This window comes from Pristis pectinata, chromosome 28 (assembly GCF_009764475.1).
Source record: "Pristis pectinata isolate sPriPec2 chromosome 28, sPriPec2.1.pri, whole genome shotgun sequence".
NCBI lineage: Eukaryota > Metazoa > Chordata > Chondrichthyes > Rhinopristiformes > Pristidae > Pristis > Pristis pectinata.
The window spans coordinates 8,919,183-8,991,271 of NC_067432.1; positions in this window are offsets into that span (position 1 = coordinate 8,919,183).

A 72,089-nucleotide genomic window follows, 5' to 3' on the forward strand; every position below is an offset into this window, starting at 1 on the left:
AGGAGAATACTCAAATAGGGAAGAGTGATAGTAAGGAAAGATTTGAAAAGAAGGACTTGGATTTTTGTTGACTGTAGGCACAGAAGTATCTGGTTACAAGAAACGTAGTGAAGTAGCAAATACATGGCAGTTTGAGTTCAATGTGGGTAAGCGTGACGTTACCCACTTTGGATCAGAGGGAAACACATTGAGATATTTTCTTAGAGGTTAGTGGCTGTGAGAAGTGAACGTAGGAATCGAAGTGTGCAGATCGATGGAAACTATACATCACCCCTTCTGCTTGCTCATTCACGCTGATTTCCAGTTAAAGAATACCTGAGTTTTAAAATTCTCACCATGGCTTTCAATCCCTCCATGGCTTCTCTTCTTGCTATTCCTGCAGTCTTTTCTGGCCCTTCAACCTTTCTGTGCTCCTCTAATCCCACACTCTTGAATATTTCCAAAATTAATTGCTCCAGTATTGGCAGCTGCACCTTCAGCTGTTGAGACCTAAGCTCTGGAATTCCCTTTCCACTCTCTCTGTCTTTTTACAGCACAGAGGTGCAGTTAGTAGAGCCACCGTCTCACTGTGCCAGAGACCCGGGTTCAATCCTATTGCTGTCTGTGTGGAGTTTGAACCTTTTCATGTGGGTCTCCTCCAGGTTCTCCAACTTCCTCCTACTACCCAAAAATGTGCTGTTTGATAGGTTAGTTGACCACTGCAAATTATCCCTGTGTGTAGGTAAGTGGTAGAATCTGGAGGGGAGTTGATCGGAATGTAAAGAGAAAAAAATGGGTTAGGGTAGAATTTGTATAAAATGGGTGCTCGATGGTTACCATGGAGTTAGTGGGCCAAAGGACGATATCTCTCAATGACTGATTCTTTGTGACATTCCTTAAAGCCTGAAAGCAAAGCACTGCACTGGTATCTTCGGCTGAGCTTTTGGCACCCCAGATAGATCCTTTTAAGATAAGATCTTAAAAGATGTCTTTATTAGTCACGTGTACATCGAAACACACAGTGAAATGAATCTTTTGCGTGGTGTTCTGGGGGCAGCCCACAAGTGTCGCCACGCTTCCGGCGCCAACATAGCACGCCCACAGCTTCCTAACCTGTACATCTTTGGAATGTGGGAGGAAACCGGAGCACCCAGAGGAAACCCACGCAGATACAGGGAGAATGTACAAACTCCTTACAGACAGTGGCCGGAATTGAACCCAGGTCACTGGCGCTGTAAAGCGTTACGCTAACCGCTACACTACTGTGCCTGCCCAGGGTTGTGGCTCAGGTTTGGACTTTGTTTCCTCCTATGAGAGGCAGTTTATGGTGTTTTGATGAACTGAAGGCAAAACGTAAATTGACATTGTTGTTTTAGTTATGCACAGCTTCACGAAATAATCCAAAATCATAAACGGAATGTTGGTTTTTATCTCAAGGGGTTTGGAACTGAAAACAGAGAAAGTTCAGCTTCAGCTCTGTCTAGTCTCGGTCAAACCCCTGAGGACACCGTTCCAAAGCTCAGTGAAGATATTTTAGGGTTATGGAGGCGAGAAGAGGAAGGGGAAAAATAACCCAGTGAAAATTGAAAATAAAAGCAAATCAAATCTAATGTTCCCTTATGAAATACTCTTGGGGTCAAGATCCTCGCAATCTCTGACAGACATACAGCAGATATGCATATAACATGACCTCTTAGTTATATTCAACACGTCTATCTCCCCCAGAAAAGAACTTTGAGATGAAAGCAAGGGCACAGGATGACAGAGGAAAGCTGTTGAAATATGGAAGGAGCCCTGAACTGAGTGTTCACAGCATCACAACTAGCTTAGATTTATAGGAAGACACAAGGCAGAATTCTTGATCAGCCTCCTGTCACAGTGCTGAATACATCAGTGTTGCTAGAGCGAGGTTATAATATCCTTGTGGCTTGTAGCAAAAGGGTCTGTATTAAAAAGCTTTGACTACACGAAGAAGCAACATTTAACATCCTAACTTTAAATCTATTTATTCAACAGAGGGATGGCGGGGCCTTGGTGCATGTGTCCAAGGATTCCTGAAGCCAACAGCATGGGTAGGGAAGGTGGTTAAGAAGGGATACTTGTCTTCATTGACAGGGGCATAGAATATAAGGGCAGGGGGTATCTGGTATAACCACTTCAAATGTTGGTTAGGCCACAGTTGGTGTACTGAGTACAGTTCTGGTTGCCACACCAATGGAAGGATGTGATTGTACTGGAGACAGTGCCAAGGAGATTCACCAGGATGTTGCCTGGGATGGAGATATCAGCCATGAGGAGAGACTGGATAGGCTGGGTTTGTTTTCCTTGAGAGCAGAGGAAGCTGAGGGTGGTGCGTGATAGAGGTATTCAAAGTTACAAAGGGCATAGATGAGACAGGAAAGCTGCTGAAACATGGAATAAGACTTGAAATGCATCTTCACAACATCACAACCAACCATAGGAAGACATAAGGCAGAATTCTTGATGAGTCTCCTGTCACAGTACTGAATAGATCAGTGCTGCCATGGCAAGGCTATAATATCCCTGCGCCTTACATCAAAATGGTCTCTATTAAAAACCTTTTAAGTTAAGAGAAATACAAGACCATAAGACATAGGAGCAGAATTAGGCCATTCTGCCCAGCGAGTCTGCTCCGCCATTCGATCACGGCTGATTTATTTTTCCCTCTCAACCCCATTCTCCTGCCTTCTTCCCATAACCTTTGATGCCCTTACTAATCAAGAACCTATCAACCTCCGCTTTAAGTACACCCAATGACTTGGCCTCCACAGCTGTCTGTGGCAATGAATTCCACAGATTCACCACCCTCTGGCTAAAGAAATTCCTCCTCACCTCTGTTCTAAAGGGACGTCCTTCTTCTCTGAGGCTGTGCCCTCTGGTCCTAGACTCTCCCACTACTGGAAACATCATCTCCACGTCCACTTTATCCAGGCCTTTCAATATTCGTAGGTTTCAATGAGATCCCCCCTCATCCTTCTAAACTCCAGTGAGTACAGGCCCAGAGACATCAAACGGTCCTCACGTGTTAACCCTTTCATTCCCAGGGTCATTCTTGTAAACCTCCTCTGGACCCTCTCCAGTACCAGCATATCCTTCTTTAGATATGGGGCCCAAAAATGCTCACAGTACTCCAAATGTGGTCTGAACAATGCCTTATAAAGCCTCAGCGTTACATCCTTGCTTTTATATTCTATATTTTATAGTCCTCTTGAAATGAATACTAACATTGCATTTGCCTTCCTTACTACAGACTCAACCTGCAAGTTAACCTTTAGGGAATCCTGCACTGGGACTCCCAAGTCCCTTTGCACCTCTGATTTCTGAATTTACTCCCTGTTTAGAAAATAGCCTATGCCTTTATTCCTTCTACCAACGTGCATGACCGTACACTTCCCTACGTTGTAATCCATCTGCCACTTCCTTGCCCATTCTCCCAACCTGTCCAAGTCCTTCTGCAGACTCCCTGCTTCCTCAACACTACCTGCCCCTCCACCTACCTTTGTATCATCTGCAAACTTGGCCACAAAGCCCTCAATTCCATCATCCGGATTATTAACATATAATGTGAAAAGTCGTGGACCCAATACTGACCCCTGGGGAACACCACTGGTCACCGGCAGCCAACCATGAAAGGCCCCTTTTATTCCCACTCTTTACCTTCTGCCAATCTTCTATCCCTGCTAGTACCTTTCCTGTAATACAATGGGCTCCTATCTTGTTTAGCAGCCTCATGTGCGGCACCTTGTCAAAGGCCTTCTGAAAATCCAAGTAAACAACATCCACCGACTCTCTGTCTATCCTGCCTGTTACTTCCTCAAAGAATTCCAACCGATTTGTCAGGCAAGATCTCCCCTTAAGGAAACCATGCTGACTTTGGCCTACTTTATCATGTGCTTCCAAGTATCCCGAAACCTCATCCCTAATAATGGACTCTAACATCTTACCAACCACTGAAGTCAGGCTAACTGGCCTATAATTACCTGTCTTTTGCTTTCCTCTCTTCTTAAAGAGTGGAGTGACATATGCAATTTTCTAGTCCTCTGGAACTATTCCTGAATCTAGTGATTCTTGAAAGATCACTACTAATGCCTCCACAATCTCTTCAGCTACCTCTTTCAGAATCCTGGGGTGTAGTCCATCCGGTTCAGCTGACTTATCCCCCTTCAGACCTTTCAGCTTCCCAAGCACCTTCTCCTTAGTAATAGTGACTACACTTACTTCTGCCCCCTGACTCTCTCGAATTTCTAGTATGTTGCTGGTGTCTTCCAAAGTGAAGGCTGACACAAAATACTTATCTAGTTTGTCCGCTATTTCTTTGTTCCCCATTACTACCTCGCCAACATCATTTTCCAGCGGTCTTGCCTCTCTTTTACTCTTTATATATCTGAAAATACTTTTGGTATCCTCTTTTACATTATTGGCTAGTTTATCTTCATATTTCATCTTTTCTCCCCTTGTTGCTTTTTTAGTTGCCTTCTGTTGGTTTTTAAAAGCTTCCCAATCCTCTAGTTTCCCACTAATTTTTGCAATATTGTATGCCCTCTCTTTTGCTTTTATGCTCTCTTTGACTTCCCTTGTCAGCCACGGTTGCCTCACCATCCCTTTAGAATGCTGCCTCTTCTTTGGAATGAAATGATCCTGCGTCTTCTGAATTACTCCCAGAAACTCCTGCCATTACTGCTCTATTGTCATCCCTGCTAGGGTCCCCTTCCAATCAACTTTGGCCAGCTCCCCTCTCATGCCTCTGTCGTTACCTTTACTCAACTGTAAGCCCGATACTTCTGATTTTAGCTTCTCCCTCTCAAACTGCAGGGTGAATTCTATCATATTATGATCACTGCCTCCTAAGGGTTCCTTTACCTTAAGCTCCCTAATCAAATCTGGTTCATTGCACAACACCAAATCCAGAATTGCCTTTTCCCCAGTGGGCTCGACCACAAGCTGCTCTAAAAATCCATCTGATAGGCATTCTACAAAGTTGTTCACTTGGGATCCAGTGACAACCTGATTTTCCCAATCTACCTGCATATTGAAATCCCCCATGACCACCGTAACATTGCCTTTCTTACATGTCTTTTGTTGTAATTTGTACCCCACATCCTGGCTACTATTCGGAGGCCTGTATATAACTCCCATCAGGGTCTTTTTTACCCTTGCAGTTTCTTAACTCTACCCACAAGGATTTACGTCTTCTGATCCTAAGTCACTTCTTGCTAGGGATTTGATTTCATTTTTTACCAACAGAGCCACCCCACCCCCTTTGCCCACCTGCCCGTCTTTTCGATAGGATGTGTATCCTTGGATGTTTAGCTCTCAGCTGTGATCTTCTTTCAGCCATGACTCTGTGATGCCCACAATGTCATCTCTGCCAATTTCTAACTGCACTATAAGCTCATCTACCTTATTTCGTATACTGTGTGCATTCAAATATAACACCTTCAGATTGGTAGAGGTGTCTAAATCCAGCCTCAGGGTGAAATTGAGACAGGTACTCACACAGAATTTAAGAAGTATTTAGATGAGTCTTAGGACTGCCAAGGCGTGGAAGGCTACCTGCTGGCGAGTGGGATTAGTATAAATGGGTACTCGATGGACAGCATGGATATGGTGGGCCGAAGGGCCTGCTTCTGTGCAGTAGAACTACATGACTCTTTGACCCTAACAGGACCCAGTCCCACTCTAAACATTTCTCTTAGTAATTGCTTATGTATGATATGTGATCTCAAATTACTTGTCGGATAAATGCGGTATGTGGTAAATGTGATACATTGCTGTTGTTAAGTAAGAGGTGACTTGATTGAAACATCTAATATCCTGAAGCTTGTGACAGGGTGGATGTTGAGAAGGTGTTTCTTTTTGTACAAGAAACTAGAATAAGGGGTACTGTTTAAAAATAATGGGTTGCCCCCTTAAAACATTTTTTTTCTCTCAGAGGAGAGTCTTTGGAGCTCTCTTCCTCAGAAGACAGTGGAAGCGGAGCATTGGAATAAGTTTGAGGTGATTGTAGACAGAAGCAAGGGTGTAAAAGTGGTACGGCTTAAATCTTGGGTGGATGGGAATGGGGAATTCATTACAATGGGATCAGCCAGGATTATATTGAAGGATGGAGTAGACTCAAAGGGCTGACTGGCCAGTTCTGGTGAAAGCTCATTAATCTGTAATGTTAACCTAGTTCTCCCTCTATGTGGATGCTGCCTGACCAGCTAGTTATTTCCAGACTTCCAGAAACTGTAATGTTGTGCATCCCACTGTATATTTTCTCTGTACTTTGTCTTCATTCATATCTCCTGTGGGCGGATCAGTCACGGCTCACAAGCCCTTACCAGCCTCTCTCAGTCAGCACCAACCCTACTTCAGTCCCTCTTGGTCTCCACCCTATAATAGACACTCCCTTTATTGCCACTAGCCCTCCGCCTGTCCCTTCACCTCCTCCCTCACCACCTTCCCAGGACCTAAACAGTCCTTCCAGGTGAGACCAATGTTCACCTGCGTCTCCTCCAACCTGGTCTACTACTTTCAGTGCTCATGATGTGGCTCCTTGACATTGATAAAACCAGGCGTAAACTAAGCGGGCCATTTTGTGGAGCAGCTGCACTCTGCTCCCACCATCTCGAGCTTCCTTTTTCATGTCATTTTAACTCTCCTTCCCACTCCCACACTGACCTGTCTGTCCTCGGACTTCTCCATGGTTACAGAGAGGCCAAACACAGACTGGAAGAATGATGTCTCATATTCTTCTTGGATAGTTTGGTACGAACATCAAACTCCCCAATTTCAGGTACCCACACCCTTGGTGTTCTCCTCATACTCACTGCCCACTTAGTTTGTTCACCCCTTCCATTCCCTCCCCCCACCTGCCCATTATCCCTCCCCATCTTGCTCCACCTGTTACCGACAAGCCTCTGTTCCACCCTCCTCCCCCACCTGGCTCCATCTGCCAGTCATTCCCTCCCCTCCTGGTTTCATGGATGACACACCAGCCTCTATTTCACCCCCTGCATACACCTATATACCTCTCAGTCCTGATGCATGGTCTCGACCCAAAATATCCGCTTACACCTTCCGTCTCCTCAGACATGCTGAGTCCTTCCAGCATCCTATTATGAAGTGGAGGAAGTGAGATCAAGAGGTGGGCTAGTGTCAGAGGGATGAAGGGTTCCCATAAAGACAGAGGGAGACCAAAAGCAAGATGGAAGGTAAACGTAAGGATCCTAAAGTCACTCTCTTAGTGGAGTTCATGAGGAGAGGTGGATCACCTGGATCTCAGCACTCTGGATCACCTCTCAATTAAGGACCATGGAAGGAGAGGAAAAGCAAAGAGAGAAACCTATCATTGAGAGTTAGGTTTTCAACAATGTAAGGTCCAGTAGTTTAGCTTTTATATCAGTGACGAAACACGCACTTTATTTGATAATTGAAAGACTACTTTACTACATTAAGGGCACAATATACAAGGAAATGGTTGTCGATCACCCCGTCCATAAACAGATTGCTGCTTTTCTGAAGATGGATTCAGTTAGGCAAAGGCTTTTGACTATTTTGTTATATGTAGAATATGATTTAGCCCTCAGGGACTTACGCTCCTTATCAGCCCATGCTGTGTAATGCATAAGTATAGCGGCTGATCCGACAAGCTGTGATTCAGTATGGGTATCAGTACTTCCGGCACAGAGTACCACATTCTTGGCCCTGTAGTTTCTTGCTACTTCTCTCCCACTGAGCGTAGGGAAAACAAATTTAAACACAGCTTCAACAGTAAGCATAAAATATAGATGCTGCTTTAAATTCAACACAGCAGCATTGCTTTGTGTTTAGACCACAGAAATTTAATTCCCTTCACCCCTCAGGCATGTAATGACTTTTGTTGTGTTATGTTGTTTTAATCCCTTCCTCTGTGCAATGTCAGAGCTGCCTGTCTCTCTCTTTCATGCTTTCTAATAACCTGATGTCAACATCATATTGCAAGAAGACAGAAAGGGTTCCTTGCATTAGCAATATCTTTGACTATCGAGATGGAATTGGCAGGTTAAACCATTGATAATGCTGGCCAATGTTTCCAATGACAACATAATGACAAACTTAAACCAAGACCTCTTAGGCTGACATAAGGGGTTCCATGACACTGTTTCAAAGGTGACCTCGGTTCAGTTTCTCAAAGGGTGCTGGGCAAATATCCTCTGTGACAACAGTGACTGCAATTAAAACGTTCTTGGATGATTGTGGGTAGCCTTAGGCTGTGCTGAGGTTGTGAAAGGTCCTGTATGGATGTACTTTCCTTCTAGTATTTATTGGTTGGCAGGTCAGCAGTTTTCCGATGTTTCAGGGAACTGGTAGAGAAATTCCCAAAATACTACTCTTTCTAAAGTGACGATTGAGGATGTTGAAATGGTGAGAAATTTTACAGAGCTCAAAAGATAGGAACATTTTTATAGATTTCTGGTATTTATGCCACCGTTCTCCTCAAACTCAGATGAGGAAACAATCACATTCCATGTTCCATATTTCCTTACAACACAGGAGGACACTTTGGCCCATTGAGTCCGTGCTGGCTCACAGAGCAATCCCATTCCCCAACAAATCTCCCTGTAACTTATTCTCAACGCATCCTATCAACAGCCTCCCTCCCACCAAATTCTACCCCTCACCTACACACTGAGGGCAATTTACAGTGACAAATCAACCTACCAATCAAGAGGCAGAGGCTGAGGAAGGCCGAGGTTGTTGGCGCACACAACATGTCCTCTGCCTCTTTAAGCCACACTCCATTAACGTATTTTGTGAAGTTACCTCAGGCTATGACTGCCTCCCCCTGCATCGTCCTCTTTTGGGAGGATGTCTTACTTGGTAAAGTGACCCACAAGCTTTTTGGTTCATAAACATAAAAAAATGAAAAGGGAAATAGCAGTTAAGGTTCAAAACTCAAAACATGGAAATCCGAAGAAAAAAGAATATGAAATTCCTGGAAATCTATGCCTGATTCCATTAACATATACATGGGAAAGCACAACAGTGTTATGATTGAATTATCAGTAGTGGAACTACTAGGGAGATGGAGAGAAAACAAAGGAGAGAAGGAAAAAGGCATAAAGGCATCAGATATATAAAACATTGCTGGAAAGAGGCAGTTGAAAGGGTCAAACATTGCATTTGGATCCTATCAGCATCCCACCACGACTCTGGTAGACAAATAGAGGTATCCACCAATGAACTTGGGCAACTCATTAAATAGGAACACAGAAATATAGCAACAATAACTGTATATATTAACGCAATATCAAATTAACAACTAGCAGTCTAGCACTCTCAGAAAGGAGGGCACTTTCAGTCTATCTGGCCCATTCATTGAAGAACACATTTAGTTTCTTTTTAGGAAACTTTTTTCCAGCTTTTGTCTTGGTAGCACTTTCTTGCTTTGCGTCAAAATTCTGTGGGTTCCATCCCTGCTTCAGAGACTTGAGCACACAGATCGGGGCTGATGCTATCCTGTTAGTGGGGCTCTCTTTCAGATGAAGTGTTAAGCTGAAGCTCTGCCTGCTTTCCAGGGTGGAAGTAAAAGATCCTGTGGCAGTTTACTAAGGAAGAGCAGGAACATTGTCACTGGCTAATATTTTTCTCTCATCCAGCATTTCTAACACTGATTATCTGATCTCTAGTCCACTGGAATGGCAGAACATCAGCCAGCAGAGAAGGTGCAGGTGATTAGTTATACCTTCCGGTCACATAATTTCCTTTGTCCAAACTGACTACTGTGTGCCTAAAACTAAAATAAAGCAAGATGTCTTTCCAGTTATCGCTGTGCCATTTCTAGGAGTCTTCTTATTGCCCTACAAAGGGCATGAATTTCTATCCACATATTATAAAACTAATAATGGTCAAGGTGGAGTGAATATGAGCTACGGTGGATAGACTCGGAGGAAATGGGGCAGGCAATATTGAGGCTAGCTGAGAATCTGGTGTAGTCATAGTCAGTGTGAGATAAGACACATGAGACAAGAAGACACATGGGTTTCATCAGTGTAGTATACACAAATATATGTAATATCATTTATGTCATGTGCATATTAAAGTGCGTATTGCCGATAGGACTGGAACCTTCAAATAAGCTGGACACTGCTTGTTTGTCTGAGGTGTATCAATCTGTGCATTCTGCAGTGGTGTTTATAAGAGTTCATAGAGTCATACAGCACAGAAACAGGCCCTTCAGCCCAACTGGTCCATGCCGACCAAGATGCCCCATCGAATCTCGTCCCATTTGCCAGCATTTGGCCCATAACCTTCTAAACCTTTCCTATCCATGTACCTGTCCATCTGTCTTTTAAAAGTTGTTATTGTACCTGCCTCAACCACTTCCTCTGGCAGCTCGTTCCACATACATAGCACCCATTGTGTAAAAAAAGTTGCTCCTCAAGTTCCTCCTAAACCTTTCCCCTCTCAGAGTTAAAAACCCACTGAGTGTACTCACCTTACAGTGGCAATGAGGATAGGATAGTGAAGAATCATGGAAATCAAAAGTGACAAAGTCATCAGGACATCAAGTGACCACATAGGTCAGGTGCGTCTGAGAAGCTCACAATTAATCTCAGCAAATCTGGGAAGAAGCCTGGAGCAAGGAAGGGGAGGAAACAGTGGCACCTGCAAAATGTGTCGCCAGCGAAGTGAAAAGCTGAGTAACGGCTGAAGTGGAAAACAGAACAATCTGGGAGAATGAGTATATTAGAAATCTCAGTAGTTACAACAAAGCACTGATGAAGATGTTTTGTAAGGTGAATAACTTCATCAAAATAGAGGATGAGGGTGAAAATGCTTGGAAGGAGGTCATGCCTTGCAAGGCAATCCTGTGAAGAAAAATAGGGTCAAATACCTATGTGTCACTGGACTAGGATGAAGTAATAGTAAAGCCACAAAAACATGTCAATCCAACGTCATTGGAAATTGTGGAACATTATCAGGAACCAGTAATCAGAGGCCAGGAGAGACAACTGGAAATCATGTAATTGCTCCACAAAAATATTTGCCAGTCCTCACCAACTTGAATGTGTTCTTGGAACACGTACTGGAAGATAAATTTCTGTGTGGATAACTGATGATCACACTCAGATCATGTGACTAAGTACGTTCGATCCAATGTTCAAATGAGGTAGTTACATCTACGGAAAAGGTCTCTAAAAGTGCAAAGGAATTTTAGCCGGCACAGGGCTTTGATGTAGATGTGGTACAGACCAACAGGGGATCTGACAAAGAGTTCGGGTAATGTACATGTGAGTGGCACAGAAATCAAATCTGGTGGAAAGCTCTGCTATTGATGCAGTGGGAGTCATTCAGCATATGTGTGCCACAGCAGCAAGGTGCTTGGACTGTTGAAAGCAAGGGCACATAGTCTAAGTCTGCAGGATTAAGCAGCATAGCAAGCTAAAGCAGTGACGCTCAAGCAGGGGACAATTACAGTAGTAAACCACAGAAAAGAGTTTACATAATGTTCAGGAGGATGATCAATATGAGGAGCTCATTTTAAACAGCCAATATGCCATTAATGGTGATATAAAGAAACAGTAATTTCAAATATAAAGCAAAGATTAATAGTCAAGACATCAATATGAATATTGACAGAGCTGCTGCCTACTCCTTCATGGGAAGGGATACATCAGAACTCTGAGGAAAGGTCACCAACCTGAAGCATTAATTCTGTTTCTCTGTCCACGGAACCTGCCTGATCTGCTGAGTATTTCCAACATTTTCTGCTTGTACCACCAGGCTGATTCCTGCGATGGAAGGGTTGATTTATAATGGATGGCTGTGTAGGTTACGCAAACTCAGAAGAGTGCAATAGAATGAGAAATGGTCTTACTGAAGCACATATTATTCTGAGGGTCTTGATAAGACAAGTGACAAGAGGATGTTTCTTCTCTTGGCAGAATATAGAACTCGGGGCATAGTTTCAGAATAAGGGGTCACCCATTTGAAATGAAAGTGAGGAACATTTCTTCTGTCAGAAAATCAGGAGGTTTTGGAATTCTCTACCTGAGAGCTTTGGAGGCTGAATCATTGAATACATTCAAGGCCAAGATAGATTTTTGGTCTCATGTGGGGTCCAGATGTTACTGGGACCAAGCAAGAAAGTAGAACTGAAGCTGGTTTAAAATAAGTCATGAATACATTGAATGGTAAAGGTTTCTGGAGCCATAAGTCCTATTCCTGCTTCTACTTCTAATGTTTCCTGCCCAAACATTTTGTTTGTGAATGTTGGCACAAAGGCAGGATTGAGTTTCCCCATTGCCCTCTATCGAAGTCTGTCAACACTCCCTGTCTTGGGCTGTGGACACTTCATAGGTGAGTCATAGGGTTACACAGCACGGAAGCAAGCCCTTCAGCCCAACTGGTTCATGCCGACCAAGACGCAAGTTAGTCCCATTTGCCACTTAAGTTAGTTGGAAGTCTGTTTCTGTGGAACTGCCCTGGCGAAAGTTCCCAGCTTCAAAGTCTAATGGAGAAAGCCTTCCAAATGTACATACACATATGTTGCTCTGGTTTCCAAAGGGTTAAGCCAGCTAGGTGTGTGTTACTCTGCTACCTCTGGATGCTTCTATCAACACAGTGATGTTGATTGCAATTACCAGCTCCATTGATCAACTGAAGTGATATGGTTCTCAGTGAAGGCACATCCTTCACACCACCTCGCTGTAACATAATGAATTGGTAATGTGATTCTGGAAGTACTGAAGGTGAATGCTCTGCGTGAGATTACAAGGTCAGGGACGAATACGCAGTCTTTGTTTACATCACCACTTCAAGCTCTATTGACCATAGGGATGCATAAAAACTATCCTACTGGAAAAATAAAGTGCTTTGGTCATTCATAAAGGAGAGGTTGTTCTATGAAACATTCACAAACTTCTAACTAAGACAGAAAATTTCAAGATATTACTAATACATCAAACTAAGTATTGCTTTATTACACCAGTGAAAGTACATCATTGGGCATAAGTAGCTTTGGGACATCCCAAAAGGAACAGTTTCAGTAGAGCCTAGACATCCAACCCAAGTCTGATGGGACCTGACTGCATCAGATTTGGGTTGGTCTGAAGTAGTGCGGTGTTTTATAGAAACTCCTCTTCCCTACCTGGCTGAATAGCCTTTCTCTCCACCTTCAGTAACAGATAAATAATTCTTCAAAGGAAATGAAAGAGCAAATATTGCCCCTTTCAATGACATGTTTAGATCATTTAGGTTTGAACAGTTTATGAAGAACACTGGAATAAAGCATCATTTTATTTCCCTAAAAGCCTCTTTAGAAGTGCCAGTTCCACCTCTTTCATATTTTTGGAGGCTGTTTTAATGCCTTGAAAAGGTCTAAGCTTATACCCCCATGTAGTGTAGAGGGAGCGCTGCATTGTCTGTCATGTCAGTGTTCAGGTGAGAAGTTTAACGAAGGCCCTGCCAGAAGTTGAGGAGAAGAATTATTCCTGATGTACTTGTAAGCATTTATCCCCCAATCAACTTTACTGGAAAAATAAACAGATGATCTGGCCATTATCACATTGCTGCTTGTGGGAGCTATCTGTGAACATATTAGTTGCCACCTCTGCTACATTAGAATAATAATTGCACCAAAGGTCACACAGTGCTTTGGAACATCATGAAAGGTTTATCAAAGATGCCGCAGGAATGGAAATCTTTCATTTTCTTCTTTATTTATCTCACACTTTAACCCTAAAATTGGTTCAGTTGTGAATCCAATGGCAAATGAGAATCCCTGGCCAAATTCAGTGAGAAAAAGAACTCCATAAAATTGACTGATGGATGTGCCAGGATCAGGTGAAGGTTGGCTAGGTAGAGTGTTGAAGTATGGAGTGACATTGACTCCAGGGAGGAAGAGTTTGGTTGGTGGGTCGCTCACAGATTCAATGAGGCAATTTATTGGATATGCCACAGAAAATGAGCCTTTCCTATTCATGACATCTGACCTATTGGGTCCACATGAGGTGATGTCAACATGGCAAAACTAAGTTTGCTTTACAGTATGTGGGTTCATTGTAACAATCAGCATTGAGATGTTGAGCTGAAGTTCCTCTCCCTGAACCATAGAACCATAGAACAATACAGCACAATACAGGCCCTTCAGCCCACCATGTTGTGCCGACCTTTAAACCACGCCTAAGACTATCTAACCCCTTCCTCCCACATATACCCCTATTCTAAATTCCTCCATATGCTTATCTAACAATCCCTTGAACTTGACCAACGTATCTGCCTCCACCACCACCCCAGGCAGCGCATTCCATGCACCAACCACTCTCTGAGTGAAAAGCTTCCCTTTGATATCTCCCTTGAACTTCCCACCCGTTACTTTAAAGCCATGCCTTCTTGCATTGAGCACTGGTGCCCTGGGAAAGAGGCACTATGAGACACTATGATGATAAAATGAGCTGGAGAAAAGCAAATATTTTTTCTGTCACTAACATTTCCAATCTGGCCATGATCACAATGTTGTTGGTGAGAGCTCTCTATACACAAATGAGCTGCAATGTTTATTGCATCAGTAATCCCAATTCATAATCATTGTACTGACTGTATTAGATATTGGGACTTTCTGAAAGGGATGGGAAAGATGCTATGTAACTTCAAATCTTTCCTACTTCTTTTATTAACCCTGTGGCCATTGACAGCCCTGTAGATGCCTGCACTGTGATCAACTGCAGCAGGATCATTGCTGATCACAATGGTTCAACCACTTACTCAATAAACATGCAGAGCCGTCATGATTTTGACAAAAAAGGTAAACATCAGCTTCTTTCCAAATCTGAAAGGTATTTATTGATTTGGTCAATGTGGGAGGAAAAGCAAAGCCACAGAACCATCGCTAATAGTCCTGAGTGCCTTACCAAGAACGTTATTTACACTGTCGCAGTTGCTAAGCTCCTATGCGTTAAGAATACCTGGGCTTGAAATAATTGTGCTGGTTATAAAGCATAGCTTCGCAATGCCATCACCACTCATCGGTTCTATTGTAAACCCATCAATAAAGACCATCTGGTCACCTGCTAATCACGAAAATAGTGAGAAACATTGGACCATTGCCCATGGTTCATGCAACAGCTGAAAGACTTTTCGACAAAGAATAAACCTGAACCCTGCAGCTTTTGGCTTTCAGAAAAGAAAGTTAACATAAACAGTGCAGCCTGTATTCTCAGGTGTGTGTGAAAGATTCCTGATGCCGTGTTGAAGGAAAACTATTCCCGGAGTCTTCGTCGTTATATGGTCCTCAACCTGTATTAATAAAATGGAAAATAGCAGATGAGCCAAGGTTCCAACCTCATTGCCTTGAGAAGAAAGTTGAGGGTAGGGGAGACGAACGATATGAGCGTTCAGAAATAGCTTCCTTGGAGCTGAGAATAGTAAACCTTATTTTAGTATTGCTTCAGAGCTGTTTAACATTTCAACACTAAATCAAGGATTTGTTTACTTAGTTGCGGGTGCCAAACCTCTCTGATCACATATATTTTTCGCCATATTAGGTGTACTTTCATGAGCTCGATTATGCTTTGTTTGAGTGATTTTCCAACACTTTCTTTATGATAAACATAAATAAAGAGAAGTGATGAATTGTTCTTCAATTTAAATACATGAACTATTTTTTTCTGACAATATACAACTATCCAGAAACACACTATTAAGTTAAGATCTGAATTTGATTCCAATTTATGCATTCACAGTGGGCCTCTTTCTATTATAGTAGTAAGCTTTGTTCCATTGCAGGACACTTCTGGTGCTGAGTTAGGGATGAACGTATTGTTGCAATAGTAATCCAACTCAGTACCAGAGGAACCACAGTTTTGGACATTTGGCGTAGGTGCTGGCTGAGGAACCAATGGTGGGAAGCCGCCATCCGCAGAATTATGACTGAACACCTTGAAATCAGAGTCCTGCCTAAATCTAGTGGTGGTCTAATGGAATTGGTCATCCGATTAGCTGCCAAGGCCCTGAGATCCAGATTTCTTTCCTCTAAATCTCCCACCTCTCTGTCCTCCTTCTCAATGCTCCTCAAAGCCAAACTCTTTGACCAAAGTTTCAACTGTCTGCAATGTCTGTTCGTGTGGCTCTGAGGTTTGTCTGGTAATTCTCCTGTAAAGCACCATTGATGCTTTGCTATGCTAAGCATATAGAACATAGAACATAGAACAGTACAGCAGAGAACAGGCCCTTCGGTCCACAATGTTGTGCCGACATAGCTATTCCCTCCTACCTACAGAATGCCCATATCCCTCTATTTTCCTCTCAGTCATGTGCCCATCCAAACCCCTCTTAAAAGCATCCAATGATTTTGCCTCTACCGGGAGTCCAAAACAAGGAGGCGTAGGTTTAGGGTGAGGGGGGAAAGATTTAAAAGGGAGCTGAGGGGCAACTTTTTCATGCAGAGGGTGGTGTGTATATGGAACGAGCTGCCAGAGGAAGTGGTTGAGGCAGGTACAACAATATAAGAAGCACTTGGATAGGTACATGGAGGGGAGGGGCTTAGAGGGATATGGGCCGAATGCAGGAAATTGGGACTAGCTGGGTGGGCACTGTGGTTGGCTTGGACTGGTTGGGCTGAAGAGCCTGTATCCATGCTGTATTGCTCTATGACTCTATGACCCTATCAGGCATCGCATTCCAGGCATCCGCCACTCTCTCAGTAAAAAATGTACCCCTCACGTCAGACAGAGAGGTCGGAGTGGGTGCGTGATGATGAGTTAAAATAGCAGGCAACCGGAAACTCAGGGTCACTACCAGCAGATTGAGCACAGATGTTTTGCAAAATGATCACCCAATCTGCATTGGGTTTCTCTGGTGAAGATTTTTGATTTTCATGCAGATGATGGAAATCTGAGATAAAAACAGGAAATGCTGGAAGCACTCACTAGGTCAGGCAGTTGCTGTGGAAGGGGAAACAGAGTTAATGCTTCTTCAAAGATGCTTCTTCATCATTAAAAATGAATTATCTAATCAATCAACAAAAAATAACTGGCATTTATATAGTACCTTCAACAAAATAATTCATTCCCAATTGTTTCAATCTTTTATTAATTTGTTGTTATAGTTATATAATTAAAACAGAAAATTCAGGTGGCATCTATGGAAAGAGAAACAGTTAACATTTCAGGTCCAAGACCCTTTGTCAGCAGGTTCTGATGAAGGGTCCCAGATATGAAATGCTAACTTTTTCTTTTCTCACAGAGACTGCCCAACTACTGAGTGTTTCTGACATTTCCTGATTTTATTTCAGACTTCCAGCATCTGCAGCTTTTTATTTTTTATTAGCTGTACATAACTTTGTCGCTGTGCCTTTATTCATAATGACAATAACTGCTTCAAAAACAAATTCATTTGTATGTTCTTTGGGCTATGCGGTGGATATAATGAGGCATAATACATTAAACAAAGTTCTGCCTTTAAGGTAGTTGAGTGCTGATTAGAAGTGTACTTCTGAAGCACTTTAAACAGAAAATAAATATTACCAAATGCACTATAGGCTTTTAGAAAGGGAATCACAATTAGATACTTAAATCTTGTAGACTGCATTTCACGTTCCAAGAAATCAATGATATTGCCATTTCCCATCCCAATAACATGATCTTGGGAGTCAAAATCTTTGAATCCGTGTTACCCAATAAATAAATAAAATTTCACTCAACCAATCAAAACATTGTTTTAAAGTTATCATCAATACTATAAATGTGCTTTTACTGAAAAATGTTAGTTGCAGTTTAGAAAACATATTTCTGTAAGGAATCCTCGCTCAGTATGATTCCCCACTGATAAAATTGAATCCATAATGTTTTGAAGTGCTTATGTGACTCAAGAGATCTCAACAACGATTGTATCATTTGCTTCATTTGGCCTCCTCTCTGCTGGTTAAGCATAGGAAATATCATCTTTGGTTTCTACCTATGATCCTTGCTAGGATTGGAACACCAGGTGAGGATAGGATAGGGTTTACCCTCTGATCTGTGAGCGGTTGTGTACAAAATACATGGCCCATTCATGTGGGCATCTAGAAGGTGTTGCAGAAGGGGTTAGTTAAGCTCCTTCCTATTTGTGTATTGCAGCTGAGTCTCCTGAGAGCCTCAAGGCCAAGCTGTTCCCAGAAAATCGTTGAGCAAAGCAAAGGCAAGTGTCTATTCCTTTTTTATTCTGTGTCGTTCCAAGAACTGAGCATTTCATGGCTAAAAAAGGAAAGGGAGAAGAAGATGACCTGTAGATCTTGTCTTGGGTCACCTCCCCGCAATTTTGTCTTTGCTTCCTAAAGGTGTTGAACTTTGCTGCCTGTGGCTCTATGGAGGTGGCTATCCTTCCACAAGTATATCTTAATTCCCTCCTAATCAACATCTGTGTTTCATGGCATAGCAGATAGGATTCACCAATGGGAATATTTGCTCATCCATAAATCTTTTCAACATAAAAAAATAGAAGCAGAGCAACACTACATGGGCACGCGAGTCAGCTGCACTATTTAGTTAGATCAGAGCTGAAATTTTACCTCTTGTCTGGTTCTCAACTGATCCCCATGTTCCTTGATTCCTATCCATCAAATGCAGTTTCAAATGCACTCAATGGCTGAGCATCCTCAGTCCTCTTGGGTAGAAAATTACAAGGATTTACATCCCTTTGATCACTCCATTTCTCTGTTCTCCTTCATGAATCTCTTTGAGCTTTTGGTCATCTGCCACATCTCTTACTTGGCTTGGTGTTGATATTTTGTCTGATTCCAGTCATGGAATGTTTTGCTATATTGAAGGAGCAATGTAAGTGCAGGTTACTTCAGTTGTCTGCAGCTTTCAGTTAAGTGTAGCTAAAAGAAGCATCAGGTTCTGTTGTCTAGGGAATGGACTCTGCACTTGGATCAACATTAGTGACATTTCATCAGTACTGATTAACTGCTTAAGCTTCATTCTTGAGAATTCTAATGGAGTTCTTAAAGGTAATTTGGAGGCAAGGCACGTTTTGTGTGATTGGGTGCTATCTTCTAATGAGATAATCTTTGATTCACAATGACTCCAAGGCAAGGCAGCAGCTGTAATTAGAAACAGCAGCAGGAATAAGAACTGATTCTCAAACCACTTGTGTTCTATGGCTTTGTGTGACAGACACAAAGATATCCAGTTTAATGAGCAAACTTCTATTCATTAAGTAGCTCCGAAACCACTCTGCAGAGTAACATCAAATTTATTTTGCTTCGGCAAGGCTTAAATGATGGTGTCACTCAAACAATCAAAGGTTTTGCTGTAATATTGTATAGCATGCAGTGTAGAACTCAGTCCTTTCTACTTTGCTCTTCTGAAGGCAGTAATTCACTCTGAGGTACCACTCCAGGACCAAATTGTCACATGTGTCCAGGCAGTGAATGCAATTCAGCTGTCCTACTGTGAATTGGATCCTGTCCTCATCCAATAGTCATCTGGGTTTAGTTACACATGGCCATTGGGTACTGAGAGGAGCAGGAATAGAAAGAAAAACTTACATTCCTGAAATGTCTTGCATAATCTCGGGATGTCTCAAAGTGTTTTACAGCCAATCAAGTACTATTGAAGTGTAATGTGGTAAATACAGCAGCTATATTGATGTTGGAAGTTTCTGTGATCTATACATGGAAGCTTTTACCAACAATAATTGTGATGATGATCAAGTATCTGTTTGACTGGTACAAAAGGATTATAAAGCAGATGCTGGAAATATTCGGCAAGTCGGACAGCATCTGTGGAAAGGCAAATAAGGTCAACGTTTCGCATCACTGACATGTCATCTTATTTGACCAGAAACAGTAACACTCTCTACCGAGAGGGAGAGGGTGGAGAGTTAATATCAGGTGTGAAGAAAACAGCAAGATGCTGGAGGAACTCAGCAGGCCGGGCGGCATCCGTGGAGAAAAACAGATAGTCAATGCTTCGGGTCAGGACCCTTCTTCAGGGCTCAAGATAGGAAAAGAGGAAGCCCAGTATATAGGAGAGAAAAGCAGAGCAGTGATAGGTGGAGAAAAGAGGGGAGGTGGGGTGGGCACAGGGTGGTGATAGGTAGATGCAAGTAAGAGATATTGATAGGCAGGTGCAGGGGAGGAGGTGAGTGCAGATCCACCAGGGGATGGGTCAAAGGTAAGGAGGCAGGTGCCCCATAGGGGGAGGGGAGGAGAGGAGAAAAAAGAGAGATAGGCTAGGAAAGGGAAGAAGAGTCCTGGCGGGGTGGGGGTGGGGGAGGTGGGTGTTGGGTTACTTAACGTAGGAGAAATCGATATTCATGCCATTAGGCTACAAGGTCCCAAGAAGGGAAATGAGGTACTGTTCCTCCTGTTTACATTTGGACTCCTCCTGGCAGTGGAGGAGGCCGAGGACTGACATATCAGTGATGGAGTGGGAGGGGGAGTTGATGTGACTGGCAACAGGGGGGATGCAGATTGCGGTTATGGACGGAGTGCAGGTGTTCTACGAAATGGTCACCCTGTCTGCTTATGGTCTCACCAATGTAGAGGAGGCCACACGGAGCACCGAATGCAGTAGAGGAGAGGTGCAGGTAAATCTCTGTCTCACCTGAAAGGACTGTTTGGGTCCCTGGATGGAGGTGATGGAGGTGGTGTAGGGGCAGGTGTTACAGTGGAACGTTCCCGGGGTGGGAGCAGGGTGGATGGGGTGGGGGGAGTGAACTAGGGAGTCGCAGAGAGAGTGGTCCCTGCGAAGGGCAGAAGGCGGTGGGGAGGGGAATATATGCTTGGTGGTGGGGTCCCGTTGGAGATGGCGGAAGTGGTGGAGAATGATACGTTGGAAATGTAGGCTGGTGGGATGAAATGTGAGGACAAGGGGGCCCTATCCCTGTAGGGTCTGGTAGGGGTGGGGGTGAGAGCCGAGGTGCGGGAAAGAGCAAAGAAGCAGGTGCGAGCTCTCTCCACCACAGTAGGGGGGAATGCACGTTAGTAAAGAAGTTGGACATCTCAGACGTCCTGGAGTGGAAAGCCCCATTGTGGGAGCAGATGCATTGGAGGCGGAGAAAGTGAGAGAAAGGGATGGTGTCCTTGCAAGAGACAGGGTGGGAGGAGCTGTAAGCAGGGTAGCTGTGGGCGTCAGTGGGTTTGTAGAAGATGCTGGTGGATAAGGAACCTCCTGAGATGGAGATGGAGAGATTGAGAAAGGAGAGAGAGGTGTTGGAGACAGTCCAAGTGAATTGGAGAGCCAGGTGAAAAGTAGTGGCGAAATTTATGGAACTGTCAAGTTCCGCATGGGTGCAAGAGGTGGCACCAATGCAGTCATCGATATAACGGAGGAAGAGTTGAGGAATGGGCCAGAGTAGGCTTGGAACAGAGACTGTTCAACGCAGCCAACGAAAAGGCAGTCATAGTTGGGGTCCATGTGAGTGCCCATGGCTACACTCTTGGTCTGTAGAAAATAAAAAGAATCGAAAGAGAAGTTGTTTAGAGTTCGGCATCGTGACGGACTCAGAATTCATTGAGGTGGGGGCATAGAGGTACGAAGGTGAGGCCTTTGCTGAGAACAGACCGCTCAGTTTCAGAGAAGGGGAGGTCAGGGGGGATGGTAAAGACACGGTAGGGGTTAGAGTTGGGGTCAGAGGAGGGGCGGGGGGGGGGAAGGGTAGTGTTTTACAAGATGCTGGAGGAACTCAGCAGGCCGGGCAGCATCTGTGGAGAAAAACGGTCAATGTTTCGGGACAGGACCTTTCTTCAGGAGTTCCTCGGGTGAAAGAGAAAAGTGCCAGAACAATGGTGGCACTGGAACTAGTTGAATCCTTGTGTGTCAGCATAGACTTGATGGGCCGAATGGCTTCCTCCTGTACTGTATGATTTTATGGGTAGGCAAAGATGTGAAATCATGTGATGAATCCTCTAGATAGATGTTCAGCCAATGTTAGTAGCCCGTAGCCTCACAACCAAAACACATACTTCTAGCAGGTAGTCCAGTGGACTATCTTCGTATACTGTTGTGTGTTGTTATAAAAGGACAAGACTATTTTACTACTCTTGAGACTCCTCACATCAAAAAAGGTACTACATTAATGCATATCTTTCCTTTATTTATGGTCAATGTGATTAATTTTCTGTAAATGTTTATGGACACAGTCACCAAGAGGGATCAATTAACAACAAAGAACAAGAGCTATGGCTGTGATGAGCTCAGCATCACTGAAACTGTACAGGTATGGTACTCCAGAGTACATGAAGCAATGAAGTTACAGGAAAGAATTGAATGTAGGTCATAAGTATGAATAGTTTCATTGCAGTTGGCTGCCCATTATGCACCAGTTTCAATGGTACAGATAATCCAATGCACTGTAAAATGGGGCTACAGGCAGCTGTTATGAGATAATTAAATCTTCAAGCCTGAATCTGATAGATTTTGTTATTTAAGGATATCAAGAGATGTGGAGCAATGGTGTGAGACTGGAAATGAGGTCAAGCAGCTATTAGCTACTTTTATTTTAATTGTTTGAGTAACTTTAAATGTTTTAAGTTTTTAAAAATAGCTTTAGTTTTTTTTAATTTTTTCGACATTTTAAAAAGTTTTAAATTAAATTTTAATATTTCTAATAGTCATTAAATGTTTCAAAAGTTTTCAGAAACTTTGATAGAATTACCAGTTAACTAAGCCAAGAAGTGTGATTAAGCTTGTTGTCAAAGTTACTTCAGCTCTTTTGGCAGGTCCTGTTCTACCTCTCCTCAAGTGTGACCCTATTGCATGTCAGATGGATCTTGCATGTGTAGAACCTTGCCACAAAGGATTGAACTGCTTGTTCCACTGAGGGAACTGTAGTAAGTATATTCATACTTGGTTTGGTGGCCAGTGGTAAACATGGATGCCTCACTGTTGCCTGCAAATTCTGAACCATAGTCAGTGGGAAATCTTTGAAATTATGGAGATGGGTTAAAAACGTACCTTCAGAGGAATTTGAAGATGCGCAGTAACTACTGTACGCTTCTTCAAGATAAATATGAAAGAAAGCTGTAGTTCCATTACAGATGTCTAAAATGTTAAAAAAAATGTTCTAGTGTCGAGCAGAAGCTATCTTCTCTAGTTGAATATGCAGAACAAAGGATCAGTTTAAAACATTTGAGAACAAAATCAGGTGCCTTTGAAATTCACCCCTTGTCAGTAGTGCTATATAGCAGTAGCGCTATATAGTACGGCAGGCATGGTAGTGTAGCGGTTAGCGTAACGTTGTTACAGCACCAACAAGCCAGGTTCAATTCCTGCCGCTGTCTGTAAGGAGTTTGAATGTTCTCCCCGTGTCTGTGTGGGTTTCCTCCGGGTGCTCCGGTTTCCTCCCACATTCCAAAGACATATGGGTTAGGAAGTTGTGGGCGTGCTATGTTGGTGCCGGAAGCGTGGTGACACTTGTGGGCTGCCCCAGAACATTCTATGCAAAGTTGCATTTCACTGTGTGTTTTGATGTACATGTGACTAATAAAAATATCTTATCTTATCTTATATATCTTACATGACAGTGGTAATGTGTTTCATTCTGCTTCTGAGATCCTGCATTGACTTTAACAGAAGCAGATTTCTGAAGTCAGGTGTTCCTTACTGTAGTATTACTGACTTAGGATAATTTCACAGAGTACATTTTCACGCAGATTGAATTAGAAATCTTGAGCTGTGGAGGCTGTGGAATAATTGGAGCTTTCAAGGCCGAGATCCTTGTTGGATAAATGTGTCAAGGGATTTGGGCAGAAGCTGTGAAAATGGGATTGAAGTGCAGATCAGCTGGGACCTAACTGAATGGTGGAGCAGATTTGAAAGGCTACATGCCCCTCTCCAGGTCTCTTCCTCTGAGATCAGTACATTTGAATCACCATGGAGGCGAAACTTCTTTGTCTAGGGGTAAAAATTGCAATGAGTTTATTCTAAAAGTGCACAGCCAGAATGTAAGGCTTTATTCCTATTTTTAGCAAGGCTTGTGCTGGATCAACGCCAGGATTGAAAATCTACTCACTCTCAATTTATTTTTAATGAACAGTGGGAAAGAAGAGGAAACTGTTCTGGTAGCACAAGTCCATGACTGGTGCCCTTCCCCCCAACCCACCACCACTCCCCAGTGAAGTACAGATTGGACTCTGGTCTGCAAGGGGTTAAAGAGCTCAGATGTCTGACTTGTACTGTTCAGTGTGAGCTGGATTCTGAGTGTCTGACAAGGCGATCAATGGCAGCGACTGAGTATTTCACTCTGTCAGCTATCGACTTTCTTCCAAGCTGCAGATATCACAGCTCAATCTATCACCCTTGCCAAGTATGTGTAGAATAGGCTCAGATAACTATCTCCTATCCCCTTTCACAGCTGATTATATTGGCTCTGCTCTGTACATAAGAGAATCAGATAAAGCTCTCCTTGCAGCAGCAGTGATGGAGGCTGTGATTATTCCTCATGATTTCCATTGCAAATTGAGAACAACAAAATCCCATTCTGAAGCAAATATTTATTTCCAAACTGCCAAGTTTAAATAAAGTACACTTAATTGGATCTATTGCCTTTAAAATGTCTCAGAATTGGGGCCATTCCAATTGGGTTAGAGAGAAGAAAAGAGGCCAGGGTTTCCCAGACCTGAAATACGCACCTCAGCTGAGGATGGGATGGCTTCCACAATCAAATGGCTGACTCTTCATAGCTCAGGAGAGTTCTTACTTTTCAGGATGCCTTGTTCTCCAACAAGTACAGGTGATTGGTAGTGTAGTGGTTAGCATAATGCTTTACAGCACCAGCGACCCGGGTTCAATCCCGGCCACTGTCTGTAAGGAGTTTGTACGTTCTCCCCGTGTCTGCATGGGTTTCCTCCGGGTGCTCCGGTTTCCTCCCACATTCCAAAAGATGTACAGGTTAGGAAGTTGTGGGCATGTTATGTTGGCGCCGGAACCGTGGAGACACTTGCAGGCTGCCCCCAGAACACTCTACGCAAAAGATGCATTTCACTGTGTGTTTCGATGTACATGAGACTAATAAAAATATCTTATATCTTAAGTGTTGCGTTCCTAGAAAACTGTCCGTATCATGATTTTCGGTAACATGAAGCTACATCATCTGTGCAAGCATCAAGTAATGCCGGCTCAAGAAAGAGTTCCTCCAGCATCATCGTGTTTTTCATCTGAAGAAAGAAATCTTGTGTTTATTCATTTGTTTTTTTACACATAAATTTCCTGAAAGCTCATTTTTATTTCGTATCTCAGATTTTTGATGGATGTTTGTAAATTCTGTAAGGGCGAATTTCTGTTACCTGAATTGCTGTAACGCAGGAATTCTCTGTATAGGTGGAAGTCGGAGGAAGTGAGTGAGGGAAATGCCTCACTGTCAGTCACACAGTGGTTCATTGGAGCAAGCAAAGTAAAACACAGATTGTTCCATTGTGCCTGAGTAGTTACAGTCAGCCAATAATCACATCCGTATCCTCACTGTAATTTCAGGGCAAGTGATAAGATCACTCAGAAAACCCAAGCATTTCCTCCTTGTATTATGTACTCAGTACAACAGGCAGCCAGTGCAGGAATGCCTCTCTGGTCTGCGATCACATGATGTCACAAAACTGTTATAAAGTCATAGAGTCAGACAGCACGGAAACAGGTCCTTCGGCCCATCAAGTCTATGCTGTTCATTGAACACCCAATTATTCTAATCCTACACTAAATCACATCAACTCCCTCCTAATTCTGCCACTCACCCTACACACTAGGAGCGATTTATAGCGGCCAATTAACCGATCAACCTGCAGCCTTTGGGATGTGGGGGGGAAGCAGAGAGCTCAGGTTAAACTCACGCAGTCAGAGGAAGAATGTGCAAACTCCACACAGGCAGCACCAGAAGTCAGGATTGAGTCACTGGAAACTCTAGTACACTACTGTGGAACATGTAAGGAAAGGAAAGTAAAAGTGTGTTTAGGTATTAATAGGAGTAACATCCAATAGATCAAAAAATCTGCCAGTTTGGCACCACCAAAGTCCCAAGGGTGCCGGATGGTCGAAGTTTCACTTTATTCACGTTGTGTGATGCTGTCATTGCTGGCCAGACCACACCTAATTGCCTATGAGAAGGTGGAGACGGCTTGTCTTCTTGTAACATTGCAGTCCATGGGTGAAGGTAGCTGAAGTAACTGCCTTGAACCACAAGAGTAATATCACAAATGCTGTCTCTGCAAAGTCCTCCATGTCTATTGGCAGGATAAGTGACTCCAATGCCAGGGTTCTCTCCCACACCAACACCCCTGGTGTCAGGATTCTAGTCACGCTCAACCATTTCTAGAGGGTGGACATCATCATCTACATGCAACACACGGGACGCTGGAGGATCTCAGCGGGTCAGGCAGCATCTATGGAGGGAAACAGACAGTTGATGTTTCAGGTCAAGTCCCTTTATCTGGACCTGAGTGGTCAACTGTCCATTTCTAGAAATGGACAACTAGATATTTATGTGTTATTGAGTCATAGAGTTGTACAGCACGAAAACAGGCCCTTCAGCCCATCTTGTACATGCCAACCATTATACTAATTGCATTTACCTGCATTTGGTCTGTAACCTTTTACGTCTTCAAGTGAATGAAGGAGAACTTTGTGATTACTAGTGCTAAATGCACAGGGGAGGATCATCCATTGGTTATGATTCCCTCCGTGGTTCTATTGGCTTCAAGGTAACCAAATGACAGGAGGTGAGTACAACAGGCAGCTGATGTGTGTTAAGCCCTTATGATCAAAGACAAATTTCTCCAGAGAAGGGAATACCGCCTCTTTGTTTGGTCCACTTTGCTCAAATTAGCTCAGATAGCTAAAAGTGGAATAGACAAAATATACTTGCTAGTTTAGGAAAACAGGAACACTATTTCTCTGTTAGAGAGGAAGTAAAAATTGCAGGTTTATTAGGTTTCTTGGACGCTTTCCAACTCAGCTTATTGTGGTCCATTTCAAGCTGCCTGATGCTGGTGCTGATGCACTGTAATTACAGCTATTATAGAGTAATCTACATCACTCAGAAGTGAAAGGGTGACCTCAGATATAATGGCTGTGTCAAAGCAGACGCCCCCATGTTACTCTGAACTGTTTAAAACATCTCTAGTTGTCGCGGTAATGCCTAATCCAGTTAAATGTACATCATATCAGAGGGAAAGTGAAAAATAAAGTTAATCTTGCTTTTTGAGGACTGGTGAAAGAGGAAAGATTTTCAAAATTAGAGACAGCATTTCCTGGCGATTTTGGAAACCTCTACCTTCCCTTTGTCTTATGATATTCGAGGAAGGGTGAGGGGACTAGAACTCTATTTGGAGTATTGCAAGCAATTTTGGTCCCTGTATCTAAGAAAGGATGTGCTGGACCTGGAGAGGGATCAGAGGAGGTTCATAAGAATGATCCCAGGAATGAAAGGCTTAATGCACGAAGAGCGTTTGATGTCTCTGGGCCTGTACTTGATGTTCAGAAGGGTGAGGGGGGATCTCATTGAAACCTACTGAACACTAAAAGGCCTGGATAGAGTGGATGTGGAGAGGATGTTTTCATTGGTAGGAGAGTCTAGGGCACAGCCTCAGAATAAAGGGATGTCCCTTTAAAACTGAGATGAGGAGGAATTTCTTCAGAGAACGGTGAATGTGTGGAATTCGTTGCCATAGAGAGCAGTGGAGGCCAAGGCAATGGGTGTATTTAAGGCAGACATTGATAGGTTCTTGATTGGTAAAGGGGTTAAGGGTGACAGAGAGAAGGCGGGAGAATGGGAGTTGAAAAAAAATCAGCCATGATTGAATGGCGGAGCAGACTCGATGGGCAGAATGGCCTAATTCTGTTCCTATATCTTATAGTCTTATGTTCCAATACCTGAAAAAGTGATGGGGAAGAAATCCTCCTCATATTTAAAACATACTGGGATGAAAGCTTACAAAACCATAACCTACTAATTATAAACCTATGAACCTGATTATAACTTGGCTATGAACCAAGAACCTGGCATTGACAGGATGGGGTGAATGGCCTCCTCCAATGCCATGAGTTTCAATGACTCTATGATAACATAATTCCAGAAGATGGGCAAATTAATGACTGTCCCAGATTTCGAGCCAGAAAGGAAAAGCACAATATTCAGCTTGTAACCAATAATCTAAGTTTAAAAATATAGTCTTGAATGATGTTTACATAACTTAGCAGAAGATTGAGAAAAGGGAGTGAACACACTTTGGGGGAGTGCTACATTTGACCCATAATTCCTCTGCACCAGTGTAAGTGTCCAAGCTCAGTACAAATACTGAAGACTCAACTATTGCTGCTCCCATTGTGGGAAAATGTCCAAGATGATACCAATGTCCAGCTTTCCCAAAGGGACAGAGAATGCATGTGGTTGTTTAACAAGAAATTAAGCTCATCATGTTCTCAGTTCCATTCCTGTTCTGGGAAGCAATGGACCAGTGGTACCATTGGAACTCAGAGTCACCGGGACTGGGGGAGGAGGCTGACAAGAATGAGGGGCGATGACAGAAGTATATAAAATTATGAGAGGCATAGATAGGGTAGGTGGTGAGTGTCTTTTCCCCAGGGTGGAAATGTCAAATGCTGGAGGACATAGATTCAAGGTGAGAAGGGGAATGAGATTTGCGAGAGAAATATTTTGCACAGGGAGTGGTAGGTGCCTGGAAGGCACCGCCAGGGGATGTGGTGGAAGAAGATTAGATAACAACGTTTAAGAGGCATTTAGACAGATACATGAACAGGCAGAGAATGAGGGATACGGACCATGTGCAGCCAGATGGGATTAGTTTAGATTGGCATCATGGTTAGCACAGGCATAATGGCCCCAAGGGCCTGTTCCTGTGCTGTACTGCTCTATGTTTTATGTTCTATGTTCTAGTTACTCTCAGGAGAGGCACCAGCTCAGGATGAGGTTCCTTAGCAACAGCATAGTTGGATCATTCTGTAGGAAGGGAGCAATATCTCAAACCAGGGAGCAAAGCTTGTGTGGTGAATCTCTGTAATTCCCTGTCGCGGAGGGTTGTGGATGTGAGATCACTGGAGGTACTTATTGAGGAAGTAGATATGTTTTAGAAAGATTGAGGGCCATGGGGAACTGCCACAGAAGAGTTGGGGGTTGGGGCAGATCAACCATGATGATATTGGGGTAGGGTTAAAGGGCTGAGTGGCCTACTCCTGCTCCTATTTTCTTGTGGGTACTCATTTCTAATCAACGACTGCGAGAGTTGGACGGAAAAATTAAAAATTACATTTATATAACTCCTTTTGAATCATACCATAGCCAATGGAGTACTTTTAAAATGTATTCACAGTTATGATGTAGGAAACAGGGCAGGTAACTTGTACTTAATAATCTCCCATGAATTGCAATGTGATAATGATCAAATCATTTGCTATCAAAATATTGCCCAGGGCACTGGCAACAACATACCTTCTCATCTTCAAAGCAATGCCATGGAATCTTTTCCTGAGACCTGAGACACCAGATAGGACCTCGGGTTAGCATCTCATCCAAAAGATAACTCCTCTGAGTACAACACTCCCCTAGTACCACTCTGGGCTACTAGTCTAGATTTATGGGTTCAAGTGTCTAGAGTGGAACTTGAACTCACAAATTCTGAAATAGTGAGAATGCTGCCTGTGGGGATATGACTGGTTCTAGGATTTATGTGATGGATGATTATTTGCCCTTAGTTGCCTCCTAGGCTAAGACTAGATTAGGGATGGAATGGTCTCATCAACACACCAGATCTTGCAGGGAAGTTTTCAATATTATATTGCAACGTACAATATATTTATTAAAGATTTCTTCAATAAATAAGGCTTATGAAGTTGTTTGTAATATTCTATCCATTAGATTTTCCACGTTACCTCTGTGGGACAATAAAAATGAACATTCTCTTTATAGCAGCCACCACTTCAGCATGATTTATATCCTGGGCTGAACAAAGAGATCACGATCAGAACAGAATGATTAGAGAAAATCAAACAGTTTGCCTACTTTTATTTTGCTATAAATTTAAACAGAAGCCTGTAAAAAAGCCAAGAAAGAGGCAGCCGCTGCCACAAATCATAGGAAGAACTGTCAGGGACGGAGGTGCAACACTTTCATCTCAAGCCACATTAGACAGAAATTCTGCCTTCTCTTTCCCACAGCAAGCTGGGAAACTGGCTGTTGGGACTTGTCTATATGGTTTCCTAAGGAGACAACCTCCCCTAAGGCAATCAGCAAAATGAAGCAATTGCAAAGTTTCAACTCTAAGCTGGAATGGACCATGACAAATTCCCTTCATCCAGTTCCTCCGATGAGGTAACACTCAAAGGTGCTTCACTGGAGTGATACCAAACAATACTTGAGAAGATATTGTGCTGGAACTGGCTGGGAATCGTTCTGGCCAAGCTCCCAATATTTCCACCCTCTACATGCCAGGAAGATCAGGAGACCCAGGCAAATACAGATACTCTGAGTTTGCTGGCTGATCTTTGCTGGGGTTTTGTCACTAACTCCCTGACTTTAGGACACCTCACGGAGTCCAGCAGCAGTGCATGGAACTGCCTCAACTTCCCAGCATATTTGCTAGTGAATCTTCCCATTGGACTTGTTCCACGCTCAACATAGTGAGCAAAGAGTATAGACTTTCATTTCAATGGAGAGGAACAGCTATGAGTGACCAGGGTTACAGTCAGATCATTTACATCTCTTGATTGAAATTACAATAGTTATATGTTTTAATTATTTAGAAGAGTTTTTACAATTACTGTTTTTTAAATAGTCTGATTTATAATAATTTTGAAGTCAAAGTCAAAGTTGAGTTTATTGTCACTAGCACAAGTCCATGTGTGCACATGTGCAATGAAAATCTTACTTGCAGCAGCCTCACAGGAACACAGCATCATATAAACAATATTCACAAGAAAAACATAAATTAAACATAAATTAAACAATTTTTACAAGAAACAATACAATTAGAACAAAAGAAAACTGTCCATTTTAGTGCAAAGTGATCAAAGTGGACATAGTGCTGCTAAACTCTAATGATTAGGGTTGTGCCGGTTGGTTCAAGAACCGAATAGTTGAAGGGAAGTAGCTGTTCCTGAACCTGGTGGTGTGGGACTTCAGGCTTCTGTACCTCCCACCTGATTGTAGATGTGAGAAGATGGCATGGCCCAGATGTTGGGGATCTTTGATGACGGATGTTGCCTTCTTGGGGCAGTGCTTCCTGTAGATACTACCGATGGTGGGGAGGGGTGTATGCGTGATGTATTGGGCAGAATCCACTACTCCCTGCAGCTTCTTACATTCCTGCACATTTGAATTGCCATACCAGACCATGATGAATATCTCTGACTGTCAGACATACTCAGAATTAGAGTCATAGAGTCATAGATTAATGCAGCATGGAAACAGACCCTTTGGCCCAACTCATACATGCCAACCAAGATGCCCTCTAAGCTAGTCCCATTTGCCTGTGTTTGGCTCATATCCCTCTAAACTTTTCCTATCCATGTACTTGTCCAGGTGTCTTTTAAATGGTGGGTAAATTTTGGGCTACTAAAATAGGTGAGCAAACACTCGATCAAAGAGAAATATCTTTAAGGAGCATCTTAAAGGACGAGTGATTGCCAGCTGGAAGGAAAGGTTTAGGGAGGGAAGTCCAGAGTTTAGCACCTTGGCAGCTGAAGCCATGGAGTGATTAAAGTCAAGATTGGTCAAGAGGCCAGAACAGGAGGAGCACAGTATTCAGTCCCTGCTCCTGACTGTTGACCAGTACTCCACATTAGAAAACAGACTTTCACAAACATTGGATAAGAGCAGCGTTGGGCTTGGGTCTGATGCTCTTCCACAGCATTAGTGACATTTCACCTTGCTAAGCAGAACAATTCATCAAAATAGCATTGTCATTTTGATCGGCTTAAAATGTGCGTCAGCCTCAGTGACAAGAGTAGGCTCCACTGCTTCATTGTGATATTGGTCAACCACGTGGGCGAACCTGCCATTTCATGTTGAAATCTCATTGTCCTGTTGGTTTATTGTTACCATTATTGTCACATGTACCGAGATACAGTGAAAAGCTTCATCCTTACAGATTATTTCAAAACATAAGTACACTAAAGTAGTAAAAAGTGAAAAACAATAACAGAATGAAGAAAATATTGTTACAGTTACAGTGCGATACCAGCTGGGTGAGTTGTCTTGGTATGGCAACTGCTCTGCCCAAGACCATAAGAAATCGCAGAGAGTTATGATCGCAGCTAAGTCCATCACGCAAACCAGCCTCCACTCCATTGACTCTGTCTACACTTCCCGCTGCCGCGGGAAAGCAGCCAACGTAATCAAAGACTCCTCCTACTTTGATGCAGGTAGACAATAAGGTGCGAGGTAGATTGTGAGGTCAAGAGTTCATCTTTATTGTACAAGAGGTCCATTCAATGGTCTTATAATGGTGGATAGAAGCTGTCCTTGAGCCTGGTGGTACATGTTCTCAAGAATTTGTATCTTCTGCCCAATGGAAGGGGCGAGAAGAGTGAATGACCAGGGTGGGAAGCTGCTTTCCTGAGGCAGCGGGAAGTGTAGACAGAGTCAATGGAGGGGAGGCTGGTTTGTGTGATGGACTGGGCTGTGATCACAACTCTCTGCAATTCCTTGCGGTTTTGGGCAGAGCATTTGCCATACCAAGACAACTCACCCAGCTGGGATCACACTCAATTCTGCAGATGTTTCCATGTAATATTTAGACACCCTCACCTCCATTTTCCAAAAATCTTTTCATTTCTCTATGTGAACATCAGCAGCTTTTCAACCCCTTACCCACTGGTCAATTGTTAATGAAACAGATAATGCTGGTAACATTCTGCTGAAACTTACAGTGGCCAATTAACCTACCGACCCAGGACCTTGTGCTTTTGGGCAGAGCAGTTGCCATGCCAAGCTGTGAAGCATCCAGATAGGAAACCTATGGTGCATCTATAAAAAGTGGTGAAGGTCACTGGGGAAATGCCACTCTAACAAGCCACAGTTCAGCACAACATTGTGGGCCAAAGGGCCTGTCCTGTGCTAGACTGTTCTATGTTCTAGTTCTTCATTATGTTGCTCTCAATATAACTTTCATTTATGTAACTAGGCATAAAGCTATTTTGCCTGTAGCATTATCACCTTATGATCCACTATTTTTTTAAACTGCTTAACTTCCAGTGCTTGAGTGAGAGTGATTGGAGATGTTGACAGTGATAACAGTCCTGTTACTGATACCTCTAAGTGAAACTACATGGTGATGTTATCAAATACAACAGAAAATGCTGCAAACACCTAGTAGGTCAGGCAGCATCTGTAGAAAGAGAAGCAGAGTTAATATTACAGGTTAATGACTTTTTATCCGAACTGCTATGGACTAGGACAGCTTTGAGGAAAGAGTAAGTTAGTGCTGTTGAAGAGAGAGGCCAAGAGCAGCCACAGTATTAAGTGAGGATCACATGATGAGAAAAAGTTTGAGTAAAGCTGAACACCTTGAAGATAGCTCTGTCTGTAGGAGGATCCAAAAGGTGAAAATTGGAGTTTCTGTTGGAGTCCAGATGCAATAAGTCAGAGCCAGAGAAATTCACTGAGAAAAGAGACATGGCTCTTTTGTTAGATCCATGATTAAAAATGAGAAACAAGTGGACGTGAACAAGATTAAAGAGTCAAGACTGAGAGATAAGACAAACTTCTTCAAGATGGGAGTTCCTGGAAGAGAAGTGGTAGCAAATGAAAGAACAATACAACAAGCAAAATATTTCATGTACGAGGAATCTAAAAACATAAATGACATAAAATACTCAGCAGATCTGTGGAGAGAGAAGCATTCTTATTGTTTAAGATTTAATGCATTGAGACTTGTTTCCAATATTCAGAGGCTTGGACAAGGGAAACATTTTAAAAGAAAACATTTTATCATGTCACTTAGGATGTGGTGCACACTTCACAACAGTATTAATTTAAAGATAAACATACAACATAATCCCATGAACAATAACTACTTAGCTTTTGGTATTGTTAGCTAATAGAGGAGTTTGCAGCCAGAACACTCGGCCAGTCCATTACTCTCCTTCCTTATCGTAAGAATGTTTAGAAGTAATCTCCACAATTAGAATAGTTAACAAGGATCTCCAATACTATAGGTTTCAGCCTCATCATAGGCTTTATTTATTTAAATTCTGTGGTGATGCTTAAATTAACAGCATTTTCACTTAGAAATCAGATTACCAAGATACACTATGAATGGTTTGGCATTATTTCAATTATTCTGAAAAAAAATTTTTTTTTAATGGTCTTAAAATAAGCCACGAATCCCAAGAAGTATCAGTGTCAATATGTAAAGGTCACCACTTGAAATCTTCCTTCAAGAACTTAATCCAACTCATTTTTGTTTCCTGGGTAAAGTATCCACACATTTTCTTCCAACATGTAATGACAATTCAAAGATATTTGCAGAGTCTCCATGTAACTCACATTTTATCTTTCACATTCCCAAACTGTGCTTCCTTGGCTTGGGAAGGCAACTTCAGAACCATCCAACAGCATACCATCATCTCCATCTCCAGGGGAATTATATCCCAATAATCCCAATCCATGCTCAGATGTATTCCCAGTTATTTCCTTTGAGAATTAACAAATGAAGCTCATGTTGCTTTCCTTGAGAAAGTCACTTTAACTATTTAACTACTGAACATTAATGGAAGGTTTGCCATTGCATAACAAAGATATTCCCTACAGCCATCTTAATGTTCCTCTCAGGGACATCATACACAGTACTACATACACATACACAATGCGCTCTGTACTAACTCAATGTAACTGCACTGTATAATGAATTGACCTGTACGATAGGTATGCAAGACAAGTTTTTCACTGTACCTCAGTACAAGTGACAGTAATAAACCAATACCAATACCAATACCAATATCTCATCACAACCAAAACTCTGAAAGGGAAGCATTCTACTCAGATAAAAAAGAAATGGAAATTGCTTGTAACTGCTGAAATAATAAATATTGATTTTTTACTTTCCCATCCATCCCCTCCCAACCTCTGTAATTTTCACCACCCCTTCTTTGTTATCTGTCTCCTGCAATTCCGGTCACTTGCTTATTCCCATATTTAAACACATGGCCAGGGCGGTCATGCCTTTAGCTTGGCATTCCAGAACTGTGGAATTCCCTCCCTCAGCTTCTTTCTCTTCTCTGTCTCCTTTAACAGGCTCCTTAAAACTTTGACCAAGCATTTGGATCATCTATCCTTGTGGGGCAAATCTTCCGCTGAGATCAACGTTGGATCTGGCAGTAGATATGGTCATAACTGGGCAATTCTAGATTAGAGGCTGCAGCATATTCTTCTGCTTGGCAGAGCACTGACTGTAGGACCTACAAACTTCCACAGACTTCCCAGTTCTCAGGCTGAGAAATCCACCTTAACCCAGTGCAAGGACAGTTTGCCCATTGAAATTGGCTCTCAGGAGAGAGGTAGGTATTAGACTTAATTAAGGTGGTTTGAATGTTTTGAATATGTGTATGTTTGCACTCATTTCTACTTTTTCACTTTAATTTTTATTCAATAATTTAAACGTTTCAAATATTGTTTTAAATATTTGACAGACACGAGTGATTGTGGAAGTCAAAGAAACTCACAAACGTTCAGTTTAAGTGGCAGCTTTGACAGCTGGTAATCAGGAGCAGGACTTCACTGCTGTCAACCGATGGCAGAAGCCATACACTGACCTGTGCTGCCCTGGGCCCTACACAGGTTTGTGAAGTCCTCTACTGCCCTGAGCCCTGCTGATGTACTGGTAGCCAGGTTTGCATTGTGAGGATGTGCCCCTGACCACACAGGAACGCACAGCACGGTAAGGTGCAAATGACCTTTGAGGAGGAAGAACAGACCCATTTCTTTCCTTGAGATCAATTCTTTTTTGGTTTGTTAAATCTTTGGGATATTGTTGGTCTTCTAAAAGTACTATATGAATGGAAGATGGTCTTAGAAACAAATCAGTAGAACCAGCCATGGAAACCTCTATTTAGATATTTCCAAATATACCATGAATTATTTTATCATATATTAAGAAAGCTCAACAAAATTGTAAAATTTTGGGAAATTTTTTCTTCCCTTCTTGTCGTCAGATACTCTTTTTTGCTGTATTTCATGTTCCAGGCAAGTTCAAAGAACTTAGGTTATTTCTACTGGTTTTTGCTATCTAGGTTTTCAGAATCAGAATCAGATTTATTACCACTGACATATGGCGGTCTTTTAATGACATATCTATGGCCTCACTGCTTCATGAATCGTGAATAGAACCATCGGGCAGAAGGTACAAAAGCTTGAAAGCACGTATCACCAAGCTCAAGATCAGCTTCTATCCCACTGTTATAACTCTATTGAACGGTCCCCTAATATGGTAAGATGGACCCTTGACCTCACAATCTACCTCACTATGACCTTGAACCTTATTATCTGCCTGCACTGCACTTTCTCTGTAACTGTAACACTTTATTCTACATTCTGTTATTGTTTCCCCTTGTATTACCTCAATGCACTGATGTAATGAAATGATCTGTATGGATGGCATGCAAAACAAAGTTTTTCACTATATGTCGATACATGTGACAATAATAAACCAATTTACCAAATTTATTTACCAATTTCTTTGTAGAGTGCCTCAGGAATGGACATGCTTTTAGAGCTTAACAATTAGTGAATTTACTGACCATGATATGAACAAACAAATATGTACAACGAGAAAGAGAAAAAGACTTCAATTTTTTTGCACTCCCCACAACCTCATCCCAAAATATTGTATATCCAATGAAATACTTTTGAAGAATAATTGATGTGTTGTAGAAAAAGCAGCAGCCAATTCGTGCACAACAAGCTCCCTCAAATAGCCAAGTAATAATTACCAGGTAGTATGTTGTTATTGAAGTTGATTAATAGCAAAATACATTCATGGTATTAATCAAGTCATTGAAAAATCGTGAAAATGTCGGTGGCACATTATTATACAGTCAGCCACATTTGACACAGTCCACATGTTCTTCTAGTTTAACTGGTTCTTGGAATCGCTGCTCTGAACTATCTCCTTGCAAGTTTCAGACTGTTTTAATTATTTGCCCATTCTAATGCCAGGAACTTCCTCAACATTCTCCCTGCTCCACTGCTGGCTGTTTGGCTGAAATTGCCACAGGTAATCAAAGCTAGTGCCAGACTTTGTCTTGGTTATGCCAGCAGAGTGGAAGAGACCCTAAGGGTAATCCTTGGTATAACTATTAAAGTAAGAGTTATGGATTTCTGTAATCATAAGATAAATCCAAAGGGAGTTCCTACTCCTGAATATAACCAAGCCAGCAGAATAAAAAAAACATTTCAGCAGCACAAGGTCATGTTGTCACAAGATCAATTTGAACCAATAAAGCAGGTTTCAAGTGTAGCTAATGCTGTAATGCAGGAAATTCAGCAAGTTCCCACAGACTATGAGCTAATCTGGCCGAAGCATTCACAACATTGTTCAGCCAGATGTGCCAAACAGATATGATCCATCTCAGCTTCCTCTTGAGAACCTCACTGTCACAGAAGTCAATCTTTGGCCAAATTGATTCACTCCCTGTGACGTGAAAAAATGGCTGAGAGTGCTGGATGTAGAAAAGGCCACAGAAACAGACAACATCCCAGCTGTGGTACTGAAGTCTGAGCTCCAGAATGAATGGCAATGCTAGCCTTCTGTTTCAGTAAAGTCACAACACTGGAATCTGCCCAATAATGCGGTAATGTCCAAGACAAATTCAATCCAGCTAGCAACTGCCCGATTAGTCCACCCTCAATCAAGAGCATTGTGATGGAATCTGTCACTGACAGTGCCGTAAAGAATCAGAATCAGAATCAGGTTTATTATCGCTCGCATATGTCATGAAATTTGTTGTTTTGCAGCAGCAGTCCAGTATAAGACATAAAAATGACTATAAATTAGTGTTCATGGGTTTATGGACCATTCAGAAGTCTGATGGTGGAGGGGAAGAAGCTGCTTCTAAAATGTTGAGTGTGGGTCTTCAGGCTCCTGTACCTCCTCCCTGATGGTAGTAATGAGAAGAGGGCATGTCCTGGATGGTGAGGGCCCTTAATGATGGATGCCGCCTTCTTGAGGCACCACCTCTTGAAGATGTCCTTGTTGGTGGGGAGGGTTGTGCCTGTGATGGAGCTGGCTGAGTCTACAACCCTTTGAAGCCTCTTTCAATCTTGCATATTGGAGCCTCCATACCAGGCGGTGATGCAACCAGTCAGAATGCTCTCCACCGTACATCTGTAGAAATACACAAGACTTGCAAGAAATTTGTGGAAAGCAGCACTTTCTCACCAATAACCTCCTTACTGATGCCCGGCTTGCGTTTTGCGATGACCATTTGGATCCAGACCTCATCATGTTCTTGTTCCAAACATGGATTCAAGAGCTGAGTTCTGGAGGTGAGGAGAGAGTGACTGCACTGGACATCAGGGAAGCATTTGACTTGAGTGTGTCATCAAGGCACCCTGTATAACTAAAGTCAATGGGCATCAAAGGGAAAACACTTCAGTGACTTGAGTCAAACCTTGCACAAAGCAAGATGGTTGTTGTTGCTGTTGGAAGTCAATCTTCCCAGCTCCAGGACATCACTTCAGGAGTTCCTCAGGGCACCATCCTAAATGCAGCCAACTTTAGCTGCTTCGTCAATGACCTTCCCTCCATCATAAGGTCAGAAGAGGGATTGTTATACCATGTTCAGTTCCATTTGCAATTCTTTGGCAAATAAACGAATCCATGTCTGAATACAGCAAGAGTGAGACAACATTCAGGCATTCATCAGAGACAGCAGATGCTGGAATCTGGAGCAACAAACAATCTGCTGGAGGAATTCAATGGTTCGAACAGCATCTGTGTCGGGGGAGGAATGATCCTGATATGTGGCAAGTAACATTCACACCAAAAAAGGGCCAGGCAATTACCATCTCCAGCAGAGAGACTCTGATCACCTACCCTTGACATTCAAGGTCATTACCTTTGTCCAGCCCCCACCATCAATATCCTGTAGTTTACCATTGGCCAGAAGCTCAACTGGACCAGTCACATAAACAGCACAGCTGCAAGAACAGTTCAGTGGCTGGTCATCCTGTGGAGGTTGGCTTACCTTCTGACATCCTGAAGGTCTAATATTCTCCACTTGAGTGCAACGTTAATGACTCCTTGGAAGATTTACACCATCCAGGACAAGGCAGCCCACTTGATTAGCACCTCATCATGAACCCTAAAACATTCATCACCAAGAAGGAGAAGGGCAGCAAACACATGGGAGCACCACCACCTGCAGATTTCCCTCCAGTTGCACACCATCCTGACTTGGGAATGTATTCATGTCCTTTTATAATCAGTGGATCTAGATCCTGGAACTTTTACCCCAGCATCTCTGTGAGCACCTTCAAGAGGAAAGCTGCTGTGGTTCAAGAAGGCAGCTCACCATCCTGTCCTTAAGGGTCGTTGAGGATGGGCAAAACCCAGATCCCGAAAATGAACATTAAAAAAATATGTTTGGTTAATATTGAAGGAAGGATAAATATTGAACAGGAGCCTAATTACTCTTTTGCAGGCTAGTACCATGAGTTCTTTTACATCCACCTGGAACCCCCAACAGTGCAGCACTCCCTCAGTATAAATCTCTGGTCTGGGAATATGAACACATAATCTTTTACTCCTGTCGTGAGAAAGCCATATAGCACTGTTTATATTTGACTCCGAAGTCTTGGATTGTCTCTCAAGCCTATGATTACTCAACTTGAGTTAGCCATAGCAATTGACTCCTTCAATGTTTGTTTTTGACAAATTAAGAAAAGGTTGCAAAATGACCCACTGATTCCTCCAGCAGATTGTTTGTTGCTCCAGATTCCAGCATCTGCAATCTCTTGTGTCGACAATTCCTTCCCCGCTACAGACGCTGCTCGACCTGCTGAGTTCCTCCAGCAGATTGTTGCAAAACTTTCATTCCTCTTCAAAGTCCTTTCATTTCTGCTTCATTCATTAGTGTGGACACTGTTGGCAAGGCCAGCGTCTGTGCTCCATCTGTATTACCCTTAAACTGAAGCCGTTTCAGGAAGAAACTAAAAATCAACCACAGATCAGGGAGTGGATTCAGAGTCACTTATGGACCAGACTAAGTATGGATTGCAGATTTCCTTTGTCACAAGATGTTGGCAAGTGATATTTGTGCCACAAAAGTGCCAGGCAATAATCATCTCCACCAAGGACAAATCTAACCATTTACTCCTGACTTTCATTGTCATTACCATCGTCAAGTCCTCCACCATCAACATCAACCAGAAACTCAGTCATAAGTAGCATGAGCAGGAGCAAAATGTGGAGGCTTCATGGTCACGATAAGTGACTATAACTTTATGTTCCAGATTTATTTATTTGCATTTAAATTTACCAGCTGACACGGTGGCAATTGAACAGACACAACTATCCAGACCTCTCATGCCAGCCCAGTTACTGCCCCACTACTTTGCTGTACCCCACAAACAGGTGTGGAAATGAAACACCCTCCTCTTCACCCATAATTGTCTGAAAACAATATAAGGTTGTGGATCACATGCATAGGTTCCCCTTGTAACAGTGAGGGTAACCAAATACTTCTCTAAACACTGTAAAGTTTGAAGTGGTTTTCCCACCATAAATTCTGCACTTGTTAGTGCTGCCTATTTTTAACAACAGTCCAGTAGTTCCAGCTTGACACCACTATGGATGCTGACCAGTAAGAACATTCTTTGAACTGATGCTTGATGAGGGTAAGTTCGCAACAGTGAGACTGTTAGATCTTCATGGGCAACTATCCTCATGGTCAGAACACTACTTCACCACTGATATCAGGGAAGTTGCAGCTACTAACATACCATGGTAGGATGATGTCTGATGGGTCAATTTGAGGCTTTTGTGTGGCAAGATCTAACTCCAAGAGACACTCTGAGCTTCCAGTTACCTGTTGGCAGGCACAATAGTGTAACGGTTAGCGTAGTGCTTTATAGCGCCTGTGACCTGGGTTCAAATCCGGCCATTATCTGTAAGGAGTTTGTACGTTCTCCCCGTGTCTGCGTGGGTTTCCTCCGGGTGCTCTGGTTTCCTCCCACATTCCAAAAGACGTACGGGTTAGGAAGTTGTGGGCATGCTACATTGGCACCGGGAGCGTGGCGACACTTGCAGGCTGCCCCCAGAAAACTACGCAAAAAGATGTACTTCATTGTGTGTTTCGATGTACATGTGACTAATAAAGATACCTTATACATCTTATCTTACCTTTTAATTCTCTATCCCACTCCCACTCTCTGCTCTGTCCTTGGCCTCTCACACCGTTCCGATGAAGCCCAGTGTAAACTGCGGGAGAAGCAGCACCTCGTCGTCCCCTGGGACTCAGGATTGAATTCAACATTTCTGGCAGGGGGAAGGGGATAAAATGAACAGGGGTGAAAGGAGGGAGGGCTGTGTGGGAGGCGACCAAGAGGTGGGGAGGCTGAGGGAGGCAGGAGACAGAGGTACAGATACTGAGTGAAGCGATCAGGGTAAGGAGGCAGGAGAGCAAAGGGAGAGTGTGGGGATAAGATCAGGTGTACTTACATCCCTATGCATAGAGTTATAGAGATACAGCATGGAAACAGACCCTTCGACTGACTGAGTCCACGCTAACCATCAACTACCCGTTTACAGAAATCCTACGTCTATCCCATATTTGTTTCTCCCCACATTTTCATCAACTCTCCCAGATTCTACCCCTCACATACACACTAGGAGCAATTTACAGTGGTCAATTAACCTCCCAACCCGCACACCTTTGGGATGTGGGAGGAAACTGGAGCAGTCAGAGGAAACCCAAGTGGTCACAGGGAGAATGTGCAAACTCCACACAGACAGCAGCCAAGGTCAGGATTGAACTGGGGTCTCAGGCACTGTGAGGCAGCAGCTTTACCAGCAGTACCACTGTGCTGTCTCTGTTCAGTGTGTGAATGTGTGTGCTCACTCTGTGTGTGTGTGTGTGTGTGTGTGTGTGTGTGTGTGTGCGCGCGCGCGCGTGTGTGTGTGTGAGAGAGTGTGTGTGTGAGTGTGTGTGAGTCTGTGTGGTGTGTGTGTGTGCGTGTGTGTGTGTGTGTGTGTCCCCACATACATGAGTGTGTTCTGAGCCTGTGTTATAGAGACCAGTCTCCAACAGTCCTGGACCTCCTTGTCATTGGACCAAGATCTCACTCTGTCAAGTCCATGTGGTTGCTAGTGTGCAATGGCTGGCCCACATTAAAAGTATCCACATACTGTCGACTTTCGCTCTTCAGGACTGGACTAGGACAAAGTCATCCTCAACCCCAAGGGACGGCCGGAGAAGAAGAAGGAGGAGGAGGAGGAGGAGGAGGAGAACGAGAAGAGTGGTTCCAGAGTCGCCATTTTGTGTAGTGTGAATCCCCATCAGCTGCATTTCGATGTCTTGTGGAGGCCAAGACAGGCTATAAAGCAAATGCTTCAGCACGGATCCAGTGAGCAGTACCAATGAGGAGTCAGAAGTGACAAAACCAGCAGGGAGCTCACGAAGGAAGATTGGGAACTTGGAATCCGATGTGGTGGATAAATATCTCTCAGCTGTGGCTTGGTAGGACAAGGCACAGTAGCAAGCTTGCCATTCAGTAATGAAAGATTTACTCCAGCAAAGTTACAGCAAAAGGATCTTGAAAGCACAGTGCACAGTGGAGTGGTATCACTCCAAACCGTCAAGGAGTTAATGGAAAAGTGCTAGTGATAATACACTTGTGAGCTACATAAATAAGGCACAATTATGCATTGATTATAGAGTGGTCCACAAAAAGGATAAAACTGTCAAAAGCATTCATTGGCAACCCCTTCCTCTGCTCAGCAGGATGAAATTTTACAGCTGCTCTCTGACCTTTCTGAAGTAACTCTCGACAATTCTTTTCCCTAAGCACATTGTTGCCTATTAACGAGGCTTTCTCCCTACACCAAAGAGGTGGCTGCTTTCACTAAGCAAACATTAATTAGAACCATATTTTTAAAATAATTGACAGCTACAAGACGCCTCTTGGTGCACTGTCATTATCCAACGCCACAAAATGACATAACTTAAAGCACCAAATTAGAAAGGTAATTGTTTTCACAGCCACAACGAGCGCACACAAAAAAATTACACAACTGGGCCAATTAGTGTGCAGGTCACTCTTGGACAGCTGCATCTGCTTCAGAGTGCCACACATTTGGGTAGTGCAGTGGTGGAGAGCAATGCAATATGGATCAGTCATGACAAAAAAATGTCCATCAGTCACCTTGTTTTTCCACAATATCAAATTTTCCTTAAGGGCAGCACAGAGGCACAGTAAATAAAGTTGTTGCCTCACATTCCAGTGACCTGGCTTCTATCCTGACCTTAGGTGCTGTCTGTGGGTTCCCTCCATGTTCTCTGGTGTTCAGCTTTCCTCCCACAACCTCAAAGTGTATGGGTCAGTAGCTTAACTGGCCACTGGAAATTGCTCCTAGCATGTAGGTGAGCAATAGAATCTGGGTTGTGGGAATGGGGGCTAATGTAGGGCTGGTGTAAATGCGTGGCATGGACTTAATGGGCTGAAGGGCCTATTTCTGTACTGTATCTCTCCATGACACTGACTCTAGCAACTGGCCATTCTTGAATTTGGAACCCTGGTCTCATTGTGTAAGGTTGCACCATTTGTAAGATTGTCCCTTTAACCATGAAGCTTCATAATCTGTTGACCCAAAGCCTTCTTCTGGGTTTACCCGTTATAAAATGTCCCTCATGTTGGAAAGATGTCTCAAAGGACCCCCGTCTGCATTCTAAGTGGGCAGCATAATGGTACAGCAATCAGTGCTGCTGCCTCGCAGTGCCAGAGTTCGATTCTGACTTGGGAGCTGTCTCTCTGGATTTTGCATGTTCTTCCTTTGATCACCTGGGTTTCCCCTGGGTGCTCTGGTTTCCTCCCGCATCCCAAAAATGTCTTGGTGGGTTAATTGTCTGCTGTAAGTTACCCTTCAGTGTAGGTTAATGGCAAAAAGAATCAGAGAGGAGTTGATAGGCATGTGTGAGAGAGAATACACTGCAGAGGTACAGCGAAATAAGGAAGAGGGGATGGGAATAATGGGACTGCTTTCTTGGGAACTAGTATGGATCCAGTGGGTTGAATGGCCTCCATCCATGTCAGTGTAAATATAAAAATAGTGCAATGAGCAGGAAGGAAGGCAATGGATAGACTGGAGGAAGAGAGGCTGATGTTGGATAGCAGGCAGGGAGGGGTCAGAAAGTAAATACAAGAAAATAGGAGCAGGAGTAGGCAACTCGGCCCCTCAAGCCTGCCTCACTATTCAATATGATCATGGCTGACCTGCCCAAGGCCTCACCTCCTCTTCTGTACCAGTTTCCCACAGTCCTCAATTCCATGATCTTTCAAAAATTATCTACTTCTTCTTTAAATACCCCCTGTGATCTGGTCTCCACAACTCATAGGCGTGGTAAATTCCAGAGGTTCAACACGTTCTGTGTAAGGAAGTTCCTCTGCATCAATTTTAAATGACCACCCTCTCCTTCCCACACACCACTTCTTGGTAATGTGAGATGTGTTTGAGAGGGAACCTGGGAGAACAAAGGTATTGGTGGTGGAGAGAGAGAGAGGGAGAGAGAGAGAGAGAGTGTGAGAGAGTGTGAGAGAGAGGATCTGAATGATGAAGATATGGAACAAGTAGAGCATGGGGATCCTGGAATGAAAGGGTGAATCCCACATTGTCAGGTGCTCCAGGGAAATCCCTTCCGGAAATCCCAAAAAACTTCACAATTAGTAAAGTACTCGTTGAAGTGTTTGCACTGTTCTAATGGAGAGAAAATGGCAGTCGACTTGCATGCAGGAAACTTGCACAGACAGCATCTTTAATGACCATATAATCAGTCCTGGTGATGTCAGGTGAGTTGTACTGATCCCCATACCAACACCTGCTCTCCAAATTAAGTACAAACTTGACCCCAGACATCACAAACCTCTATACAGTCATTTAAGTACTCTGAAGAGTTGTCACTAGGATATGAGGAAACATTTAAAGCTGCCATCTTGTGTTACTGTTTTGAACATTCTGCAAGTAGCTTTAAGAGTAATTTTCAAAACATAATTGGTTTAATATTTAAACAGAAATAAATCCATTGCATTGGAGATCTTTAGTTATGGGGAGAGATTGGACAGGCTGGGTTTGTATTCCCTGGAATGAAGGAGGCCAAGGAATGCAGCAAACAATCCACTGGAGGAACTCAGTGGGTCGAACAGCCTCTGTGGGGGGAAAGGAGTTGTCAATGTTTTGGATCAAAACCGCGCGTCGGGACTGAGGGATGACCTCATAAAGGGTCATAGATGGGGTAGATAGAATCCTTTTTCCATAATAGCAGGGCTATCAAAAAAAGAGGACACAGGTTTAGGATGAGAGGAAGAAGGGGATTTAAGGGGAAGGTTTTTAACATGGACAGTAGTTGATATCCGGAATTAACTGCTAAAGGAGATGGTGGAATCAGATACAATTGCTACATTTAAGAGTCATTTAGGCAGTCACTAAATAGGCAAGGCATGGAAGGATACAGACCTAATGCAGGAAAATGGGATTAGTGCAGTTGGGCAAAAGATCAGCATAATGGTAGCCAAAAGCCCTGTGTCTGTGCTGTACAAGTCTATGACTCTAAATATTGTTCAGGACACCAGGGATAACTCCCATGAAGTATTGCAATGAAATCTTTTACAGCCACCTGAAAAAATAGGCGAGACTTCAGTTTAATGTCTTATCCAAGAGATGACATCTCCCACTGAGCCATTCTGCAGCGGCAGCTCAGGTTCTTGTGCTCACTTTTCTCCAGTGGGTCTTTAAATCAGTGATGTAGAGGCAAGGACACTACCAGCAGAATTATATGCAGAAGATTTGATGAGGACACAGAGGCATAGGAAGATGAGGAGAAGATTCATGAGCATACAGTTAAGGAAATGTGAAGCTTTGTGTGGATAAGGATATGGACAGCAACATATTGAATGAATGGCTGTTCATTCAGGTTGGATAAAAGGATATGAGCTCCGTCAGCTGGAGAGAAATGAATGCTGGAAACTCCAAAGAGATGGTTCAGGATGTAGGTGGCCTCAGGGAAAAGTTCCAAGCAGAGATAGATGATTGTGCAAAAGAAGGCAAGTCTGATGATTGAGATATCTGGGTAGGTACAACCAACTCCCGATCAAGCAGCACACCCAGGCTTCACACCACTGACCTGAGAATGAGGTACAATTCAGGGACCATGATGGTTAAAGTAAGCAGGAACTGACAGAAGCTGAAAAAGATGGTTTCAGCTTTGCTGCTTATGTGTAGCTGAAGAAGATTTTGACCTGTCTGTAAGTTAATGTCAGACAGGCATTTGAAGGGTTCAGCAATAGCCTTGGAAGTGAAAGAAGAGAAAGGAAAAACATTAAATCATAACTAATCAGTGTAGAAATTTGTCCTTGCTCGCTTGTGCTAAACCTGCCTATATTGCAAGTTGCAGCCTGCTTCCAAAATTCAGCTTCATTGAAGTCAATTAAATGGAATTTTAGAAACACAGTACAATGCACAGCCATAAATGCACATTTACAAACCTACATATAATCCACTTATGCAAACTTAAAATGTTAAATACAATGCTATAAATGAATGCTTACAACATTATATACCATGCTCTATATACACGTTGAATGTCATGCACGATGCTATGTTGCATGCATTGGGTACTACATACAATTCTATTCATGCACACAATCTTGTATGTAACTTCTCCGTGGATTGTCACCTTGTCGTGGTGGAGAAGCTTGTGTGGTCCTGAGATCCCTAGAGTGATGCCATCTGGAGCTATGCTCCTGGTAGGGTCACCCATGGCGGTAAGGTCGATGGTGAGGTCCCTGACAAAGAACAATCCAACCAAGACCTCAACAGTGGAACAGGCGGACAAAGTTATTTCGAACTCAACGGCTGTGAAGGCGGATGAAGACTGCAACAAATCCATCAGCTCCAATCGTCGTGGTTTCCATGCCATTGGCATCATTTGGTTGATTTGTGAAGTATCGTGTGCCTTTTGTAGTGCAACATCAAGTACACATTAAACAAATATACACACAGGCGTCTTCGCTCTCTGGGCTTAATTTTCAGAGCCAAGATTAGACTCATAAGCCACTTGAGAGCCCATAAATAGATCAACTGAATGAAGACCATCATCCTCGACCTCGAAGGATAGCCACGACAACTTGTATATAATACTGTACATGCAGTGCTCTGTATGCACACTTACAATGCTATATATTATGATATATGCAGGCTTACAATGTTAAGCACAATGTTACATATGCAAATTCACAATGCTATATACAATTGTATATATGTATGCTTACAATGTCATATTTAATGATATACTTGCACACAGAACAGAAACTAAGTTAGAATATTAATTTATTTTGGCAGCTCATAACAGAAGAAATGAGGGCTGTGCTGTATTAGGTGACCTCATCAAAGGCAAAACAAGAGCACAATTGACCTCAGAGTCCTTGGTTAATGAGGCAGTAAATCCACTGCTGTTTGCTGACCAACATGCCTTAATGAGGGGTGTACATTTGTACGTGCTGGATGGAGACTGGGCCATCATAATCACTAAGGACAACTCAGGTTCAGATAGCAGTTTCTGGAGAACAGACATCTCATCCAGAGGCACAAAAGTATAAACAGTGTGGCATACAGCAAAATACGAGGAGAGATAATCCAAAGTTCACCTTGAGAGAAAGGTTTTTAGGAGGGTCTTCGTTAAATGGAAAGAAGGTTGAAATGACCTGAAACAACAGCTGTTTTTTGTCCCCACACATGCTGCCTGACCTTCTGAGTGTTTCCAGCATTGTTTGAGTTTATTTCAGGTTTCCAGCATCTGCGGTTTTATTTTATTTTCAGGAGAGTTTGAAGGGTTCAGGAAGTTAATCCCAGAGGTCTTTGATCATCAAATGCTCATTCCCATATTGCATAGCATTCGATTCCATTAATTTTTTAGGGATTGAATACAGGGAGTTGTGTTATATTCATGCTTACAATGCTGAATACAATGTTACATATACAGATTCCCAATGCTATATACAGTTGCATATATGTATGTTTGGAATGGCAGTTTTAGAGAAATTCATACACACTTGCAACATTACACCCAATGTTACATATCCATTCCTAACAGAAACTAACAGAATATTACTAACTAAGGAATTTGAATTTGAGGATTTGAGGAACTGAGAATCGATATATGTTGATGTACACAGGCCTGATGCATGTATGAGTGGGACTTGAATTAGGATACAGGGAGCAGTTTGGAAAAAGGTGAAGTTAATAGAGATATGAAAGTGGGAAACCAGAGCAGGGGAGTGTTGGAATCATCATTTCTAGAGATGACAATGATACAGACATGGGTTTCACCAGCAGTAAAACCTTTAGGCTTGGTAGGGATGGAAGGACCCAAGGAATGGCAGTGAACGGTAGGGTGTCTTTGGAATGGTAAGAGTATGGTGTTGAAAGCTCAGCATGGGATCAAATTGGACTGGAGGGAAAAGAAAGAAGCTCGACAGGTAAATACCATTGCTGATTCAGAGCGGCTTAGGATCGCAGATGAAAAATGGCTACCTAGGTTGAGTCCAGGAGCAATGACAGATTGTATATGGTGTTGAAATTGGCTGTGAGAAGTCAAGACAGTGTTCAGTCAGCATGAAGCAACAGCTTCGAGAGAGGCAGGGAGAGAGAAGCAATTAAGAAATGCATCATTGGTGTTAATTATTTTTATTTCAAAAATAAATTTTTATTCATAATGAAAAATATATACACAAAATGAAAAGCACAGTGCAAAACTCTTTACATTCTTAGTGTAATTTGGTTAATACATTCAGTAGTGTTAACAGGTTTTTTCCAACATTGCCACATGTGGCCCCCAGGGTGATAGACCCTTTGGTTGTTTGAGGGGTTAATCATTAAACAACATTCTTCTGAAAGAAAATGATTCCAGCATCTGATACTTGGAACAACCTGTCTGTAATTCATTCACTCTGTAAGGTGATGGTGTGTGGAGAAGGAGGTACTCCTAAATCAAGATGGGAGAATTTGGGCTGGGTGGGTGCAGACAACATTCATTTCCGACCTAAACGAATGGTCTTTCAGATGTACCCCACTAACAAACTTCTGGTGGGGGGAGGGTGCTGATTAATATTCATTACATGCCAAACACTTCTAATTAGCCATGGCTAATACATGTCCAATAATTAGTTAAACCTACTCAAAGGCATTCAGATTACCTCTGTGATCACAACCATGTTCAAAAGTGAAAGCTTCAAAGGACAATTTTCCTTCTAACTTATTTTTTTTCTCGTTCATTTTTCAGAACAGGTGGTGGTGGTGGTGGTTCTTGGGAGACTGGTGGAAAGTTCCTGGCAAGGCCAACATATATTGCCCATCCCTAATCCATCATATGAAAAAGTAACATCTGTTGTCCTTTCATGGCCGGTTTCTGCTCTAGATGTATTCTCCATTAATATTTCTGCAATACGCTAAGAAATATTCCAAAAGAAAATGTCAATTAGATGCACTTGGTGCTGTGACAACTGAGCCATGTCGTTCACAGTGTGCCATTTCACATTTCAATAAGGCCTGTGTAAATCAGATCATTAGTTTAACGGCTGTACAGTATTTGCTGTGCCTTTTGGTACAATGAAGTTATGCGTTCATCAAAATGGCTGCAGAGAAGGAGTTAATGTTCTGCTCCTGCTGTTTTATCTGGATTAGCAATTGCTTGGGGCTGGAGAGAGAGAGAGAGAGGGAGAGAGAGGGAGGGAGAGAGAGGGAGAGGGGGTGAGAGAGGGGGAGGGAGAGGGGGGAGGGAGAGAGTGGGAGGGAGAGAGGGGGAGGGAGAGAGGGGGAGGGGGAGGGGGAGGGGGAGGGGAAAGAGAGAGAGAGAGAGAGAGAGAGAGAGAGAGAGAGAGAGTAGACCGTCAGTATCTTTCACCCAGGGTCGAAATATCTAATACTAGAAGGCATGCATTTAAGATGAGAGGGGGTAAATTCAAAGGGGATGTGCAGGGCATGTTTTTTTACACAGAGAGTGGTGGGTGCCTGGAATGCACTGCCAGGGGTGGTAGTGGAGGCAAATACAACGGAGATGTTTAAGAGGCTCTTAGATAGGCACATGAATTTGCAGTGAATGGAGGGATATGGACATTAAGTAGACAGAAGGGATTAGTTTAGTTAAGCATTTAATTACTAGTTTAATTAGTTCGGCACAACGTTGTGAGCCGAAAGGCCTGTTACTGTGCTGTATTGTTGTATACTCCAGAAAGAGAGAGGCTGTTGTGACAGTTTTGTTACTGGGAAAATTGACCAACTGTGTCAAATGGACTAGAAGGTCTGATGTTTGATTTTTATATTTATTAAATAATTACAGCATGGCATCAAGCCATTCAGCCCACTGAAGTCATGCTGAGGTCTGCTTTGCTTTGGATTGTCCAGCCACATTATGTAATCCTGCCCTTTCAAATTCCCACTAAGCAGTTGGTGGATAGACCAAGCCGTATCAATGCCTCCAACACTAATGGCGCCTGAGCTAGACAGGGACATCTGGCTGGATTAAAGGTTATAAACTCTTTCTCATTCTCTTTCATTTGTGCAGAAAAATTCCTCCATTTTCAGGAGATAAGTGGGAATAGGCATAGAGAAGTTGAGCAATTGGCTATACTGACAGCAGGCAAGAATTCTCTCTCCGACCCACGTTAGGTCACAGTAAGTCATTGAGTCTTGGGATTTGAATGCGCCTTGAGACCTCCTGCATTGTCCTGTGAATCAAGAGGGCCATTTCCACAAGTTTCCCCAAGTGGCACTAAAGCTCAACTGGTGGAGCTGCTGCCTCACAACTCCAGTGATCCAGGTTCAATCTTGACCTCTGGAGCTGTTTGTATGGAATTTGTATGTTTTCCCTGTGACCATGTGTGTTTCCTCTGGATGCTCCAGTTTGCACCCACATCCCAAAGACCTGTGGGTTGGTAAATTAATTGGTCATTGTAAATTACTGCTAATGTCTATCTGAGTGGTATAATCTGGGGAAATTGATGGGAGTACAAGAAATGGGATTAGTCTAGGATTAGTGTAGATAGGTAGTGGTAGGTTGGTGCAAACGCATTGGGCCAAAGGACCTGTTTCTATGCTGTATGACTCTATAACTATAACTTAACTTTCGTTGGAGACTGTTGATATCTATCCAATTCCTAACTGCAAACTACACACACCATCAAGTGTTAACATTGCCTTTAGCAACTGTGTAAATCAACTAATGGTGATCTGGTGCAGGGAATGAGAACTGGGGGAAGAATAAAATGGCCAGCTCATTCACTGTCAGATAATGTCCACAACCACACTGAGCCAAAACTGGCACCTCAACCTCAGCACAAGAAGCTGGGTTGGATTCAGCTGATTGAGACAAGTTAATCAGCAGTAATGGGGAAGGATTAATTGCTTTGCTGTCCTTGAACATCCATGCCTTTTTGGAACCTGGAGGATTGGGAAATTCCACTGGGCTACTTTACATGCATCAATTTTTTGACTTGAAGGAAACCAGGAAGTAGGAACTTTAACTAGCTTAATCTCCTTAACCTGAGGCCTCGAGATCAATTGGGTGTTGCAGTCCTAGAAAATGGGCCGTATCATGATTTTCCATTATGTGAAGCTGCGTCATCTGCACATGTGTCAAGAAACGTGAGTTAAGAACAAAACTGTGTTGATTTATTCACTTTTTTATCACTTAAATTCTGTGAGAGCGAATTTTATTCCGTATCTCACATTTTTGGGTAGAGGTTTGTGAATTCTGTAAGGGTGAATTTCCGTATGCCGAGCGGCCTTAACATGGGAATCGTATGTGGTGGACAACTATAACAGTGGTGTAAGCAGCTGGAGATAAACTAAACCCAGAACAACAGTTAAGTTAAACAGATAGTTGAAGATCATCAGCCTGTTTCTCTCTCCAAGGATGCTGCCTGACCTGCTGACTATTTCTAGCATTCCCTGGACAAAGGATGCAGACTCCATTACAACAGGGAGTCCTTCACATTCCAAATGTGGTAGTGAAGTGGGGGTAGAAGCTTGAAAATTATTTAAAAACTGAATTGATGTTGTGAACAGGAACCTTTTCCAGACAGATGAGTAGAGATGGGCAGAATAGCATTGCTCATCCAAATCCATCTTGTCATCTATATCAGAAGAGAGAGCCAAGTGTCATGATATTAGAATGATATTAGAATTAGATTAGAAAGATATTAGAATGGGTAGAGCATTGGCTGATAGGCAGAAAGCAAAGGATGGGAATTAAGGGATCCTGTTCTGGTTGGCTGCCGGTTACTAGTGGTGTTCCGCAGAGGTCGGTGTCTGGGCTGCTTCTTTTTACACGGTATATCGATGATTTAGATTATGGAATAAATGGTTTTGTGGCTAAGTTTGCAGATGACACCTAGATAGGTGGAGGAGCAGGGAGTGTTGAAGAAACAGAAAGGTTCCAGAGAGACTTGGACAGCTTAGGAGAGTGGGCAAAGAAATGGCAGATGAGATACAATGTTGAGAAATGTGCGGTTGTACACTTTGGAAGAAGAAATAAATGGGCAGATTATTATCTAGATGGGGAGAAAATTCAAAATTCGGAAGTGCAAAGGGACTTAGGCGTCCTCATGCAGGATACCCTAAAGGTTAACCACCAAGCTGGATTGGTGGTAAAAAAAAGCGAATGCTATGTTGGCATTCATTTCAAGAGGTATAACGTATAAAAGTAAGGATGTGTTGATGAGGCACAATGGGGCACTGGTGAGACCTCATTTGGAGTACTGTGTGCAGTTTTGGGTCCCTTATCATAGAAAGGATGTACTGATGTTGGAGAGAGTTCAGCGAAGATTTACGAAGATGATTCCAGGAATGAAAGGGCTGACATAGGAGGAGCGTTTGTCGGCTCTTGGACTGTATTCATTGGAGTACTGAAGAATGAGAGGGGACCTCATAGAAACATTTTGAATGTTGAAAGGACTGGACAGAGTAGATGTGGGTAAGTTGTTTCCCATGGTGGGTGAGTCCAGGACAAGAGGGCATAGTCTTAGAATTAGAGGGTACCATTTAGAACAGAGATGTGGAGAAATTTCTTTAGCCAGAGGGTCGTGGATTTATGGAATTTGTTGCCACGTACAGCTGTGGAGGTCCGATCATTGGGGGTATTTAAGGAGGAGATTGATAGGCATCTAACTAGTCAGGGTATCAAGGGATATGGGGAAAAGGCCGGGAATTGAGGCTAGATGGGAGAATAGTGTAGCTCATGGTGAAGTGGCTGAGCAGACTCGATTGGCCGAATGGCCTACTTCTGCTCCTTTGTCTTGTTTCAGGGGGCAATTATTAATCCTATTAGTGAGTCTGGAGTCACACATTGGCCAGAGTGGAAAAAAGCCACAGATTTTCTTCTTTAAATAAGCAAGAGGGGCTTTTATTGCAATTAGTCTCATGGTCACTATTTCTGATACATGTAAAGGTCTTTGTTCCAAATATCCATTGTCCAATCCATGCAAAATTCCAATGCTTGTGTTTGAGGTTCCTGACAAAATAGATTGTGAGTTTCCAGATCATGAATTTCCCTTTTCTATTGGAAGTAGAGGCAATGCAATATATTGGATAAATACAATAGAAAAATATTTATATGCATTGTCATATAAGGCACAGAAGAATATATAAATAATATGAATAACATCAGGTATGCAAAAATACCATTGTTCATGGCTAGTACATGTGATTTCAATATATCCATACCTTAAATGCTGTTTGATTCCAAAAGATTCAGGTTGGAGATCTTGAACTGTGGAAGCTTTTTGCTGCAGATTTATTAAATCGCTTAAATTTAAATTCTCAGTTGCACAGATTACATTCAAACTCATTTCTCCAGACCAACAGCTTGTGTTACAAGATATTAGGACAGTAATTTAACCACCATTCTACCTATATGCCCTGTGAAACTGAGAGGTAAAGGTGAAAGGCAGAGGGCCAGAGTAAAATATTTTTTATTAGCCACAGAAAGCAAAGTGAATAGAGCAAAGAACAAGCAGTAAGTCTGTGTGTCCTGGGGCAGATGGCTGGAGGTCTCTCCGTTAGGAAGAAATGAGAAACTATCAGCTCAATGGAAACTATTCAGTGTTTTACTTTAGATTAATAACTATATAACACTTCTTTTTTCAAATAACATAGAACATATTTATATCTAACTAAATTACCAGATCAAACATACTTTTACTGTGCCTTTAATAAACACCTCCATTTTATTCAGCATCAAAGGTGGCATAAAACATGCTTTCATCTTACACAACATATCAGAAATTTGAAACAGTCAGCCTTGAAGTTCTTCTTGGCAAACCAGAAAATATGTCCATAATATATTTTTCTGTGAAAACAATGAGGTCCCAAGAGAATGTGCCTGCAAGATGAATAAGTAATGCCCAGACCCCGGTACCCACAGTGTTAACTGTGGGAGAGCAGTTAATGGGTAGTGGAGAGATATCCAGGCTCCCACTTGCCCAGAACCTCACACCACAGGTGCTCAGCTCCAGGGCTGAGATTTTATTCCATTTCGCCACAGGCTACAGTTCGAAGGAATCAAGAAAAAAAATGATAGCGAACAATTTCAGTAGACATCATGGGTAGAAAATTAACTAAATATTTTCAGTCTTTTGGAGAGTCTACAGCATATTCCAACAAAACCCTCACTTCACATTTTTATTAACAAACCCTCTGACAAAGATTTATCTAAAAGAATATTTAAGCAGAATTTCAGTAAACAACAAACCAGAAACCATTTTAAAATGTACTTCACATCAGCTGCATTGTCCTTCTGTTGAAATGATGCCCTATTTCTTAATGGAGCCATGAGTCTACATTTAGTGACAGCTCTATTCTCTGCTTAGTTGTAAATTTTGTGAAGAGGTCCTGGCAACATTTGTGATGAGGCATTTGCACTTTGGAGAAATTCTGCTTCATCTTTTGTGATATTTCCTTCCTGTAACTTGTAACAGATCCACTTCATGTTTTACGTTGGGTTCAAACTTACTGGTGTCCAAGTTTTGTGATTATCCCTTTTTTTTGCACAATATCAATATCTGGTTTGTTCCAGCCCTATGGTCACATTATGTCTGGGTTTAAATTTTATAATTGTTTCTTACTGAAGTTTTATGATGCTGTTATTCTGTGTTTTATGAGTTCCAGCATTAAGCTCCAGCAACATGGGTTCAATCCTGGCCTCTGTCACTATCTGTGTGGAGTTTGCACGTTCCCCCTGCGACTGCGTGTGTTTCCCCTGGGGCTCAAGGTTAGGACCATAAGAACACGAGAAGTGGGAACAGGAGGAGACCTTCAGCCCCTTGTGCTTGCTCCTCCATTCGATAGGATCATGGCTGATCTGACATTCCTCAAGTGAAATGGCTGGTGTGAAATACATTTCATAAACCTTGATTTTGTTAATATCTTAAACTTAAGTATACCCAAGGACACTGCCTCTCAGTGGCAAGCAGTTTCAAAGACTCACAACCTCTTGAGAGAAGAAATTCTTCCTTATCCCAGTCTTAAATGAGCACCTCCTGATTCTGAGACCATTCCCGCTGGTTCTGGACTGTCCAAAGACTGAAACATCCTCTCAATATTTAGCCTCAAGAACCTTATGTGTTTCAATAAGATCACTTTTCATTCTTCTAAACTCCACTGGGTAGAGCCCCAAGCTGTTTAAACTTTCCTTGTCGAACAAACCCTCCATATCCAGGATCATCCAAATGAACCCTCTTTGAGCCAAGGAAATAACATCTTTAGAACATAGAACATAGGACATAAAACAGTACAGCATGGGAACAGGCCCTTCAGCCCATCATGTCTGTGCCGAACGCCATTCCAGATTAAATTAAATCTCTTCTACCTGCACATGATCCATATCCCTCCATTCCCTGCATATTCACATGTCTATCTAAAAGCCTCCTAAGCGCCACGATCAGATCTTCTTCCACAACTACTCCTGGCAACCTATTCCAGATACTCACCACTCTCTGTGTAAAAAAACTGGCCTTGCACGTCTCCTTTAAACTTTGCCCCTCTCATCTTAAATGAATGTCCTTTGACATTTCTACCTTGGGAAAAAGATTCTGGCTGTCTACCCTATCTATGCCTCTAATAATTTTATAAACTTCTATCAGGTCCCTCAGCCTCTGATGCTTCAGAGAAAACAACCCAAGTTTGTCCAACCTCTCCTTAGAGCTCACATGCTCTAATCCAGGCAGCATCCTAGTAAACCTCTTCTGCACCCTTTCCAAAGTCCCCATATCCTTCCTGTAATGGGGCAATCAGATTTGTACACAGTGTTCCAACACAACAATTGGGGAACAAAGTTGCTCACAGTCCTCCAGATGTGGTCTTTCTTGTGTGTCTTGTACAGCTGCAATAAACCTTCCCTATGATTTCCCTACACTTGTACTTTAAATCTCTTAATATAAAGCCAACATTCCATTAGTGTTCACTATTACCCACAGTACTTCTGTGTTCTCAAATCCCAAAGGCTGGTTGCTTGGTTAATTGGTTACAGTAAATTACCCCAAGTGTAGGTGGGAGGCAGGAGAATGTGAGTGGCTCGTGAGAGAGAATAGGTAACCGAGAAGTGAGTTGGAGAACAAGACTGACGGGGGTGTTGTGAGTGCTGACTCAATGGCCTGAAAATTTCCTCCTGTGTCATCAGAAATAAGAAAATATGAAAAATTCACGTCAGCTGTGAGGACTGTTTCAGCATTAGAAAGGGGTCTCTCCAAACAGGGCTCAACCCATGGAAATCAAAAACTACAGATGGAAATTAAAAATAAAAAGAGATAATGCTGGAAATACTGGGCTGCATCTGTGGAAGAGAAACAGAGTTAACGTTTCAGGTCGAAGGCCTTTTGTCAGAACCCATAGGATTTGGCATGGATGGTCTGCTCAGGTAGGTCCTCTTTAATTACTTCATTTAGTTGGATCTCCTTCAACCATCCTTCCAACCTTGGCCTTTTGACCTCTCTTCCATATCCCAGTCCTCCAGAGTGGAGGAGACTTGCAGAGAGAGATAAACACAGTCCGGTCCATCACAGGCTCCTCTCTTCCTTCCATCCAGTCCGTCTTCACGGTGCGTTGCTTCAGGCAGGCTAACGGTATCACCAAGGATACCTGCCACCCTGGCCATTCCCTTTCCTCTCTTCTACCTTCTGGGAGAAGCTTGAAAGCCCAGATGTCCAGCCTTAAGAACAGCTCCTTCCCCACTGTTATCAGACTCCTGAACCAGTCACCTCTTTCACATACCCTTCCCGGTGGTGCTGCCATGTTCTCGGACTCTTAATTCCACCTCTCTCGGTTATTCTGTTATTGTGACTTTAGCATTTCCTTTTGCACTACTTCAGATTGCACTACAGTCTTAGCACCACTCAGCTGTTTTGCGCTAGTCATTGTATTTATTGTATTTAACATTACCACGTATACTGTTTACTCTGTGAGCTTCATGCGAACAAGGAATTTCATTGCACCCTGGTGTATATGATAATAAGGGAATCTAATCTAAACCCGGGTGTCAGCCTCATGTAACTTCCTCACCTACCTGGATTCAGGACCAGACAAATTAAACCAGGACCTTTAAACCCTTCACAATGGAAATGCGTGTGAAGGAAAACCTCACCTCGCGCAAAGCCTGTTCATTAAGGCTTTGAGCACCGTGCACGGTTGATTATTCCACTGACGAGCCCTGGATCAAAATGACCTTTGGCTCACTCTGCACCAAGAGTTCCATATACCTAAACAGGAGTGTTTCAGTTCTGTCCCTCGACCCTGTGGTTTGAAACTCTCAGGAATACCCCTTCTCAATATGTCTTCCTTCCCCTTTCCTCAATATGTTCCAGAAGGGAAATACCCTAACTTATACAATCTTTCACCTGCTTCTTTCACTCATTGAATAAAGCCAGATCTCTAGGATAGGACTGAATGTTATTATATGAACATAAAACAGAGAAGCAGGCCATTCGGCCCAACCAGCCTACACCAGCATTGATGCTCCATATGAACCTCTTCCTTCTGTATTTTACCTGACCCTAACTGCATGTCATGTAATTTCCCCTTCACTGCATCTGTTCCATTGTAAAGGTATTTCATGAGTCACTAATTTTTTAATACAAGGAGGAGGAATATATCCTGACAAATGCCACTTGCGTATGTATTACCATGGTGACAAAAGTAGTTCTTAACCTCCCCAAAATAAAAATAAATTGCCAAACACTAATTCAATTGCCTTTGATGCAGACCCAGCTCCCTAATCATTGAAAAACATTAAAATGACAAGTTAAAAAGTTGCGATCTTATTTCCCAGGGATAACACAATGGTCAAAATGAATTTCATTCCCAACAGAACTCAGTTTAACAAAAAACAAATGGTTGTCACGCCAGGTCTACATAACTCATAAGTATGAAAACCTGTGAGCATGTTCCCAACACCAGCTTGTGATTTATTACAAACCAGGAAACGGCCAGGTCTGGCTTGCATCTTATAAAGGCCTTAGTTTCCGAGTGTTTGGATAACTGATGAAAAATGTTTATTCATAGTGCCTTGTTGATAGCTCTACAGTGCAAAAAGCTAGTATTTCACTTTTTGTTTAAGAAAAAAAATTAATTAAGTGAAGTGTTCAAATAGGTATAGTGTTTTGGCTTTCAAAACTTTTCAACTCTCTCTCTTACTGAATGCAACAACACACTTGAGGGATTCACATGATGTCAATTATCCGGAAAACTAGTCAGCATGGTCCATTTCAAATAAAATCAGGAACATGAAAAATAGTAGTGAAAACAAGCTCCCCTTTAATGATTCCCTTTCCTCACAGAGTGTGCAGAGATCAGAAAGTGGACATAAAAAGTTGGTTTGATCTGGACATCAAGACCTGGTTTGACCTGGGATATTGGTCTTGCCTCTGCCACCGTCAGGCAGATGTTCATGAAATGATATTTTGGGGTATAGCACATGAGTAATTGGCATGTGGGAAGTGTAGCATGGTTTGGGAGAAGCGAGGTGACTCTGGATTCCAAAGCTCTCAACCATTTCTTTCTGCAGCAGCACAGAAAGGTGCTGGAGGAACTCAGTGGGTCAGGCAGCATCTAATCGAGGGAAATGGACAGTCGACGTTTCGCGATGAGACTAGATGAAAGTCTCTTCATTTACCTCAGAACCCATGGACTGGGTGGAAGTAGGTCATACTTGATTCCAGGGGAATGTCTGAGGAGAAGAAGGTAGAAGATGACCTATTCTGGACCCAGCTGGGTGACACATTGATGTAGCCGGTAAAGTTGCTGCCTCACAGCTCTGGTGAGCTGGGTTCACTCCTGAGCTGTCTGCGTAGAGTTTGCACATTCTCCCTGTGACTGTGTGGATTTTCCCTGGTTTCCTCCCACAACCAAAACATGTGCAAATTGTTAGATTAATTGATCACTCTAAATTGCTCCTAATGTGTCAGTGAGGGGTAGAATAAAAGGGAATGTGGCAAGAATAAAATAGGATTAGTGTAGGATTAGTGTAAATGGGTGTGTGATGATTGGCACCCACTCAGTGGGCCAAAGGGCCTATTTCTGAGATACGTGAATCTACGACTCCATAACCTTAACATTTATTTTGCGAACAAATCCAATGTTCTGTGTGTTATTCTTCATTGTTCTTCGGTGATTGCCTACAACTAAATGATGTGCATAATGGTTAGCTAAGAATAACAACAAAAACTTGCATTCCTATATCACCTTTAATGTAGTGGAACATTGAAATCTGTCCCAGTGATGACATGGGCTAGCTCACTTAAAGCATGATGACTTTTTGCCTTTGTAAAGCAGAATGAGAGTAATTAATAAAAAAAGTCATGCATTTCTATAACGCCGTTAACACCCAGGATATCTCAAAGTGTTTTACACCCAATGGATTCATTCTGTCACATGGTTACTGCTGTAATGTAGAAAACATGGCAGCCAACTTGTGCACAGCAAGCTCCCATAAACAGCAATGTCGTACCTAGCAGATAATCTGCTTTTACTTATGTTAGTAGAGGGATGGATGTTGGCCAGTATTCTGGGCACAATTAGAAATAAAAACAGAAATTCTGGAAATACTTAGCAGGTCAGGCAGCATCTGTGGAGAGAGAAACAGAGTCAACGCTTCATATTGGGTCTCTGACCGAGACTCTGTTTCTTCTTCCATACATGCTACCTGATCTGCTGAGTGCTTCCAACATTCTCTCAGCTGTGATGCCCTGCAGATTTGAATAGCCTGTAAAAATCACAAACCAGGATCACACATACAATAGTTGAAATGTAGATCCAAACGCCTCAGATGTATCTGATAACATGGCACCTACCATCAAGATGATTGCCAGCAGCCTTCTGCAACATTCAAATGTAAAGGAAAATACACAGTTAATTGCAGGACCATTAACTGTGTTGATGGACAGAGGGATCTTGGGGTCCAAGTCCATTCCTCCCTGAAAGTGGTCACACAAGTTGTTAGAGCGGTAAAGAAGGTGTATGGCATGCTTGTCTTTATTAGTCAAGGCACTGAGTTCAAGAGTCAGGAAGTTATGTTGCAGTTTTATAAAACTCTGGTTAGGCCACATCTGGACTATTGCATTCATTTCTGGTTGCCCCATTATAGGAAGGATGTGGAGGCTTTGGAGAGGGTGCAGAAGAGGTTTACCAGGATGCTGCCTGGATTAGAGGGCAAGTGGTGTAAGGAGGGGTTGGACAAACTTGGGTTGTTTTCTTTGGAGAAATAGAGGCTGAGGAAAGACCTGATAGAAATTTATAAAATTATGAGAGGCATAGATAGAGTAGACAGCCGATATCATTTTCCCAGGGTCGAAATGTCTAATACTAGAGGGCATGCATTTAAACTGTGAGAGGGGAGGCTCAAGGAGATGTGTGGGACAAGTTTTATACAGAGAGTGGTTGGTGCTTGGAATGTGCTGCCAGGGGTGGTGGTGGAGGCAGAGGTGTTTAGGAGACTCTTCGATAGGCACATGAATATGCAGAGAATGGAGGGATATGGACCATGTGCAGGCAGAAGGGATTTGTTGTCATTAGCTTATTAGTTTGCAAAACATTGTGGGGTGAAGGGCCTGTTCCTGTGCTGTATTGTCTTATGTTCTATGTTTATAAAGGATCCTGGCTTATTTAAGTTTCTGATTGTTATAACCAGTCTAACAGTTTCTCCTCATGATTCAATTCACCCAAAGACACATTTCATGCACTGTCTGCTTGAGAGATGAAAACAAGTTGTAATTAGTAAGTTTAGAGGAATTGCCACAGGGTGAGTTTTAACAGTTTACTGTTAGACCAGGGTGCGCTAAGAAAAAATTGTAATTGCTAATTAATTATCACAGGACTAATTTGAATTTCATTAGCAAACATGAACTCACTTGCAGCCTATTCCGTCAGAAGGAGGATGAAGGATTATTGTGGGATTAAGTCATTGTTGTTCAGAATAAAGTAACAGATTCCTATAAAACCAGGACATTCTGTTTAGGGCAGCCAGCTGTGTGTGATATTTTTAAAAATCTGCAGAGGAGAAATTAATCTTTGGTCACGAGTGTTAAATGAGTGCTTCAGTATTGATACAACTTTCCTCACGTTATTTACTTGCACAGGCTGTATATCAAGCATGGAGTATAAGAAGTATCTGATACTACAGCCCCTATTAAGTGCAAAGTCAAATTTCTACCGTTGTATTTAAACTGACATTACAGTTAGATTTATGACAGCAGAGTGTTTATGTTAGTGAGTTAGTAATCTATGGACATGTGTTCAAAACCTCCTAGAACAGCTGGGAAACCTAAATCCAGTTAATTAAAGGAATCTAGACTAAAGGGGCTAGTACCAGAAATATTGACCACGTAGCCACCAGCTTGATGTAAAAATCCATCTGGTTCAGTAATGCTGGAAGAAAACCTGCCTTCCTGACCTGATTTTACTCCATACCCACCACCATCTGGTTGACTTAAAGCAATCTAATGAAATGACCAAGTAAGCTGTTTAATTCGTGGAATGCTGGCCAAGACCACATGAATGCATAAAAAAAATTAGAACTTGACAATGAAATAAAACATGTATTTCCCCGAAACTATGCAGTTAGACAATGAATTAGACTTAGTATTTTATGGTACATAACAGGGCGATTCCAAAGTGATACTGATCACATAGACCTGGTAGGTCCTGTGTATTATCAATCCTGGTCTGTGTTAACATGATTCATAATGCTAGGTCTAAAAATAGTGAGCCACACAGATGCAGAACAACAATTAGTTAAGAGGCAGGCCCTTTCTCAGGGCAAGCAATATTACTTATTGTTAATAAAATATACTATCTTGTCCTGATGCAGGGTTTTGACCCGAAATGTTGATAATTCCTTCCCCCCCCCCCCCCCCCCCCACAGATGCTGCTTGACTCACTGAGTTCCTCCAGCAAATTGTCTATTGCTCCACATTCCAGTCTCTTGTGTCTCCAGGATACTAGTTATTGGCATGGTCGAAGAAAAATAAGGTAGAAAACTGTTGGGTTAAAGTGCTCCCTGGTACCCACTGTCGGTAGGATGTTGCTACCTGTATCTGAGTGCCAGCACATTCTCTGATTCAAGACAATCAAAGTCATTACATTACATCAAGACTGGCTCTTCAGAGCAGTGCTGAGGGAGGGATGTGTTCTTGAGGTGCCATCAATTGATTGGAATGTTAAACAACATTGCTGTTACCCTTTCAGTTGTGTATAAAATATTCTATGCCTTTTTATGAAAAGGACAATTGGCATAACTGGTGGAACTACCACCTCGCAGCTCCAGAAACCTTAGGTTCAATCCTGACCTCGGGTGCTGTCTGTGTGGAGTTTGCACTTTCTCCCTGTGACCATGTGGGTTTTCCCTGGGTACTTCGGTTTCCTCCCACATCCTAAAGATGACTAGGTTGGTGGATTAATTGACCACTCTAAGTTGCCCCCAGTGTGTAGGTGAGTGGTGGAATCTGGGTATGTGGAGAAAGTAAGACAAATGGGATTAGTGTAGAAATAGTGTAGATGGGTGCTTAATGGTTTAACATGGACTTAAAGGGCTGAAGGGTCTCTTTCTGTGTTGTACGCCTCTATGACTAGCGTGGTAACTCTGATATCCAGTAACTACTTATCCTTCAACTAACATCACCACTGCTTTGACATTATCTTGTTAGAACATAAAACACTACAGAACAGTACAGGCGATTCCAAAGTGATACTGAATCACAATGTTGTGCCGACATTTTATCCTGCTCTAAGATCTATCTAACCCTTCCCTCCCACATAGCCCCCTATTTTTCTATCATTCACGAATCTATCTAAGAGTGTCTTAAAAGTCCCTAATGTATCTGCCCCCACAACCTCTGCTGGCAGTGTGTTGCACTCACCTACCACTCAGTGTAAAAAACTTACCCCTGACATCCCCTTATACCTTCCTCCAATCACCTTAAAATTACGTCCCCCTCATGTTAGCCACAGGTCTTTGCTGAATGCAAACTGATTCCCTCATCAACTAAAGTGACTGCACTTTGAAAATACTTCATTAGCTGAGAAAAGTAATTTGAAATTTGAGACTGTGAAAGATGCTGTAGAAATTTAGGTGTGTGCACCCACATAGATCATGTGTAGTTTTTTCTTTCCTCTCTCTGTAAATAGTATTATTTCTTTCTTGGCAGAGAATAGTCCTTTAACTATGATTTTATAATCTCTGTCTCCTGATAAGATCTGTTGCTATCAGCAACCTGAGATATACGAGATTGATGAGAATGCCTATTTGAACTTTATATTTTTCCCTGAAGCTTCATGGTATCACAGCAGCTGAGATAAAGCCCAGATGCCACAGATTTAAACATTCTTTTTCAATAAGTATAGTTAAGGAGAGGATTCTGGAAGATTACGACTAAAGTACTTTTGACAGGAGAGTCTACTTTATGTAGAAATATTGCGGTCCAGAAGCTATAGTGTACGTGCAGCTGTAGTTCCTGGTCAGTAAGACCACCACAAAGAGTGTGTCAACTATCTATCAAACTGTCTCCCTGCTGTGGTCATAAATAAAGCCAAGTTAATATTTTATCTTCACTGCACATCAGGGCCACACATTCTTGAACAAGAATAGTTTCTGTTTCAGATACATAGGGTTTTAATGAAAACTGGCCGCCAGTCTTATCTTGTTCTTTGATGAATGCATGTAAGTCCCATCTGGTGCAGGAAGTAGATGTCTGAGATTATGTGCCCGGCGAATGCCATGTCTTGGGATGGAGTCATGTGTCCTAACCCCATTTCCCTGTGTTTCTCCTATACCGAGACTCACATTGGGAATATTTGGAGACAGTGTGATCAACATGAGGCTCTGTGTGTCCTTGCAAAATAAAACAATAATATTAATTCTCTAATTATAGACACATGCAGCACAGAACAGGCCTTTGACTCATTGGCTGCCCCCAGATCCTACCACTCATTACACAATGTGTGCAGGTTACAGTGGGTTTCCTCTGGCACTACAGTTCCCTCCCACGTCCCAAAGACATCAGGTTAGAATGTTAATTGGACAGAGCAAATTGTGCCTAGTATTGGAGGGGGGAGTTGATGGGAAATGGAGGAGATTGAAATGGGATTAGTGTAGGATTCATGTAAATGGGTGCTGGACTGTTAGTGTGGACTTGGAAGGGCCGACCATCAAGCACTGATTTACACTAATCCCATTTTAATTCTCTCAACATTCCATCAACTCCCCCCAGATTCTACTAATCACAATATAAGCAATTTACAGTGGCCATTAACATATTAACTCGCACATCCTTGGGGGTGGAGGAAGCCAAGAAGTACTCCGGGAAACCCACATGGTCTCAGGAAGAACATGCAATCTCCGAACAGGCAGCATTGGAAATCAGGATTGAACCTGGGTCTCTGGAGGTGTGAGGCGGCAGCTCTCATAGATGGGTTGGAACCCATATTGGCTGGGAGATTTGTCTCCATTCTGGTTGGGCTTCTCTATGGGATTGGTTTTGCAGCCCCATTTAGTGCTCGGTGAGTCAGCTCCCATAACATCAAATGATCCACACTACACAGGCCACAAGATAACTGAGAAGAGAAATGGAAAATGCTAGGAAGGTGTAGGGCAAGAGCTCTTCTTCATGAGCTTGGGATGGGGCAATGTGTACAGTTTGACTAAGAGACAGAGAAAGAAGTTTCTCCTTATGGCTGGAGATAAGCACACGTGTGAGCATTGCATTGGCTTCCAATTTCACTTGCCTTCTAATATTTGATTCCAACTGGTTTCATGGAACTGAACATGTAGGGTTGAGCCTCAATCTGTGCCCAATACACTCACGTGTTTAATGCTAGCTATCTTTCTCCCCTACTGTTTAATGCTGATAACTGAGTCCCTGCACTAATTCCATTTCTCAACAGCAACATTGCTCACTTGATGAGTACAAGATGTGTCAGGATAACCCTCTGTAATCTCCAAAAGAGTTAAAAGCCAAATGTGAGGCCATAACATTTCTATTGTTCTTTCCTTTTGCTTTTTGAGTTGCCTGCCAGAACCATGACTGATTTAATGAGCCATTCCACAGTATGGTTGTATTAGCTGTATGTACTTAGACACCTTATGAAAATCCTGGAAAAGGTCGACATGCTTAGTCGATCAGTCTGGGTGTGTCAGAATACATAAGCTTATAAGATGAAAAGAAAAGTTTCTCATACTTGGTACTGTAAACCTTGTGGTTCACTGTATTAAACAACACGAATGTCTGCAAAACCAGACAATGCAATCTTTACAGGCTTCATATTGTCACTAGGGAAAAACTGTGTATAATTTTTAGAGAGAGACCTAAGCCCATTGTGAAGGTCACCATCAAGGTAGGGAAAAGGGAAGGGGAAATCATGAGTTATTCAAGGAGTCAGGGGTAAAGTTGGATTTTAGGATAGTAGAGTTTTGAGACCTGGGAAAGAATAAGGATGAGTAGGAGGCAAGTCTTCAACTGTGTAGTAAGGATACAGAGACAAATGAGATGACAATCTTTGTGATTGAAGAGGGGAGCTCAGGTGAATAATGACCCAGACTGGAATTAGTGAAAACATAACGAGTTTGGTAATAGGGAAATTTGGATGCCAAGAAGAAGAGATACGCTGAGAGCAACATGCCAAAAAAATACACACAAACTGTGGCTCTGTGGATGCAGCGAGTAGAATTGCTCCTTCATGGCTCCAGCGATTTGGGTTCAATCCTGACTTCTGGAGCTGTGTGAAGTTTTCACGTTCCCCCTCTGATGCCACAAGCTTTCCCCGGCCTCTCCGGTTTCCTCCTCCCACATCCCAAAGCTGTGTGGGTTTTAGGGGTAATTAGCTGCTGTAAAGTATCCCCTAGTACATAGGCGAGTGGTAGAAATCTGGGGTTGATGGTAATGTGGGGAAAATAAAATGGGATTAGTATAGGATTAGTATAAAATGGGTGCTTGATGGTCGGCATGGATTTAATGGGCTGAAGGGCCTGTTTCCTGTGCTGTGTGACCACTCTGACTCTATGAAAGACCTCATCAGACGATCATGTTAGAAGTGGGTCAGTCGTTTTAAAAATCTCTGTACCTGCCTTAAAACTGAAGTTCATATAAAATTCAATGAGGCAAACCAGGCAATAACCAGATAATTCTTTCACTGACCATGGTTAATGACCTAATCCATCACATATGTTTACAGAATCCATTATCTTTTCAATAAGAAAGAGACACAATTTATTGAACTCTTGTTAAGCACCAACAAGGGGAATCTTTCATACACCAGAGACTTTGCCTTCCTGCCCCATATAAATTGGGAGTCTGCTGACGACCCCATCTCACTGGATGAATTCAGCATCATTTGCCTCAGTCTACATGTAGTACACCTCATTTAATGAATATAAATTACAGTATTAAAGTCCCAACTAACTGCACAGCAAACAGGAAGTAAATGTGCAAAAGATAGATAAATGCCAGTACTTTGAAGATGATACAGATTTTTCCTCTCTGTGCAGGATAATGGAGAATTCTCTCACAGAACCAATTACAACCCCTGACCACTCAGTAAATGAATGTGATTGTGCAAAGACATACATATGCCTACATTTGATTAGTTCAGAGCATCTATCTGCAGGCTAGTTGTACAAAAGCATTCCCCGCTATGAGGCATATCATAACAGATATGTAGTATTGCTCCCAAAAGACTACCTAGCAGAATCTATATAAATCTTGGAATGTCTGTAAGCCTATGTTGATATTTTGATTTAGTTCCAACCAACTAAACTCCTACCCTTGGATCAAATTACTGGGAAAATGTATATCATGTTATAAATAGAAGCAATATTTGAAATGTAACAAGATCACGTCAATGCATCTTTAAGACCTGATCAGCTGATACTTTAGCAACATAAAATAAAAGACAGCAATAAATTTTGAACTAATTAGGAATGGGATGAATTCTAAATGGTAAGGTCAATCTTTCTTGAGTCATGGAGCGGAGGTGGAGTGAGAATGTGAACTGCTCTATGTGCAATCAATACCAGAAATAGGGAGCACTTCGCAATGTTACTGACTTGGTAATTTATGAGAGTTCCAGGGTCAAGGCCTTTTGCATCAGGCCAAGTGCAGTTTCTTCTGGCAGCTCCAGAGAAGACTCCTTACCTCTCTCAACCTTCACTTCCTCTTTTAATCTGCAGTATTTTAAATCCTTGCTTGTTGACAGAGAGTTATGATTTCTTGATTACCTCAGTGACTTTGTTTAAACTTGTCTGTATTCTGTCTTTGACAATTCACCTAGATTTCTTAATATTTAAATATACAGAAATAATAAATGTTGGAAATGGTGAGCAATTTCCTGGGCGTCAACATCTCGGAGGATCTATCTTGGGCCCAACACACTGATGCAATCATGAAGAAGGCACGCCAGTGGCTCTATTTCATTAGGAGTTTGAGGAGATTCAGTATGTCACCAAATTTCTATAGAGGTATGGTGGAGAGCATTCTGATCGGTTGCATCACAGCCTGGTATGGAGGCTCAAAAGCACAGGATCGTTAGAGGCTGCAGAATGTTGTAGACTCAGCCAGCTCCATCACGGGCACAACCCTCCCCACCATCGACGACATCGGGGTATCCATCACTAAGGACCCTCACCATCTGGGACATGCCCTCTTCTCATTACCACTATTGGGGAGGAGGTACAAGAGCCTGAAGACCCACATTCAATGATTCAGAAACAGCTCCTTCCCTTCCACCATCAGATTTCTGAATGGTCCATGAACCCATGAAGACTACTTCGTTATTCCTTTTTTTTGTACTATTTATGTATTTTTGTAATTTAAAGAGAGAGAGAGATATCTTTATCAGTCACATGTACATTGAAACACACAGTGAAATGCATCTTTTTGTGTAAAGTGTTCTGGGGGCAGCCTGCAAGTACCGCCACACTTCCGGCGCCAACATAGCATGCCCACAACTTCCTAACCCGTATGTCTTTGGAATGTGGGAGGAAACCGGAGCACCCGGAGGAAACCCATGCAGACACGGGGAGAATGTACAAATTCCTTATAGACAGTGGCTAGAATTGAACCCGGATAGCTGATGCTGTAATAGCATTGTGCTAAGCGCTACACTATAGTAATCTTATGTCTTTACACTGTACTGCTGCCACAAAACAACAAATTTCATGTCATATAAGTCAGTGATAATAAATCTGATTCTGATTTTGATTCTGGTTCTCCAAGAAATACCTGTTGGAGAAGGATCTACTGTCATAAAAATAAAATGGTACAGATGCTGAAAATCCGAAAGGTAAGCAGAAAATACTGCTAAAGCTCAGCATGTCAGACAGCATCCGTGGAGAGAAAAGCAGAGTTAACATTTCAGGTGCTGGCTCATCAGGACTATCCCCCATACTCATTAGGATTTTTCTCGTAAGAAGACCCCTTCAGGGAAATTTCTCTGACAAATTGGACTATCTTCTGTCAAAGTCATGATATATATCCGGAGAAGATTCACCAGGATGTTGCCTGTATTGAGGGGCCTTAGTTATGGGGAGAGACTGGAGAGGCTGGGCTTGTTTTCCCTAGAGTGGAGGAGGCTGAGGGGTGACCTGATGGAAGTATATACCATTATGAGAGACATAAGGTAGATAGCCAAAATGGTATAAGGTGAGAAGAAGGAGCTTTAAAGGGGATCTGAGAGGTAACTTTTTAATAGAGAGTGGTTGATATCTGAAACACAGTGCCAGAGGAGGTGGGAGAATCAGATACAATCACTATGTTTAAGAGGCGTATAAACAGATACTTAACTAGGCAAGGCTTAGAAGGATCAGTCCTAATGCAGGCAAATAGGAGGAGTGTAGATGGGAAAAAGTTTGATATGGGCACAGTGGAACAAAAGGCCCAATTCTTTGCTGAATCACTCCAGGGCTCTGTGAGATTTTTAGTTATTTTCATATAGTTCTTCCAAACACATTGAAAGAAAAATTTGCATTTATTGAGAACCATTCACATCCTTTGCCAGATATTCCAAAGCACTTTTCAGCCAAGGAAACCCTTTTGAAATGGAATCATTGTTTTATTATAGAAATCACAGCAACCAATGGGTAATATCAGAAACCAATTTGCACATTGTAGCTTGGATTGTTAAAATGGCAGGAAAATCTGTTTTACTGATGTTGATTGATGAATAAATATTGGCCAAGATTCCCAAGGTTTTCAAAAAAGTGCTAGGGGATCTGTTATATTGATACAAGAGTGCAATGATTCAAGACAGAACCTGCAATAGTGCTCTACTCCCCCATTATTGCACTGGAATATCAACCTGGATTTTTGCACTCAGACTCTGGAGTGAGGCTTGAACCTACAACCACCTGACTCAAGGGCAAGAGTGCTACCCACTGAGTCACATTAAGATGGTCTTTCACCATCCTTCTGGAATGATAGTTCCCTTTTGGAACACTTCAGAACAGGGACTGAGCTGGATAATAAGCCAGCCTTGACTTCACAATGGAGATCAGGAGACCAGTTCTTCCACCGAAAATAATGAGAGCTTTGATATGCTAACGTAGAACATAGAGCATAGAACACTACAGCACAGTACAGGCGATTCCAAAGTGATACTGAATCACAATGTTGTGCCGACATTTTATCCTGCTCTAAGATCTATCTAACCCTTCCCTCCCACATAGCCCCCTATTTTTCTATCATTCATGTGTCTATCTAAGAGTCTCTTAAATGTCCCTAATGTATCTGCCTCCACAACCTCTGCCGACAGTGCGTTCCATGCACCCACCACCCTCTGCGTAAAAAAACTTACCCCTGACATCCCCCTTATACCTTCCTCTAATCACCTCAAAATTATGCCCCCTCGTGTTAGCCGTTGTCGCCCTGGGAAAAAGTCTCTGACTGTCCACTTGATCTATGCCTCTTATCATCTTGTACACCTCTATCAAGTCACCTCTCCTAACTCAATTTCTATTTGCACATTTAAACACTTTACCTTCTGGACAATAAAGGAGAAAAGTTTCTTCATTCAGTTGGATTATGTGTCAAGCATTGGGAAGATGGCCATCTACTCATGAATTTGAGTTTGGATAAACTCAAATGCATGAGCAGTATAGCTGGTATATTTAATGGGACTTAAATAACATTGGAGGCATCATCATCCTACCCTGTTCGCATGACTAAAGCAACAGACTTGTTCAGTGTGTTCTTTTCACTGCAACCTCAGAAAAAAGGACTTGGCCATTTGGGACTTAATGAAGAAAAATTTCTTCACTCAGGGGTTGGTGAACCTTTAGAAATCTCTGCCCGAGAGGGTCGTGGAAACTTGGTTATTGATTGTATACAGAACAGAATTCAATAATTTCTGATATATTAACAGAATCAAGGAATATGGGGTTAGGCAGCAAAATGGTGTTTAAGCTAAAAGATCAGCCATAATCTTGTTGAATGGCAGAACAGGCTTGAAGGGCTGAATGGCCTACTCCTGTTCCCATTTCTTGTTGAGCTACCAATTAGTCTTTTGGCTACTGAGAGTTAGAAATCCCATATTGAGTTGCCAAGCACATTATCATCCATCACTGGGTAATAAATGTGTCTCAGTGACTTACAGATTACTAATCCAACTGAACGGTTAGGTGCAGAATGAATACTGTGATCAACAAGATTCAGAAAGTGGAATATATTTTTAAATTAAGAGTTAACAAAAGATTTGCATTCGTATATCTTCTTTTGCATATTCCCAAAGCTCTGCACATCCAAAGAGTATTCTTGAAGCATAATTATTGTTGTAACATGGCAAATTCCTGCAAAGAGCCATGAGCTAATAGGCATGTAACTGCTGTAATGATATTGAATGGTGAGAGAAGGATTGGCCAGGGCACTGGGGTAACCTTCCCTGCATTTCATTGCAATAATACCATGTGATGCAGTGAGGGTTAGGGGCACAGGATGCAACAGATTCAGTTACAACACATTGCTAGGCTTCGAAAATCTGTTTATTTTTGAGTGTAAAGTGAATACAAGCATTTCCAGATTAAATCACGTTATGTGGGAAATTTGACAGGACACCCTAATGCATTTGATGCAATTTGTGCACCAGAAGAGCATCAAATTACATCATTCTTGGTGCAGCACTCCTTTGGAGCATTTTCAGGGAGAGTACTGCAAGTTGTTCTGAAGCATGCCCAAGGTTGGGTCCTCTACAACAACAACTCTCCTACTGAGCCCTCTCTCACTCCCTCCTCCCACACCACAGACCTATCTCAGTCCCTGCCTACATGAGCTCCCCTGCACCACTAAATTTGCAACAAAAATGCTCGTTGGCCAAACACACACTGACCCTTTAGCACACACATCAAATTTTACTGAGCTTCCACACCCATCTTATAGGGCAAGTCAAGTCTTTGGGCAAA